Source organism: Kogia breviceps, chromosome 2, assembly GCF_026419965.1.
Source record: "Kogia breviceps isolate mKogBre1 chromosome 2, mKogBre1 haplotype 1, whole genome shotgun sequence".
In the NCBI taxonomy this organism is placed as follows: Eukaryota; Metazoa; Chordata; class Mammalia; order Artiodactyla; family Physeteridae; genus Kogia; species Kogia breviceps.
Genome location: NC_081311.1, coordinates 174,023,622 through 174,094,537, shown reverse-complemented (window position 1 = coordinate 174,094,537; position 70,916 = coordinate 174,023,622). Strand labels below are relative to the sequence as shown.

The 70,916-nt window shown below is 41.8% G+C and overlaps 5 protein-coding genes and 1 pseudogene across 7 annotated transcripts; all 6 read left to right on the top strand.

The window, feature by feature from the left end:
* Window positions 1–694: 694 nt before the first annotated feature.
* On the top strand, window positions 695–23,716 carry C2H2orf80 (chromosome 2 C2orf80 homolog). 2 transcript variants are annotated; one of them, XM_067026705.1, is made up of 10 exons: window positions 695–760; window positions 1,191–1,235; window positions 3,925–4,054; window positions 6,147–6,228; window positions 8,552–8,634; window positions 10,408–10,495; window positions 10,884–10,955; window positions 16,877–16,964; window positions 17,255–17,376; window positions 23,243–23,716. In XM_067026705.1, the coding sequence occupies exons 3-9, from the start codon at window positions 4,014–4,016 to the stop codon at window positions 17,338–17,340; spliced, it is 540 nt and encodes a 179-aa protein (XP_066882806.1). In that variant the 5' UTR covers window positions 695–760; window positions 1,191–1,235; window positions 3,925–4,013; the 3' UTR covers window positions 17,341–17,376; window positions 23,243–23,716. The 2 variants fall into 2 exon arrangements, with proteins under 2 accessions (XP_066882806.1, XP_058908940.1); XM_059052957.2 differs by lacking the exon at window positions 1,191–1,235 and having other exon boundaries at window positions 696–760.
* A 703-nt stretch (window positions 23,717–24,419) lies between these two features.
* LOC131750432 (gamma-crystallin A-like) lies at window positions 24,420–27,827 on the top strand (annotated as a pseudogene).
* Window positions 27,828–37,425: 9,598 nt separating this feature from the next.
* On the top strand, window positions 37,426–39,566 carry LOC131749020 (gamma-crystallin B-like). The gene is made up of 3 exons (XM_059051503.2): window positions 37,426–37,507; window positions 37,605–37,847; window positions 39,291–39,566. The coding sequence occupies exons 1-3, from the start codon at window positions 37,499–37,501 to the stop codon at window positions 39,564–39,566; spliced, it is 528 nt and encodes a 175-aa protein (XP_058907486.2). The 5' UTR covers window positions 37,426–37,498.
* Window positions 39,567–47,260: 7,694 nt separating this feature from the next.
* LOC131749012 (gamma-crystallin B) lies at window positions 47,261–49,555 on the top strand. 2 transcript variants are annotated; one of them, XM_059051489.1, is made up of 4 exons: window positions 47,261–47,269; window positions 47,376–47,622; window positions 48,783–48,792; window positions 49,297–49,555. In XM_059051489.1, exons 1-4 carry the CDS (start codon window positions 47,261–47,263, stop codon window positions 49,553–49,555), a joined length of 525 nt encoding a protein of 174 aa, XP_058907472.1. The 2 variants fall into 2 exon arrangements, with proteins under 2 accessions (XP_058907472.1, XP_058907462.1); XM_059051479.2 differs by lacking the exon at window positions 48,783–48,792 and having other exon boundaries at window positions 47,376–47,618; window positions 49,280–49,555.
* A 7,907-nt stretch (window positions 49,556–57,462) lies between these two features.
* On the top strand, window positions 57,463–59,239 carry LOC131748998 (gamma-crystallin C). Its single transcript, XM_059051455.2, has 3 exons — window positions 57,463–57,471; window positions 57,579–57,821; window positions 58,967–59,239. Exons 1-3 carry the CDS (start codon window positions 57,463–57,465, stop codon window positions 59,237–59,239), a joined length of 525 nt encoding a protein of 174 aa, XP_058907438.1.
* A 9,099-nt stretch (window positions 59,240–68,338) lies between these two features.
* On the top strand, window positions 68,339–70,291 carry LOC131749004 (gamma-crystallin D). Its single transcript, XM_059051468.2, has 3 exons — window positions 68,339–68,347; window positions 68,428–68,670; window positions 70,019–70,291. The coding sequence occupies exons 1-3, from the start codon at window positions 68,339–68,341 to the stop codon at window positions 70,289–70,291; spliced, it is 525 nt and encodes a 174-aa protein (XP_058907451.1).
* The last annotated feature ends 625 nt before the right edge of the window (window positions 70,292–70,916 follow it).

Here is a 70,916-nt window from a genome sequence, read left to right as displayed (position 1 = left end):
CTGTCACTCATAGAACACCTGAGATATCAGGTAGATGAGAGACCTGGACGGTGGAGAGGGGTGGAAAAGAGAGTTAAGTGGTAATGATAACAGACACCCAGGACTAGATGGGGCAGAGTGACAGTCTGCCCCTGTCCAAGGGCACAGAGGACACTCACTCACAGACCACGGTTAGGAGTTTAGATCTTACTCTAAGAGCAATGGGAAATCATCAGCAAGCTTTAAGCAAGGGAGGGAGTGTTCAAGATGAGGACGCAAGTGTGTGAGCAGGGAGACCACTTAGCAGGAGAGAAATGGTGACAGTTGTTCAGGATTTCCCCTGCCCCATGTCTAAGGTCACCAAGTAGAATCAGCCTACCTGTGAGGAGCCCGAGGTTAACTGGCTCCCCCAGAAATCCTCGCTTGGTCAGTTGACTCCTGAGTCTGCAGCCGAGCGCTACAAAAACCCCTGGGGGAGGTGGACGGCTCGCATGCTATCAGCTTTCCATGAATCATTTAGATGGGAAACTGAAGCCTGCTCGCATAAAAAGATCTGTGAACTTCAGATCAGGATCATACTCCTGTCCCAAATGTATGACTTTTTCTCCCCCTTCAGGGAGTGTGGGTGTATTTTAAAAACGAACTATTTTCATTCAGTCACCGTTTCCTAGCAACCAAAAAAAAAAGCATCTATCTTCCGGATGCCTGTGAGCCCCAGCCCAGTGGATGCTCAAGCACGCCTCCAGAAGCACGGAGAGAACAGAAACCCTGGGATCACTCGGTTGGTGAGAGATTCTGAAAGGGGAGTCTGTTAATAGAACACGGTCTGAAGGACCTGTACGATAGATGCCGGGGTGCAGAGCGGGAACCTGCAGGGAGTGTGCAGATTTTCTTCAGGGCATGATATTCCTATAGAAAATGGGGGCTGTGACTTCTGGAAGGGTTGGTTTCTATGAAACAGCTAATGCATGAGGCAGCTGACATCTTTCCAGCAGCTCGTGTATTTCCAGCCAGAGTCTTGTTTTCATTAAAACTCTATAGACAGAAAAGAGGGGCAACTGGCTGAATTCAAATCTAAGCTGAACAGAGTCTGTGCAAATGGTCCTCTTTCAACCAGGCACAGATACTCAATGCATGGAAGTCACTGAACTGGACAGCTGGCAGAAACCTCTTCAATCATTCAGTGTTTTTTTTTTTTTTTTTTTTTACAGAGGAGGAAACACAAAAACAGAGAGAGGAAAATGAACTCGTCCAAGGTAGCCTCACAGGGTCTCCTAACCTCCAGCCTAGTGGGAATGGAAGATGCTCATATTTTTTTAATCTTTATGAGAATTCCCTGGCGGTCCAGTGGTTAGGACTCTGTGCTTTCACTGCTGAGGGTGCGGGTTCATTCCCTGGTCAGGGAACTAAGACCCCGCAAGCCGTGTGGTATGGCCAGAACAAAAAGAATCATTGCATATTATGCCACATTGAGTGGTAAGGGGGAGGAAGAATGGGTCTAAGAGGAAGCTGTCCCAACAACCAAGAGACTCACATTTTAAAATTGGTGTTTCTGAAATTCAGAGGAGTGGCTCAGAATTACAAAACAAGAATAGGTCAGGGTTTCCCTGGTGGCGCAGTGGTTGAGAGTCCACCTGCCGATGCAGGGGACGCGGGTTCGTGCCCCGGTCCGGGAGGATCCCGCGTGCCGTGGAACGGCTGGGCCCGTGAGCCACGGCCGCTGAGCCTGCGCATCCGGAGCCTGTGCTCCGCAACGGGAGAGGCCACAGCAGTGAGAGGCCCATGTACCGCAAAAAAAAAAAAAAACAAGCAAAAAGAATAGGTTAGAGCAATTGCTAATCCTTTTGCTTTTTTTAAATTATTATTATTTTTTATTTTTTTTGTGGTACGCGGGCCTCTCACTGTTGTGGCCTCTCCCGTTGCGGAGCACAGGCTCAGCGGCCGTGGCTCACGGGCCCCGCCGCTTCGCGGCATGTGGGATCTTCCCGGACCGGGGCACGAACCCGCGTTCCCTGCATCGGCAGGCGGACTCTCAACCACTGCGCCACCAGGGAAGCCCCAATCTTTTGCTTTTTAAAAAGGCATCTAAGCTAAGGTAGTGCCACTCCCCCACCCCAGTCAAGGAATTGAGGTAGGACAAATGTTCTACCAACAAATGTTTTTTAAATTTTTGAGTTAGAAGAATGATAAGACATGCCAGCCTTTATGGAGTTGTGAAATGTTAGGGTGAAAGGTGCTCTGGGTGATGTTAACCAGGCTCATCACATCTTAGATGACACCTGAGTCTGGGGTGCAGAAGAGCCGGGAAGCTCGGCCACGGCCACGGCCATGGCCACGGCCACATCAGTCAGTGGCTGAGTGGACTCCACATTCTGCCGTCTGGCCTCTCCAGGTGCAGCACTTTTCCTTGTCTAGGCCACCAGGCAACCTTTCTGGCTTGCAGTGTCCTCTCCCAACTGATTCTCCTGTAGGGCGCAACATTACTCTCTTTATAGTTAATCCATTCCTGTGGAATGCTCTGACTTTATTCCCTTTTTTACATCCCATCCAAGGCTTTAGCAGATGTAGCCACAGCAAGAATGGTCCAAAATAATTAAACCAATTCGGTGAAGAATTTATTTAAATCAGTGGCATCCTGTTTCCTCTGCGATTATTGTTGGAGAGCTGAATCGAGTAAAGTTTAATGTTTATATGCTACAATTTAAAAAAAGTTTCTAAAGTTTTTTTTTCCTAACCATTTCAGAGTAGTGATTTAAAAACGTGCATAATTTCAAAAGTACAGAAGGTAATATAATGAACATCTATGGACCTATCATCCCAGAGACAACAAATGTTAACCATTTTCTTATATGTGTATTAGTCAGGGTTCTCCAGAGAAACAGAAACAATAGGATGTGTATATATACGTAAAGAGAAAATTAATTTACTGAATAGGCTCATGTGATTGTGGTGGCTTGACCAGTCCAAAATCTGATGGGGTAGGCTGGCAGGATTGAGACTCAAGGAAGAGTTGCAATTCAAGTCTGAAGGTGGTCTGCTGGCAGAATTCCTTCTTGCTCAGGAAAGGTCAGCCTTTGTTCTTTTAAGGCCTTCAACTGATTGGATGAGGTCCACCCACATAATGGAGAGTAATCTGCTTTACTCAAAGTCTACTGATTTAAATGCTGATCTCATCCAGAAAACACCTTCACAAAAAGAATCAGAATAATGTTGGACCAAATATCTGGGCACAGAGGCCCAGCCAAGTTGACACATAAAATTCCTTAACCATTACAACTTGCTTTAAATCTTTTATAAGAAACAAAACATTGCAGATAAAGTTGCTATCCCATTTATACCTCTCCCTGGGCACTCCATTCAATAGTGATATTTTCTAAAATTAAGTCCTTTTTGTGACTTCAGGCCCCCTTTGACCCCATCACCTGAACTTCAATTTCTGGTTCAATGTGGGGGTGAGAATTGAAGGTATGGCCTCACCTTTGCCATCACCACACGTTCTTACCGGGACCTGCTGGCCATAGGAAGCTGTACATGGGTTCTATAGAAACCTCCATCATGAGCTAGGAACCAGGTAGGTTCACGGAGAGTCACTATGTTGAATGCACACAGAACTCAAACATAATCAGATCACAAGTCATCTCTGTTCGGATTTTTCTGTCTAGATAGTCTCATCCACGATTACATGAGTTGTGTCTGTTTTATTGATACTTGCAAGGTTATGGCAAGAATAAGTAAATGATGAATATTGGAAAAGTGTGGAAGGAATAAGAGGTGTCAGATAAACTCAAGGTACAGTGCACTGGCCTCCAGACAGCTTTCTGACCTGGAACCTGCTGGATAAGAGGCCTGCACACTCTCGGATCCCTTCCAGAGCCTAGGACTCCATGACTGGTATTAGGAGTGATAGCATCCCTAACTCAAATTCTCTCTGATTTGCTGCTGTAGCTTCTAGGCTCAGAGAAGCTGGGTCTTTCCAAAGGAAAACAGGTGCAGTGTAGCTGCAGATACCTGCTCAGCTGGATAAGCCTTTAATCATGGAAAGAAGGCTACTAAAGAAGGAAATGAAAAAACTCCTGTAAGTCTGATTGAGAATAACTTACATTTACTGCACTGAGCATTTGGTGGGGTTTATGTCATAGATGGTCTGGATATTGGCAGTGGGGTAAAAACCTAAGGAAGAATCTGTTCCTGGGCTATAGGAGAAAGCCGGATGATCTGGCCTCTGTCTCCTGCCCAAGAGGCTTCACATGTGGTGCAAAGCAGGATGCTGAATCTCTTGGAAGGATGTTTCAGCCAGCAGCGAGCACATCCGAGCCATCCCCATTCTAGAGTCTAAGATCTGAGCCCACAGTCCCAGCCTGTGCTGGGCAGGGTACGCCTTTGAAAGGGCCCGACTGGTAAAAGATATAGGAGCGATTTCTGGAAAAATGTACCCAAGGGCCCAGCATTTAAATTGCAGACTCTGCTTCTTCTACTGTCAGGCTTATTGATTAAATAATCTATCTCCATTTTCTGCCCTCCGAACTTTGTTTTAAACACATAAAGAAAACATTAAGGGCTTCCCTGGTGGTGCAGTGGTTGAGAATCTGCCTGCTAATGCAGGGGACACGGGTTCGAGCCCTGGTCTGGGACAATCCCACATGCCGCGGAGCAACTAGACCCGTGAGCCACAACTACTGAGCCTGCGTGTCTGGAGCCTGTGCTCCGCAACAAGAGAGGCCGCGATAGTGAGAGGCCCGCGCACCGCGATGAAGAGTGGCCCCCGCTTGCCACAACTAGAGAAAGCCCTCACACAGAAACAAAGACCCAACACAGCCAAAAATCAATCAATCAATCAATCAATTTAAAGACAGAAATCTATTTAAAAAAAAAAAAAAAAAAAAAGAAAACATTAAGTTTTCCCATGGAAACTTTTTTCCTCCTGTGGTAGCTTTTCTTTGACTTGGTACTTTGTTAAGAGGTTGGTGAAAATCACAGACCATATAAAAAGAGGAGAAAAAGGTTATTATGTTCTATTTCATGATTATAGGCACAACAATAATAGCCTTTTTTTAGAGATCTTATCATAGTCCCCATTAAATGTCCTTTCTCTGCCTACTAAGACAGTTATCTTTTAACAAGTTCTTTAAGAAATGCTGCAATAAACTATGTATGAATTCACACATGTTTACATGTATGTGTTTGGAGGTCAACATAATAAAGAACAAACCATGATTAGGAAGGCCAGTTCCTCTACATATCTCATCCAAAGAACTGGAATTTCAAAACTGATATAAATATAATTTTTTATGTATATATAGTTTAATTTTACCCACAGAATCTATTTAGGCTACTTTAAATGAAGTGTCTTGGAATTACAAAGCAAAATTTCAAGAATTTTTATCAATCTAGAATAGCTTAATGACTCAGAAGAAGGGCTTTTAGAACCCCAAAGCAAATTTATCCCCTGCATAGGATAAAGGATAAAGTGCCCAAAGTGTTTGGTAAAGACCTTGACAAACAGAACTGTCCTTATGTAACATTGTGAGATCGACCTTGGAGACCCCAGAGTTCTTTTTCCTTCATCCATTCCCTCTTCTTGACTCTCCCAGGGTAGTACTCCTTTCTATTCACCTCCCAGGGCCTCCCCTTATTAAAAGTCCTTTAGGAAAGGATCTGATAAGGATACACTAAAGTGGAATCACTAATATGTTTTTACACATAACTCCTCCTAAAGGTATTTGCATTCTAATGGGAAAAAAGCCTTCAGGCAAAAGAACACATCTGTAGGGAATATCTGGAAGTTATCAACTTTGGACATCCTGCCTGAATTTAGCAAGGGCAGCAAGGGAATCTTTATTTTAAATAGTGGGTCTCAATCCTTTCGGTTTTGTAAAATCTGTTCTGCCTTTGGGGATTTATCATGCTCCCTGCTTTCCTAAAAATTCGGTTCTATGTGAGTTTAATTTTACGATAAATGTGATTTGTTCATGACGGTTAGACACTTTAAAGCTGCAGGGTTGCAGAATGGCCGTTTAAATCAAAATGAATATTAACTCAGCTACTAGAGCCATCGGTGACTTCGCTTGTATTTGGTGGAGGAGGGAGGGATGGGGAAGGAATGTTCTTTTGCAGACGGTACTCCCATGTCTTTCCCGCTGGTTCAATCCTGCTCTCTTGCTTTTAAGGGGAGATTATATTGGCATCAGACTTCGGGAAAATGAATTTGACCCAAAAGGAAGACGGCAACTCACCTTTCTAGATGATATGGTAAAGAAAGGCACGCTGCCACGAGTCACATCTGTGTCATATGTGTAGTATGGGGACAGAACAAGGATCTAATATCTATCACAAGCAAGGCTAATCTTGATCCCCCCAGAATGTCCTCTTCCTCATCTTCTCAACCTAGGATTGTCCATGTGGTCTCTTCAACTCATTAAACTGAAAGCAAGAAGAATGAGAAAATTAAAGTCATGAGACTTTTGCTCTTTATTTACTATTAGGAGAGAAAAGATTTAAAAGCAAAATGAGTACAAGATTAAATGTGACAGACATGATGTTAAAAGCTTGTTGGGGGCTTCCCTGGTGGCGCAGTGGTTGAGAGTCCGCCTGCCGATGCAGGGGACACGGGTTCGTGCCCCGGTCCGGGAAGATCCCACGTGCCGCGGAGCGGCTGGGCCCGTGAGCCATGGCCGCTGAGCCTGCGCGTCCGGAGCCTGTGCTCCGCAACGGGAGAGGCCACAGCAATGGGAGGCCCGTGTACCGCAAAAAAAAAAAAAAAAAAAAAAAAGCTTTTTGATGAGATTAACTATCGTGTAGTTCTCAAATATAATTTTTCACCATTTATGGAGCAAACCAAATAATTGAATAATCCTAAAATCCTTTTTTATTATATTATACATGTTGAAACTCAGATTCATACTGTGTAATCAAAGTTCACTTCACATAAATTAAGGAAGCTATGTAAAGATCTAATTCAAAAGAGATTAGTAAACCCTCAGCTTTTTTATGCTACCCATTTACTATTCTTTCACTAATGAGAAAGAAGAAATCACCTGTCCCTCCCCGCCCCCTCCCCTTCCCTGTCTGATTTCTCTGGAGCTGAATGAGCAGTTAAGGCTTGGTGTTCTAAACTACTTCTCTGTGCATGTATTAAATGGAGAAATTAAACCAATTAGATAAGTGCTTCTCAAACTTTAATGAGGTCTTATTACAAGACCGTTTTGATTAAGGGGTTCAAACTTTAATGAGGTCTTATTACAAGACCGTTTTGATTAAGGGGTTCGGGGGTGGGGCTGGAAATTTGCATTTCTAATGAACAAACCGGTGATGCCAGTGCTGCTGGTCCAGGCATCAATCTTTGTATTGTTTCAACAAGTGAGCACGGTCCTTCCCTCCTTCCTTCCTTCCTTTCTTCCTTCCTTCCTTCTTTCCTCCCTTCCTTCCTTCCTTTGTTCCTTCCTTTCTTCCTTCTTTCTTGCCTTCTTTCTTTCCTTCCTTCCTTCTATCTTCTTTCTTTCTTTCTTTCTTTCTTTCTTTCTTTCTTTCTTTCTTTCTTTCTTTCTTTCTTTCTTTCTTTCTTTCTTTCTTTCTTTCTTTCCTTCCTTCCTTTCTCCCTCCCTCTCTCCCTTCCTTCCTTCCTTCCTTTTCACTTTGGTTCAGTCCCTGAAAGAAATAATTACATTGTTATAATTACATTGTTTACACAATGTTAGAGTTACATAGGACCTTGGAACCCATCTACAAACACAAAAACAAAACTGACCTTCCTTTTGCTGGGGTTGGGGGTGGGAAGGAGAAAAGGAATGTTTTGATAGATAAATGGCAAATATGCTTAGAAATTATCAGGAAAAGGTAGTGGGGAGGAGAGGAATGAACATGGAATTGGTCCTCAGCTTTTTACCGCATGTAAGACTCTTAGAAAGTCACTTAGGCTACCTCCATTTCTCTGCTTCCGCTGGACCCTCCTCCTGGGAGGTCCTTCTCCACCTGTAGAAATTCTCCTCATCCCCCAAGCCCCAGCTCCACTGACGCCTCCTCGCTGAAACCTCCCGGGATTCCCCCAACTCCTCAGATGGACACACCACCTCCCCTGTGACCCTGGGCACTCAGTTCTGATGTTCCACAGAATTAGAAATTGTTCTCTGCGTCCCTCCTCCTCTATTTTCCCCTTTTTCTATTTTAAAATTCAAGGAAACTGCGGCCCAGAGAACAGCAATTGCTCACGCAAGGATATAGCACCGTGAGTTGTTGGCAATACCTAGATTTGAACCCAGATTCCCTGATTCCCAGTTTAGTATTCCATGAATCTATCTTTTCATTTCTGGCGCGCGCACGCGCACACGCACACGCACGTACACACACACTGCTCTAATGGAAGGTAAATGTAATGCCTGAAGAACACTAGTTACTAGTGTACTAGTTACTAGTAACCTGAGCATCAGGTTACTGGACACAGCTGGTGATCCTCACCTTTGTGGACATGACAAACGAGTAGAATAGGCTTAGCAGTGCCATTGTCATTGTGCCTATAGCACGTGCTTCAGCCAATGTCTCAGCCCGTTCCTTTGCTGTCTGTGCTTCCTGCTTCCAGGCACACTATGACTTGGCCATCAATGTTGCTCTGCAGTGGCTGGATCACTCAGAAGACTTAGCTTGGCTGGAGTGGGAGAAAGTGTAAGTTGAATAGTTTTTTTTTTTTTTCTTTTTCTTTTTCTTTTCTTTAACCGTGAGTAATGACAGAAGAAGTTCACCACAAGGCACTCAGATTTGAAAATACTATGGTGTGTATCCCTTTCCAACTAGAAACCTGAAGAAACCCTCACAGTTGTCGATTCGAGGAAGTCATATACATGCTTACGTATTTTGCATCTGTGAGTTGGTTTCTGTCAGATGCAGATCTCTCTTGCATAGAATGTTCTGCCTTGGGCTTCCCTGGTGGCGCAGTGGTTGAGAATCCGCCTGCCGATGCAGGAGACACGGGTTCGTGCCCTGGTCCGGGAAGATCCCACATGCCGCGGAGCAACTAAGCCCGTGAGCCATGGCCGCTGGGCCTGTGCGTCCGGAGCCTGTGCTCCGCAACGGGAGAGGCCACAACAGTGAGAGGCCCGCATACCGCAAAAAAAAAAAAAAAAAAAAAAAGAATGTTCTGCCTTAGAAATACAACTGTGCTTTATTGTGTACGTGCCTTGACTTTTTTAAAAAATGATCAGTTCTGTGGGTAAGGCTGCAATCTTTTCCTAAGAACTACTAAACACAACTTCTTAAGCATTTAACCAGATGTGCACCTGAGCTGAGCGGCTTGAATCACCCCAGTTTGAATCCTTGCCAGGATTATTGGCACCTTCTCCCATGTGTGCCAAGCAGACCCACTCAGTTAGGAAGAACCTGAAACTAATGAGGCCAGGATTGAATCGCTTGTTCTGGAGGCCAGCTGTTTCTTCTGCTCTGTGGCTTTAGAACACACACCTGGTGCTGAATGGTTGTATCAGTTAGTATTTAGTTGTAATAAGCAGAAAATCCAGTTTAAACGGACTTAAGCAAAAAAATAAATAAATGTTAAAAAGGAGAGAGGGAGGAGCGATTTATTGCCTCTGTATCTGAAACACAGCTAGGTCCTCATTACGCATGACTTAATCTAAACTCAAACCAGGTCATCAGGATCTACCTCTTGGCTATTTCCTCTGGATGGACGCTATTCCTAGTTTCAGCCCACTTTATCACAACATTCAGGCCAGGGGAGAATGGACTTTTTAAAAATCACTGAGGGCTTCCCTGGTGGCGCAGTGGTTGAGAGTCCGCCTGCCGATGCAGGGGACACGGGTTCGTGCCCTGGTCTGGGAAGATCCCACATGCCACAGAGCGGCTGGACCCGTGAGCCATGGCCGCTGGGCCTGCGTGTCCGGAGCCTGTGCTCCGCAACGGGAGAGGCCACAACAGCGAGAGGCCGGCGTACCAAAAAAAAATAAAAATAAAAAAATAAAAATCACTGAATTGTGTCTCAATGGCTCTGTTTGCTCTGACTTATCCGGGGGTGCTAGCTAATTTAGGCCACAGTGTGTTTTCCATCCTTGGAATCTAGGGGTGTCATCAGCTTCCCTAGAAGCTTACAGGGGGTTAAGGCAGTTACCCCCAAGCAAACTGCCACAAGAAGGGGAAAGGATATAGGTTGGCGAAACCACAATTTTCCACCATAGTGGCCAGTCTGCCAGGGTTTGATAGCTGCAGAAATGTGGATAGATGAGGGCAAATTCGTCACCACTGTTGGAAGCTTCAAAATTCAAAGTGTACACTTTACTGATGATGGATTAATCATATCAATTTTGTGAACAGCATAGCACACCGCCATTGGTAATTACTTATTACTTATGATTATTGTCACAACCTTAGCAGGTGTCAAACAAAACAAGAATAAACCCTCCATTCTTATTTATTCATATTCGCCCTTAGGAAAATGCCATTTCGGGGTAGACCCACACATCCAAACCACAGAGAACGAGAAGCAATGATTTTATCGTCTTATGCCGGAATCTTAATGGTAAGGAAAAGAACATTATTTGCATATATGGGGATTTTGTATCTACACTGTGCATTTTCATATTAATGAATATTTATTTTACTTTTTCAACCAATGTTTCTAAATATGTAGAATTTACTAATATTAAATTTTTATTTTTAAAGATTAATAAAAAGACTGACTTCTATATTGTATTGTGAAAACATTTATTTAAGGAGAAAAAATAACACATAGATAATTGGTATTAGGACACTCTGATTTATCCATTTATTTTGAAGTCATTTATTTGGTGCCCATGGCCTTCAGGTATGGTACTGGATATATGGGAGCTATAATAGCTTTGTTTTGTAATAAAAGAAAAGCCATGGTATGATAATACATTTTTGTTATTGTCATTGTTGTTTAACAGAACAGTATCCCGATTGAGGAAGTCTTTAAAATTTATGGGGCTGATTCTTCTACCAATTCTGTTGCTACCAAGGTAGGGACGACCTGAGACTATCAATATAAGGGATTTTTAGAGAGAATTTCTTTATTTTATGAATCCATAATGTTGCATTTCCAGGCATGAAATAACAGTTTTATATCATGATGGATAAAACCAGATGTAGCCATATCTTACTTGGGTAATAAATGTAAGATGCTTTCCTTATGTAGAGGACTATATTCATAATACCAAATGCATTTTATGGAAGGCCAAATAGGGGCAGCCAATAGGGCACCAGGCTTAGAGTCTAGATTCTGCCTCTGTCTCTGATTAACAGAATTTCCCACTTACACCTTTCACAATGTGGATCTGGTAAGTCCAAGCGCTCCTCTTGTATGATGTACTATAACTTCTAGCACTAGGGCAAGATCTACAACATTCATTCTCATGAGAAATTATCTAGTTTACTGCTGCCACATTTCTCCTGCCCACAAGACTACCTGGAAGTCAGTCTAATAGAAGCACTAACGATCTGGGAGTCCAGAGACCCAGGGTGAGTTCTGACTGGGCTTTCCCCTTTCCCTCTTTGGACTTCCATATACTCATCTTAAAAAAACAAAAACAAAAACGGAGTGTTCTGAATGATCTTTACAGTCAGTTCAGGTTTTGCTGTTTATGAATGTATGAAACTTTAGTAAACATTTAAAATATGGGCTCCTATTTAGAGGTGAACTACTGATCCCTTTAGATACTTCTAGAAAAGGGAAGAAGAAAGGGCAGATGGGGTGGGGTTGGCATGGATGTGTAGTGGGAGGGAGTCAGGGAGGGAAGCAGGGAGAACCCACACCGTCACATGAGGACTTCTACTCACACAGCTGCTTTCAATGCCCCCCACAAGGATTTGGAAGGGAGGCGAGGTCAGGGGCAGGGCTACGGCCACAGGAATGCCTGCATCCTTTGTTCTCTTACCTGCAGACCTTACTGCAGACAGTGGGGTCCTATAAAGGAAAGAGTCCACCAGGGCCAGCTTAGGAGTCAAGCATCTACTCAGAAGTGTTGTAACTGAATCCAATGGCCCTCTCACCTTAATCTGTATGTAAGCTGGCCTGGTCCTGAGACTCAAGTTCCCTTGATTACAGAGGAAAATAGCACCTCTTCTTTGATCACTCTGGTTTCAACTCTATCCATTCATTCATTCATTCATTCACTCACTGGTTCATTCAATATAGTTGTAGGTGCAGAGATACAAGGGTGGGTGAGTCAGAAAAGATGACTTTCTCATGGATCTCATATCTTGGAGCTGACATTCTACCTTGGCTGAGGTATAAGCCACACCAGAATCAGTGCTCCTCAGAGACCCAAGCTGTTCTTGGCTTTTAAAGAAAGCCCAGCTCTTTTGTGTTCTTACAGAGACAAGCAAACCATGTTGCTTCATTCCTGTTTGTTTTTTCTGCAGCTTTCTCCCTTCCAGGCTGCCCTCTTCTCCCCTTTCCTCAAACCCTCCCTGCCAACACATACATATAAATATCTGAGCCCAAGCTCCTCTGCTTCAGACATTGTGTTTTCTCCTCCTTCATCTTCTGTGCCTGGGAGAGGTCTAGAACAGGCTGCAGGCACCTCTGGTTGGTTGGTCTCAGCTCAAGTGGCCAGAGAGCAAATATGGAAAATCACATCCTGGAGGGCATGGCGCTGTGAACCCCTCCGGTCTTAGCTGGGTTATCCATCAAGAAGGTTTGCAAACATGGGTGTCAGAGTAGCTCCGATGAGCCAGGTTCATTAAAGGGACCAGAACAGGAAGCCGCACTGTTTACAGTGGGCTGGCCAATCTCTAACCATCCATCCGGCCTTTCACTCATTCATTAAAGAGCCTTTATTCAGCATCTTCTCTGTTCTCCACAGTGTCTGTCTTCACAATCAGTTACCAATAACAAGAATTCCAGATGTACAGGTAGACTCCATAATGACCAGTTCTGCAGGGAAATACATCGTACCCTCGGGCTGGGGGGGGGGGTTGTTGTTGAACTCAAGTTCACGTGCCTGATGCACAGTGAGACCAAATGACCGAAACGTCTAAGTTTGGAGCAGAGCAAAGTTTCTTGCAGGGCTGAGCAAAGAGAACGGGGCAGCTTAGGCTCAAAAGACCCGAACTCCCTGATGGGTTTCAGGGAAGATGTTTTTATAGGCAAAATTTGGGGGGAGGGCTGCAGGGTATGTAACCGTCCTCTGATTGGTTGGTGATGAGGTAACTGGGTGGTGCTCTGGGAATCTCAGTCATCAGCCTTCTGGTTCCAACCAGTCTGGGGTCCGTGTGCTTGTGGTCAGCCTGAAGTGACCTCCTCCACCCGGGTGGGAGACTTAGTTCCCATAGAAGAACGCAGAGATACATATCAGATTGCCACGCACATCCCCTGAAGAGGAACCAGGACCAGCCCCCCTCTCTGCACTACTGTTCTCTCTCTGCATTCAGTGACTCCCCTAACTGGTAACTGTTTGAATCTGCCCTTTGGAACTCAGGCAATGTCTGATGCTTTTTTTCTACAAACAAAAAATGGGGGACATGGAAAGGCTTTGGTGTCCAGGAGAGCTCCACAGGGTCTCGTTCGGTGTCAATCCCCCCTTTTCTTTGATACTTCTCAATCTTGAGGGGAGCAGGTGTTGGACAAGAAACGGAATAATGTTTCGGATAGAGAGGTTAATCATAACTCAGCAGAGGAACTCGGTTTTAGGGGGACTGGGTTTCAGGGGCTTTCCTTCAAAGACCTGAGTTTATTTATTGTTACGGAATGTGAGTGTCCTGTACGTGAAAGGCCATTTGTGTAAGGGTTAAGCATGAGGACCCTACAGCCAGGTAGCCTGGGTTCGAACCCCAGCTCTACCAGCTACCAGCAGATTAATCTTGGGCAAGTCTTCTAAGCTCTATCAGCCTTGATTTCATTTGTAAAAACAAGGAGCAGAAGATGGGGTTTCTGTGGGAAATGAGGTGAGTTATATCAGTAAAGCCCTTAGTGGTTGGCACATGGTAACCTCAAAATAATAGCTATGGTTAAGGTTCTGGTACCCAGGGGGAAGGGGTGTACCTGATTTCCTCTATATTCCTCTAAATCAGGGTTTCTCAACATTTGGGGTCAGATAATTCTTTGTTGTGTGTGTAAGGGGTGGAGTCGGGGCTGTCCAGTGCATTATGGGATGTTTAGCAGGATCCCTGGCCTCTACTCATTAGATGCCAATAGCTTCCCACTCCTGCCCCGTGATGTGACAACTAAAAATGTCTTTCAACGTTGCCAAATGTCCACTAAGAGGCAAAATCACAGCTAGTTAAGAACCGCTTCTCTAAATATTCAAAAATTAAATAGCTCATCAAGCATCCATTGTATTATTAATACGTTATAAACCTTGCCTGTTTTAGATAACAAATTCTCACAAAGGGTATGAGATGATGTGAGCTACAGATATAAGCATCTGAGGATCATCTACCCCTGTGGACCTCACAAGCTCCTTACTGCCTCAAAGATGCCAGCTCAGGCCTTTCTCTTGTGGCTACACATCGGCTCTACTCAGGCACCCCCTCTACATCTTAAAGAATTAGCAGGACCTCTTAATGGAAACAGAGCATTTCAAAGATTAAATTGTAAGAGCTATTTTAAAACAGTCCTTTGGGATTTAACATAACTTCAAAAAAATGGTTTTAACTAGGAGGTGTGGTTGTTCAAAAAAAAAATAGTTATTGACAAAGGTTCCTCTCTAACTGCTGCATGTATAAGCATCACTTTTGATTCCTTCAGATAAAATGTCTCTTAAGCAACAGCTAAAATCCTTCCCACTCAAGAGCTTAAAGTGCTGTTGGATACTAATCAGATTATGTAGAATTTCTGGCGGCTGGAATTGGCCACTTTGGTAGCACATGGGTACTGTGTGTGGGCTTGATGGCTTTCTTCGGGACTATTTGCTGCCACCTAGTGACAGAAAGGCCTCCTGGACTCAGATTTGTTCAATTCTGTTAAGCTTCGCGCTCTACTCCCGATAAGGGAGCTGGTTTTGGCTGACAGGGAGCCATTTTTCTGCTGAGGAACATGGACCCATAGGGAAAAAAAAAATTTAACTAAGAACTTCACGCAAGTGAGGGTTATTTGCAGTTAGCTTCAGATAAATATAAGAGGTCCTACTCAATTTTAAACTGAAGTAAAAGGAGCATAAATCTTCCTTCAACAAATAAAGCAAACAATAAAAATATTCTTCAGTTCCCTTTGACAGAGAAAGAGGGGAAAAGGAAAGGGGGGCAGAGAGAGTGAAAACTGGTGTAACAGAGAGAGGAAAAGGACAAAGGCAGGTAACTAGAGAACATCAGAATCTCTTCTTTCCACACCCTAGTGTCTGACCAGCCATCATTTCACTCTATCCAGACTTACATCCAGAGTCCAAAGCAAGCTCTTCAGAGGCAAACAGACTGGTATCTAGTCCCAGCTCTGTCACTTGCTAGCTGTGTGGTACACTGAAGATATCAGTAAGTAACTTTGAAGTAAAAAAAGAGCATATGATTAACTCTAGGTTTAGGATTTCAATGTCATCCTACTTGAAAAATAATTTTTCTTGTAAACCACACAGGAAGCTATATTAACTGCTTGCATGAATCATCAGATTATCAGGAGTCATAGAATATGTGAGCTGGAAGTGACTTTAAAATCCTCGGGTTCTCTCTTCTCCAGTGGACAGGGAAAAGCCCGTCTTTTTTTTTTTTTCTTTTGGCCATGCCACGTGGCTTGCGGGCCACAGCAGTGAAAGTGCCAAGTCCTAACCACTGGACCACCAGGGAATTCCCTGCAAAAGCCTGTCTTGAGTCTTCTAAGTGTAGAAAATGCATCAGGGATGCCATACGAGCTGGTTCTCTTTCTTACACGTGGCATGTATCATCCTGCAGGGCTGTTATCACAGCCACACTTGCTCCACACAGATACAAAGCCTCCTTGTAATTACCTTCTGTGTTTTAGGGTCATCTTTCTGAATAGATTACGTGCTTCTTGAGGTCAGAAGCCATCATTCATGCTTATGTTTAATTCTTTACAATGCTGGATATGACACAAATTCTCAATAAATATTTTTGCCATTTGAATAAAAGGCTGAGGTCAAATGTAGACGGGCCCTGCTGAGGTGGCTATAAGCTGTCCTGTCTATAAAGACAGCACGACCTCATTTATTGTTTAATCCACATTTTCTGTCCTTTCTGTGTGAGGTGGCGGTTGCCCAGTAACTGGCTAGCACGTTGTCTGGTTTAGTTGATTAAACTTATCACAGTGTGTGGGTACCCTGATTGTCTAATAGTTTATTGGTTTTTTCTCCTCACTCAGCCCTGGAAAGGCAGGAACCTTGTCTGTCTTACCAACCACAGCTCCTAAAACAGGGCCTGACCCACAGCAGTGCTCACTGGAAACTTGTTGAATGAATGAAAGATTGAAGAGACAGTCCTAACCTTGAGGAAGTTTCCGGTGCAATGCAGCAGACAGCGGGTTATAACTATTGCACACTGGGGGTGTTCTATGTGACAACGTGTTTTGAGTTCACAGAGGAGTGAGTCAATAATTTGGCCTTAGGATGGGATGGGGTGGTGGGGTGCCAGCACTGGAGAGGGGAGGTGGGGAGACATCAGGGCCAGTTTCTCAGAAAAGGTGATGTATGAGCCACATCTCAAAGGAAAAGTAGGAGCCTCTATAGGCAGAAGAGGAGGAAAAAGCTAATTCCAGGTAAAGGGAACCATGTGAAGAGCATTGTTGTGTGAAAGAACATTCTAGGCAAAGAACGGCAACAAAAGGCAGCGTGGGAACGTGCATGACCCATGAAGCATAATCCACAACTGCTAGTAACGTGTCAGGACGATGGGCTGGGGAAACAGGCCGAGTCCTGAAACAAGTGCTATAACCAGCAGCTGTTGACAGCACGAAGTGGGTGCAGCTTTTAAAAGTAGAACTTTTTTTTTTTTTCAGGTTCCCAGAGCTCCACCCTTCCACCTCTCCTTGCACCCTTTTGCCATGTTAACAGCACCCAAAGCAGCAGAATATGCCCGCAAACAGAGTAAGCCTGTTTACTTCCATTGCTTACAAAAATTTAAGTAAAACTAGGAGGTGTACTTACAAAGTAAGGTCAAAGTTGTTATGGTAATAACATCTTTCTGTCTGGTGGAAGTTAAAAGAATCAGGAGCATTTATGACTTGATTTCCCTCCATCATTGAAATCAGGGAAGTCATTTCTCAGAGATTTTGGTGATGGAAGCAAAGCACCCTCGAAGGGAAGGATCTAAAACTGAGGTGGACTCATTTTAAAAAATGTTTTTATACAGACATTCTGACTACATGTGTCTCTAGGTGTCAAGTTAAGAAGAGGAGCAACGAATCAAAATGCCACCAGCAGCTCTACAAAGGAAGCAAATGTCACAGAATGGAAACCATAAAATAATTTATCTTTGGAGACACAGCCAAAGAACAAAGTAGGTCTAAAAATGCAAACTGAACCAAACTGATACCAGGCGTTTGGGGAGTACTTTACTTATTTTGTGGCTAAAAGTCTAGCCTTTGGGGGCTTCCCTGGTGGCACAGTGGTTGAGAGTCCGCCTGCCGATGCAGGGGACACGGGTTCGTGCCCCGGTCCGGGAAGATCCCACATGCCGCGGAGCGGCTGGGCCGTTGAGCCTGTGCTCTGCAACGGGAGAGGCCACAACGGTGAGAGGCCCACGTACCGCAAAAAAAAAAAAAAAAAAAAAGCCTAGCCTTTGGGAGTTAGATACTCTGGGTTTGAAACTAAAGCCCACTGTATAATATACCAGCTGTATGACTTTGGGCAAGTTGCTTAACCTCTTCTCCTCTGCAAAATGGGAAGAATAATGGTACTTACCTCTAAAGGTCGTTGAAATGATTAACTGATATTATGCATGTTAAAAGATTAGAACAACAACAACAACAAAAGAGATTAGAACAGAGTAAATCCTAAATAAATATTGACCATTATTATCTTTTTACCATTTGAGAAATACTATCCACAGTTAATCAGCTATTATTCTGTTGATTCAAATAAGTGTGTTGAGGAGAGGATTTGTATTAATATCTGTGTCAAATGTTCCTATTCTTGGTCCCTTTCTCACTAATGAAAATTTTATCTTTGCCTGCTTTGCATCTCTGCTGCTTCTGCCCTGCCCATCTAACTCCTTGGACGTTTATGCTTCAGAATTCAGAGAATGGTTAGAGATGGACAGGGCTGGAAAGTAAGGAGAAAGAAAGGAGGGTTCTTTGCCGTTCCAGCTCTGCGTTCTCAATTGCAATGTGCAAAGTGAAAAGGAAATTTTAAGTCAGAGAGACCAAAGCTGAGCAGGGAAAGAATCAGAAAAGTGGTACAGACTGGCTGGCTGGGATATTTTAGGGTTTTGTTGAATGAGAGACTCTGAGTCAGCTGGAGGGTTGTAAGGCAGGAAAGAGAAAGGGGAATTTTGAAAACAGAATCACTGGGTTATGAATTGGGTTTGCTTCAAGAAACACAAGTGAAAATTGAAATTCTTTTTTATGTAGTTTGGTTGCTATACTATGCTTTTTTTTTTTTTTTTTTTTTTTTTTTTTTGGTACGTGGGCCTCTCACTATTGTGGCCTCTCCCATTGCGGAGCACAAGCTCTGGACACACAGGCTCAGCGGCCATGGCTCATGGGCCCAGGCGCTCCGCGGCATGTGGGATCTTCCCGGACCAGGGCACCAACCCGTGTCCCCTGCATCGGCAGGCGGACTCTCAACCACTGCGCCACCAGGGAAGCCCCTATGCATTTTTAAAATGTGAATCTCTGAATAGACTGGGTCACACAGGGCTCAGGATTTATTCAGATTTTCTGAGGCAAACTATTGACTGATTAGAAATGTAACCTTATCACAGCAAATGCTTTAAGAACTGCCTGAAATCTTTGGTCACGTCAGGGCTTTAATACGTGTTATTCTAGTAACAAAAATCATGCTATTAGGAAATATTTATGATATTGAGTTTTCTTTTAAAGGCCTTTGTTATAATGAGATTTGAAGGTATAGCTTTTCTAGAACTATATCTTTGTTACTTAAGATCCTTGAGTAAGATGATGTTAATTTTTAAGATGTCAGTTTGGGGATAGCAAGCTTTAGAAAGTAAAACAGACAACAGAAAATCAAAAAACAGTAATAACTCCAGAAATAACATACACGTACATGCACATACATACACACATACACTGATAATCTAGACCTTAAACTTAATCATGAAAAAATAGATCTCTGAGACAGGGGTTCATAGCCCCCTGAGACTCATCTATGCACCTATGTACTGAAAATCTGGCTCTCAAGATTACTCATTGGTATGTTATTTTGAATGTATAATTTCATTCCTTGTATGTTTTTTTTCCATAACCGTTGAAGACTGTTGGCTTCTTGATGGAAGCAAATCTTTTATTTCCTTATTATTTCCTACATGTATATAAAGTGCTTTGCAGGCAGTAATATTCAGTAATTATTACTGATTAGTGAATTGGCAGTAAGTGAATGGTCCTTAGGTGAGTGCTTTCAAACCACTGTGCCCTACCCATACTGCCTGAGAGGCTTGTTTTAGGGATCAACCATTTCTATAGGTTAATCGATGCTTGTAAGCCCTGGAGTGTCAAAAGAATAAGTGCCCATTTTGCAGTAGGATCAGATCCTGACATGAATCCCTCTCATAAGGCCCCTTCTTGACAATCAAACAGCAGAAACCACATTCGTGAGGGTTTTTCATGCTTTATTATTTGTGTACTTTAGACATCTCTTCCAACTCTTGGGTAATGAACTTACTAAAGTAGTTTTTCTTTTTCTTTTTTAAAAATTTTTATTGGGGTATAGTTGGGGTATATACAATTTTGTGTTAGTTTCTATTAAACAGCAAAGTGAATCAGCCATATGTATACATATATCCCTTCTTTTTGGGATTTCCTTCCCATTTAGGTCACCAAAGAGCAATAAATAGAGTTCCCTGTGCTACACAGCAGGTTCTCATTAATTATCTATTATATACATATTAATATGTATATGTCAATCCCAATCTCCCAATTCCTACTATACCTCCTATCCCCGCTTGGTGTCCATACATTTGTTCTCTATGTCTGTGACTCTATTTCTGCCTTGCAAACCGGTTCATCTGTACCGTTTTTCTAGATTCCACATATATGTGTTAATATACGATATTTGTCTTTCTCTTTCTGACTTACTTCACTCTGTATGACAGTCTCTAGGTCCATCCACATCTCTACAAATGACCCCATTTTATTCCTTTTTATGGCTGAGTAATATGCCACTGTATATATGTACCACATTTTCTTTATCCATTCATCAGTCTATGGACACTTAGGTTGCTTCCATGACCTGGCTATTGTAAATAGTGCTGCAATGAACATTGGGGTGCATGTGTCTTTTTGAATTATGGTTTTCTCCGGGTATATGCCCTGTAGTGCGATTGCTGGGTTATTTGGTAATTCTATTTTTAATTTTTTTAAGGAACCTCCATCCTGTTCTCCATAGTGGCTGTATCAATTTACATTCCTATCAACAGTGCAAGAGGGTTCCCTTTTCTCCACACCCTCTCCAGCATTTATTGTTTGTAGATTTATTGTTGATGGCCATTCTGACTGGTGTGGGGTGATACCTCGTTGTAGTTTTGATTTGCATTTCTCTAATAATTAGTGATGTTGAGCATCTTTTCATGTGCCTCTTGGCCATCTGTATGATGTCTTCTTTGGAGAAATGTCTATTTAGTTCTTCTGCCCATTTTTTGATCGGGTTGTAAAGTAGTTTTTCAACTATAATGGTAATACATGCTTACAGTAAAAATTTCAAAAGTATAAAAAATAGATAATGAAAAGTAAAAAAATCCTCACTTTCCCACATCCTTGTCCTACTCCTCAGAAATAACAACTGTTAATAATTTTCAATTCATATATTTGCCATACATGTACATATACATGTACACACACACACACCTATCTAGTTTGTTAGAAATAACAAATAAATAAATTAAATAGTTTATTAAATGTATGAAAAATAGGCTTTCACAGTTTATTGTTTGAAGAAATTTTTCATTTATATGTTTAAGCTTCTTAGTCTTTTCTTTTGTGGCTTATGGATACTGTATCATGTCTTTTAGCTGATGAACATTTTTTTAAACTGCAAGGTATCAATGCCTTATTCAGAAATTTCGATTCCAGTCACTGAATTTCTTCAATAAGGGAAAAAGAGAAATTATTTTTTAAAAATCCAGGTACTCTGGAAAACAGTTTTCAAGATTTCTTTTGTACTATATTGGTATTAGTAGCTCATTTATTAGTCAAAATGGGTATGAGCAATGCCATATCCTTGGAAAGGCAGAAAAAGAGTGAAAGACAAATAAGAATAAAGAACAAGGGCAACAAATAGAAAACATTAACAAATAAGATAGATATTAATTCAACTATATCAATAATCATTTTGATCATCAAAGGTCTAAATGCACCAATTAAAAGACAGAACTAAATAGCCACAGACTACTGTATCTGGACAGCACAGAGCATTCCCATCACTGCAGATGTGTTAAAGATGTATGTTAAAGAAAATATCGCAAATATGGCGAACTTTTTTTAAATTGAAGTGCAGCTGATTTACAATGTTGTGTTAGTTTTAGGTGTACAGCAAAGAGATTTAGTTATACATATATGTAGCAAACTTAACTGCAGAATCCAGGTGGTGGGCATATGTATCTTCGTTGTACAATTCTTTCAATGTTTCTGTAAGAAACTTTTCATAATACAATTATGAAGAAGAAAAAAAAGACAGAAATTGTCAGAGTGGATCAAAAAACAAGACCCAATTATATGGTATAAGACACCCTCTTGACATAAAGACAAATATAGATTAAAAGTAAATGAATGTAGGAAATTCCCTGGCAGTCCAGTGGTTAGGATTTGGTGCTCTGACTGCAGTGGCCTAGGTTCAATCCCTGGTCAGGGAACTAAGATCTTGCAAGCCGCACAGCGCAGCAAAAAAAAAAAAAAAAAAAAAAGTAAATGGATGGAGAACAATAAATCATGCTAGAACTAATAAAAAAAAAAAAAGAAAAGTAGCTATATTAATTTCAGACAAAGCTGACTGAGAAGCAAGGAAAGTTATTAGGGATAAAGGAGGGCAAGAAGACATAACAATCCTTAACATGTGTGCATCGAACAACAGAACATCCAACTATGTGAGGTAAAAACTATTAGAACTGCAGAGAGAAATCAATGATTCCATTTTCATAGCTGGAGACTAACACTTCTCTATCAGAAATGGAAAGAGGGCAATATAAGTTTAAATTCAAAGCAATATATAAGAAATTCAAAATAGTATGGTGCAGGTACAATACACAACTGCTAAGGGGCAAGGAAATGATTTGCTTTGGTCATGGTTAGTGAAAAGAAGTATTGTTTTGATTATTATTTTTAATTTGGAAATAATTTCGAGCTTAGAGAAAAGTTGCAAAAATAGTACAAAGAGCTCTCCTATACATTTTACTCAGATTTGCTAATTGTTACCACAACATTTTGCTTCATTATCTTTACTATTTTTCTCTCTCTGTCTCTGTCCCACTCTTTTATTCTCTTCTCTCTTTGTTTCTCTTTCTCTCAGTATATAGATATATAACTTTTTCTAAGCCATCTGAAGTTACATACACCATATCGCTTTACCCCTGTATACTTCAGAGTGTATTTCCTAAGAATAAAGTTACTCTCTTAAATAACCACAGGATGGTTATCAACTTCAGAAAGTTTAACATTGATACTTTACCATATATGTATCAATTTTGTCAATTGACCAATTCTGTCCTTTTTTATATATTTTTCCCTGTGTGGGATCATATATTGTATTTAATTGAGAAATATAACTCAATTTCCAAATGTCTGAGAAAAATTCCATGGAAATTCTTTCGCACCCACTTTTATTTTTATTTTTTATTTTTTTATTTTTTTGTGGTATGTGGGCCTCTCATTGTGGCCTCTCCCGTTGCGGAGCACAGGCTCCAGACACACAGGCTCCGGACGCACAGGCTCAGCGGCCATGGCTCACGGGACCAGCCGCTTCGCGGCATGTGGGATCTTCCCGGACCGGGGCACGAACCCGTGTCCCCTGCATCGGCAGGCGGACTCTCAACCACTGTGCCACCAGGGAAGCCCCCACCCACTTTTTTTAAATTCATCTTTGTCAGTAATTTGGTATCTGATATTTGACCTTAACTCCCTATAGATTGAAAGCTAATATCTGTGTCCATGTTAAATTGATGTGCTTGATACAAAAATTATCTTTTTATTCTACAGGTCACTTAGAAACTTGGAATTGCACCATGGGAGTTTGTAATAAAGTCTCTGGGAGAAGAAAAGTCTCTGCATCATCTTAAAATTGCAACTCTTGCTGGCATATTTTTCTTTGCACTTAGCTTTTGATACAGAGTGCATTGAAGTGTTATTTCGGGTGTTGAGCTTTCTTAGAATCACATTGTTTGGCCATATTGTGGTTAAAAAAACAAGGATGTATCTTATGCTACTTCTTATGACTAGAAGATTGTTGGTTGGAGGATTTGGAGAATATATACTACTTCTGTGTCAGAGCAGACTGGCTTTGTAGGACATTTTACAAATGTTTAGCACTGAACATTTCAGAATGGTGGAGTAGGAAGCAGTTTTCCAAAGTTTCAATCCAAAGTAAAATTAACCTGTCATCTATCGATTGACCTTACTATGTTCTCACGTGGAAATATTTAAACTCATTTCAATAAAGCCTTAAAAGAAAAACAGGTCCAGGCTTTGTTTCAGTAGAATATAAGGACTACTAGGAAATGAAAATGATCTGGTCTTTCAACACATTTCCAAAATTCTGATTAGGCACATAGCTGAGCTTATAAATACATGTAGTAACAACTTGACCAAATGAATGTAAGTATAAATTATACCACCTTAAGGTTTTGATGTGTCACCTTTCTGCAGAACAGTTTTCTTTAACATGTGCCCAAACTGGTGTGTGATTTGTTGACTTTTGCTGAAAATGGCGGTGTATTCCGATGTGGTTCTGTAGCTGGGGAGACCAATGCAGCCTTTTCCACACTGGTTCAATTACAGCTGTAACTGAAGTTTACCAGTACACCTGCCACATTAGGTATATCCTCTGGTCCCTGGGTATACTGTCTAACTTCATAGGACTCTGCCCAGTTTTCTTTTGTCTAGCTCTGCTACTTGCAGGGGAACACTTTTCCTTTGTGGCTGTTAATTCCTCTCCTCTTAGCATCTGCACATTTTCTTTACATGCTGCCTGAGGACTTTCACAAATGCATTGTGGACATATTGCTGTAGGTGGGTGTCCCTCCATGGGTCGTGAACCATGAAGGTGTTTGATTGCATCTTTCTACATACACACAGGATGACAAAAGAGTTGGGCATTGGGGTCATCCTCTACCCCTGAATATCTGAAGAGCGCTTCTAAATCAATAGGTTGGCAGCGATGGGAAAAGCTTTCAAGCAGTCACCTGGGTCCTATGAAACAGTGTTGCTTCGGGGAGGGAAAACTCAGGCAAATCAGGATGCTAGTTTTTGTTTTCTTTAACATCTTTATTGAAGCATAATTGCTTTACAATGGTGTGTTAGTTTCTGCTGTATAACAAAGTGAATCAGCTCTACATATACATATGTTCCCATATCTCCTCCCTCTTGCGTCTCCCTCCCTCCCACCCTCCCTATCCCACCCCTCTAGGTGGACACAAAGCACAGAGCTGATCTCCCTGTGCTATGTGGCTGCTTCCCACTAGCTATCTGTTTTACATTTGGGAGTGTATATATGTCCATGCCACTCTCTCACTTTGTCCCAGCGTACCCTTCCCCCTCCCCGTGTCCTCAAGTCCATTCTCTATGTCTGCGTCTTTATTCCTGTCCTGCCCCTAGGTTTTTCAGAACCATTTTCTTCTTTTCTTCTTTTGTTTTTTTGGATTCCGTATATATGTGTTAGCATATGGTATTTGTTTTTCTCTTTCTGACTTACTTCACTCTGTATGACAGACTCTAGGTCCACATGATGCTAGTTTTGAAAACAAAAAGCAACCCTAGAAGCTGGGTTGAGGGGAATGGGAGGATACTGTATATTTTCCTACTCCTGGAGCATCTCAGAGAGTCTTGGGAGACCTCTTTCTTTTTAGCCCAAGGAGAAGTGTTTAATCTCAAGACAAATGTGGCTATTTACAAAATTTGCTGCTTTTCACCAGTTACTCAAAGTTATACATTTACAAATTGATTTTATTTTTTCATCTCATGAAAGTAATATATATTTATATAACAAAAAATTAAAGCAATTGAAGACAACAAAAAGGAGAAATAAAAACATAAAATTAAGACCTATAATCTTGCCATTCATTGATAACCATGATTGACATTTGGGCTTATACATACACTGTTATAATCTTTTTTTTCCTACATAAACATACACCACAGCGTGCCTGCTGGGTGTCTACTGTGGGGTTGGGGGGATGTACCTCCCAGCTGACTCCCTGCTGTCACCTTGCTTTCTACCTGCAGATCACCATCTACTAGGACTGGGGCTTGCAGGGCCACTGCTACGAGTGCAGCAGCGACTGCACCAACCTGCCGCCTTACTTCAGCCGCTGCAACTCCATCCAGGTGGACAGCGGCTGTTGGATGCTCTATGAGCGCCCCAACTACCAGGGCCACCAGTACTTCCTGCAGCGCAGCAACTACCCCGAATACCAGCAGTGGATGGGCCTCAACGACTCCATCCACTCCTGCCACAAAATTCCTTACGTGAGCCTTAGTTCAACACGACTCATGTGAAAGCATCACTGATCCATGGCCATAAATTCCTGTTTATAAAAGTCAGTTTGTTTCAACTCAGGACTGGTGTTCACAGTGAAAGAGCAAAGCCCAACTCTCAAGCATTTAAAAAAAAATTGATTGCCTTTACTCTGCTCTCATATGGAAACATTTAAACTCATTTCAATAAAGCATTAAAAATGGGCAGATAGTTTTTAGGCACAAGAAATCACAACAATATAGCTTCTAAAGTTGAATTTGGAAGTATCTAGCTGATCCCTAATTTCTAAATAAAAACTACCTTGTTCAGTAAAGAAAAAAATCTATCTAGATCATTATTTCTTAATGAACACTGACAGACTATGGGAGAACAACATAAGTATAATGTATTCTGACTGTATTGGCAATTATTTTCAATACCTTCTTTATGACCTACGGATCTAGAAACTAGAACAATATGTTTCGCTTGCAAGTGGCTCCTTGTATTCAGCAGTCATTACCAACTAGTTTTTTACAAGGGTCAGAAAAAGATCATTAATTAGGATTTCATGGGACATGGTCCTCACCAAAATGCTGCTTAATGGTTTATAATCATGTGGAATTTGTATTTCTACTTTCTGATGACACCAAATTATGTGTCCTGACAAGCAGATTCAAGAAGTGAAACCAAAATTCGGCTACAGAAATTTGCAGATGCAAAAAGAGGTACAAATAAGATAGAAACTTCTTTGAGGCAAGAAACTCAACTTACAAGTGACTTGGCAAAATGTCGGACATGTGGACCCAGAGTAAATATGAATTGTTGTAAATGATGAGTGCAAAAGTGACTTAAAAACAAGCTTGAGGGGCTTCCCTGGTGGCAGAGTGGTTGAGAATCTGCCTGCCAATGCAGGGGACACGAGTTCAAGCCCTGGTCCGGGAAGATCCCACATGCTGCAGAGCCATTAAACCCATGTGTCACAACTACTGAGCCTGCACTCTAGAGCCCTTGAGCCACAACTACTGAGCCCATGTGCCACAACTACTGAAGCCCGCACACCTAGAGCCCATGCTCTACAACAAGAGAAGCCACTGCAATGAGAAGTCCGCGCACCACAATGAAGAGTAGCCCCTGCTCACCACAACTAGAGAAAGCCCTCACGCAGCAACGAAGACCCAACACAGCCAAAAATAAAGAAATTAAATAAATAAATTCCAAAATAAAAATATTTAAAAACAAGCTTGAGGAGCTCAGCTCAGTGCTCTGTGATGACCTAGAGGGGTGTGATGGCGGGGGCAGAGAGACTCAAGAGGGAGGGGATATATGCATATGTATAGCTGATTCACTTTTTTCTACAGCAGAAACTAACACAACGTTGTAAAGCAATTATACTCCAATTTTTAAAAAATACAAAAAAAACCCAAGCTTGATAGGATTCAGTGATACACAGTCATAATGGTAAAGGGAGTTAAAATCCTCTCTGCAGACTCAACTAAATACGGTTGTGACAGTTTTTTGTTTTTGTTTTTTTTACAAAGGAATCCCTTTTATTGACGTTATTTCAATTCTTGTTTCTCCCACAGGATAGACCACTGGTCAGGTCAGTTTTATTTTAATACTCTCCCTAATTTGTTAGATCAACCATGTAAGGAAAGGATACATATATGACAGGATGGTTTGAAAACCATGCTTCATGAAGCTGCGGTCTGATTGAGTCACTTTTACTGGCATCAAGGATGCCCACAACTTATTTTTCATCTTCGGTTTATTGTCACAACAGACTACCTCTCACAGGATAAAGCTGTATGAGAGACATGGCTACGGAGGTCTGGTGTCCGAGCTCACAGAGGACTGCTCCTGCATGCATGACCCCTTCCAGATCCATGAGCTCCACTCCCTCCACATGCTGGAGGGCTGGTGGGTCCTCTACAAGATGTCCAACTACCAGGGGTGGCAGTACTTGCTGAGGCCAGGGGACTACAGGAGCTACCACGACCGGGGAGGCCTGGATGCCAAAGTTGGCTGCCTGAGACGCATCATCGATTTGTACTAGGCTGTGTTTTTCTTATTATAATCCACATAGAGTTGCACTACATATACAGACTGTGTTCCTGGCACTAAGTGATTCTTGTTCATCTTAAATGATAACTGAATTTTAATAAATGGTGACCCTTGGCAACTTATCTGACCCTGAAGGTCAAGTGTCTTGAATGTCTACTTACTTCCTGCTGGTCAGGCAGCAGTAATTATGAAATCCCCACTCATGTCACGGGAAAGAGGGAGAAACACTGTCTGCCTCTACGACCCACGATCTGAGGGAGAGAGGAAAGAAACATAATGAAAAACTATGAAACCCATATACAGGAGAAAATATAGAACCAGTTGTGGCTGGGATACCAAAGACAAAGGATTGTTGGAGAGGTTAGGGCAGCTGAAGTTTCAGATAAGATTAGTCAAGAAAAGGTGAGTGAAAAGAGAAGTTTTAAGCGGAATTCCCAAAGTAGAGAAGGTCAAGTATGCATGTTGAGGTCATCTGAGAGGAGAAGTGTTAAATGAAGAGTTGAAGGACCTGGGGCTCCCCGCAACCAGAGAAAGCCCGCGCACAGCAACAAAGACCCAACTCAGCCAAAAATTAATAAATAAATTAATTTTTTTTAAAAAGAGTTAAAGAGCCTGAGTTGTTATCCTGCCTCTGTTACTTACTAATAAAATGCCCCTCAGTCTCAGGTAAACTAGGATGGTTGGTTACTCCATTTCCTAGCTTATCTCTTCGAGCAAGTCATTTCTTATTCTCTCTGTACCTAAATTGCCTTATTGAAAACTACAGGTGATAATAAATTCCTGTCTCATTAATTTCCAGGATAATTACGATGAAAAGCTGGGGAAAGATTGTGAACACACTTTGTTATCTTTAAATGTTTGTACAAATATAAATGTAAGAAATTAATGTATTCTCAGGGTTTCCTCAAATTCAACAGTACAGTATAGTCATCTTTATTTTGGACTCCAGTATGAACTTTTATCAAGATTCAATTATGGAAGACTCAACTATGCAGAGTGAAGTAAGAATATTTATTATCCTGCATACCTCTGACATTTCTTTCCACTAGAGTAGAGCTGCTCTCCCAGAATGCTAATTCTTTTTACAAATTTACATAAGCAAAAATAGTGCTTTGTCCCAGTTAACTTCTTTATAGAAATTGAGAAGCTAATTTTAAAATTCATATGGAATTTCCAGGGACCCAGAATAGCCGAAACATTCTTGAAAAAAGAACAGAGTAGGAGTACTCACACTTCTTAATTTCAAAACTTACCACAGAGCAACAGTAATCAAGACAGAAGGGTACTGGCACAGGGTAGACATAGAGATGAATGGAATAGACTTGAGAGTCTAGAAATAAACCCATATGTCTATGCTCAACCGATTTTTGACAAGGATGCTAAGACCATTCAATGGGGAAAGAAAAGCTTTTCAACAAATGATGCTGGGATGACTGGATATCCAAATGCAAAAGAATAAAGTTAGACCCCCATTTCATACCACATATAAAAATTAACTCAACATAAATCAAAGAACTCAAACTATAAAACTCTTAGAAGAAAACAGAGACATACATCTTTATGATCTTTTATTAGGCAATGATATTTTAAATATGACCAAAAGCCCAAGCAACAACAATAAAAATAATAAATTGGACTTCATCAAAATTAAAACCTTTTATGAATCAAAGAATACTATCAAGAAAGTGAAAAGACAGCCCACTGAATAGGAGAAAATATTTACAAACTTTTTATCTAGTAAGAGTCTAGTATACAGAATATATAAAAACTCTTAAAACAACAACAGAAAGATAAACAACATAATTTTAAAATGGGCAAAGGGGGCTTCCCTGGTGGCGCAGTGGTTGAGAATCCGCCTGCCGATGCAGGAGACACGGGTTCGTGCCCTGGTCCGGGAGGATCCCACATGCCGCGGAGCGGCTGGGCCCGTGAGCCATGGCCGCTGAGCCTGTGCGTCCGGAGCCTGTGCTCCGCAACGGGAGAGGCCACAGCAGTGAGAGGCCCGCATACCGCAAAAAAAAAAAAAAAAAAAAAATGGGCAAAGGATTTGAATATACATCTTTATGAAGAAGATACACAAATAGCCAAGAAGCTACTGAAGATGCTCAGCATTATTAGTCATTAGGGAAATTCAAATCAAACCACAGTGGGGTAGCACTTAATACCCACTAAGATGGCTATAATAATTTCAGGGAAAAAAAAACAGAAAATAAAAAATGTTAGTAAGGACGTGGAGAGGTTGGAACTCTCATAAATAGCTGGTGGGAATGGAAAATGTTGCAGCTACCATGGAAAATGGTTTGGTATTTCCTCAAATAGATAAATAGAGTTATATGACTCAGCAATTCCACTCCAATGTTTATACTCCAAAGAATTGAAAATGGGTGTTCAAACAAAAACGTATACATGGGCACTTCCTTGGTGGTGCAATGGTTAAGAATCTGCCTGCCAATGCAGGGGACACGGGTTCAAGCCCTGACTCAGGAAGATCTCACTTGCCATGGAGCAACTAAGCCCATGTGCCACCACTACTGTACCTGCACTCTAGCGCCCCTGAGCCACAACTACTGAGCCCATGTGCCACAACTACTGAAGCCCGCGTGCCTCGAGCTCATGCTCTACAACAAGAGAAGCCACCACAACAAGAAGCGTGCACACTACAACAAAGATTAGCCCCCACTCGCCGCAACTAGAGAAAACCCACGCCCAGCAATGAAAACCCAAAGCAGCCAATAAATAAATAAATAAATTTATTTATTTATTTATTTTAAGTATACATGAATGTTCATAGCAGCACTATTCACGGTAGCCAGAAGGTGAAAACAACCCAAATGTCTATCAGTGGATGATTGGACAAATGAAATGTGACCTATCCAAACAATGGAATATTATTTGGCCATAAAAAGGAAAGCCGTACCGATACATGCTACAACATGGATGAACCTTGAAAACATTATGCTAAGTGAAAGAAGCCAGTCACATAAGACCACATATTATAGGATTCATTTATATGAAATAACCTGAATAGGCAAATCTAGAGACAGTAAGTGGATTCATGGGTTGCTTAGGTATGGGGCATGGGTGGATAAAGGAATGAAAACTAAAGGGTACAGGACTTCTCACTGTAGGATGAGCATGCTCTAAAATTGACTGTGGTGATGGTTGCATATAACTGTGAATATACTAAAACCACTGAATTATACACTTTAAATGGGTAAACTATATGGTATGTGAATTATATCTCAACAAAGCTGTTTAAAAATAATAATGCCTGGCACAGAACCTTAAGTAATAAATAATCTTTTAGAATAAGATTCCTTCTTGCTGAAGGAACATATGGTATAAATTATAAATATGAAGATACACATATTATTAAACTGCTGTGGCTCTTACCAATACCAAATATACAGAAAGATTTGTTGTTTTGCCACTAGCTTAGTTAAACCATAGTGTGTTGTCCTTTGTTGGGTGACTAATGAAATACGAGCTCTGCTTTTTTTTTTAAAAAAAAAAGGAAAACCCAGGTGAGACGTCTCACTGAAAATAATTTTAACCTGAGGTTTTGTTTTGTTTTGTTTTAATCTAGTGAACTTAAGGGTTTAGAAAACAGCATTTTATCTAAGAAAGCTCGGTGTGCCACAAGTTTTCTTCTCTATAAAATAAGGGGTGTGGACAAGAGAAGCTCCATGTTTCCTTCCAGCTCTGATTCTTTAAGACTGTATTAGGTTTCAAGGTAGAGCATCTCAATGGTTACCAATGTAGGCCTTGGGGTCCATGGACATGGTTTCTGGCTTGACCACCTAATGGCTGTGTGACCTTGAGCAAGTTACTTATGCTCCCTAAGCCTCAGTTTTCCCACTTGCATGTTCTTATGAGGAATGAATGAGATGCCTCCTGTAAAGAAGCTCAATAAATAGTAGTCATCTCTCCATCAGTCTTACCTTGTTATGCTATATACATGGACTTCATAAAAAAGGGAGGGGGGCAAAGTAAATTTGCTACTTTCTAAAAAAAATTCTCTAATTCAAGGAAATGTGAACATCCTCAATGTTCTTTTTTTTTTTTTTTTTTTTTGTGATATGCGGGCCTCTCACTGTTGTGGCCTCTCCCGTTGCGGAGCACAGGCTCCGGACGCGCAGGCTCAGCGGCCATGGCTCACGGGCCCAGCCGCTCCCCGGCATGTGGGATCTTCCCGGACCGGGGCACGAACCCGTGTCCCCTGCATCGGCAGGCGGATTCTCAACCACTGCGCCACCAGGGAAGCCCCCCTCAATGTTCTTTTAATAGTCACCCATTACTGCTGTCTTAGAAGGCTACACACTAATCAGTGACTCAGGAATTAAGGAACACTTTGCAGTCAGTTAATGCTGAGATCCTAGAGCCAGCCTGAAGAAATCAGCCTGGCAGCAATCAGTCAATTGAAGAATCCACTAGAATTTACCAGAATTCCTGTTAAAGCCAAATATTCTCAAGGTTGGTAGGGATAACAGGCTACTTTGGCACTAGGCCCTTTACAAAGTAAAAAAAAAAAAAAGAACGACATTGAACCTACTATGAGAAGTGTATAATTAGGGAAAATATAAGCTATGCACATCTAGAAACATAACCTCTAAAACAAGTCATTGTTATATGCAGAAACAATTAGTTTAGGACTTCAAGCCTGACAGACCTGAGTTCAAATGCCAGTGCCTCTACTTACTAGCTGTGTGTACCTTTTTGAATTTGTTTCTCATAGTGATCAGTATGTGATTAGACTTGGTCAGCTGGGGACCCTGGCCTGGAACAGGTGTTCAGAGAGCCTCCTCTGGCCTCCTCCAGATACAATCTTCCCCACAGGACGGGGATGTGTGGAACAACAGGGACATGCCCACACGTCTTCTAGACTGCACTCCTTATACCTGGAGCTCCAGAATTTCCTCCATTTACACCCTTGCTTCCAAAATCTAAGAGAGTCTTCACTCACCCACCTAAGGACACTGGTACTCAAAGGGCAGCTGTTTGAGGGGCATGGTCAGGATGGGGGTGTGGAGCATGTGGATGGAGCTTGGACACGTGAGGGAGTGAGAAGGGAGGAGGGCGGTCCATCGGGTGGTGGAGGGGGCCTCTATTTACACTCTTGCCCTGGATGTCTCAAATATTTGGGGAAGTCCTGATAATAATTGTGCTGTGTTAGCTACATGATGTACTCTATATAAGATTCCTGGTACAATGTCTAGAACACACTAAACACTCTTCATACAGTAGGCTGTCATTAACTATTATTATTTCCATCATCATGAGCCAAGTGAGTGCTGTAAAGTTTGCTGCAGGTTCAATCCTACCTACTTAAGTGAGAGCAGATGTGGCTTTCTTCAGCAGGGTCGTGTCAATGATGTGCTGATGAACTCAAGAGGTTTCATCTGGGAAACACATAAGTGGTTACCAGAGAAAGAAGTCTGCAAAGGCTTCAGGAAAACCCAGCTGACAAACTAAAACATTGGTATGGGGGAAGGGAGGCAGGGAGGGTAATGAACTATTTCCACAGGGCCTTCTAACAGGTCTAAGGTAACTTTAATGGCTCTTTTTTCTTTTTAACGATTTATTTATTTATTAGTTATTTTTATTTATTTATGGCTGTGTTGGGTCTTAGTTGAGGCACGAGAGAGCTCTTCGTTGCAGCACGCAGGCTTCTCTCTAGTTGTGGCTTTTTCTCTTTCTGGTTGTGCCACACAGGCTCCAGGGCACGTGGGCTCTGTAGTTGTGGCACACGAACTCTCTAGTTGAGGCACACAAGCTCAGTAGTTGTGGCCCGTGGGCTTTGTTGCCCTGCGGCATGTGGGATCTTAGTTCCCTGACCAGGGATCAAACCCACATCCCCTGCATTGTAAGGCGGATTCTTTACCACTGGACCACCAGGGAAATCCCTTAATGGCTCTTAAATGAACTATTTTGTTTTTGGAAGAAACCAGGGTTATATTAGATCCATTCAAATATTTTGACATGCAAATCTATGTATTTTGATATATGAGTTTGTTTAACCATGAGTTCCTAAAGAACTTTAAATGGTTTTTTAATTTTTTTTAATTTTTTAAAAATTTAAATAAGACCTGTCTTTTTTAAAACAAGTTTTGCAGTTCTTTTTAAAGGAAAAACAAAAAACTTGTATATAACTTTAAACTTGGTATTCAAATATTTGTGCTAAAAGGTTCATTGGCTCAGTCCCTTAATCTCCCACATATTTTAGTCTGGGGTGTTGGCTGATACTACAAAGAGACAGAACAAAGCATGTCTTGCAGCATCCGGGACCCAATGTCTTATTCCATTGACCCATCCATCTTCTAAAATGCAAGGAAGTGGCTAGGAATCTCATTATTTTTCTTTGCAAAAATGTTGCTCATCACCTTTTCTTTCATTTTTGTTCTCTTTCTCAGGCCATCTCTCCTGTCACTCTCCTTTAGCAGGTAAAGGTAAGTTCTGAGACCTTCACGGGAGAGTTCTGGTGGTGATCTAACACCTCCCCTTCCCTCAGGAAGGCCTCCCTGCTGCCAGCCTACACCAGCCTGCCCAATTTCTGGGCCATTTTTACCTCCCTTCAAGTTTTCCCAGGTCACCAAGGACCAGACAGGAGTGGAGGCTATCAGAATCAGGGGACGTGGTAGAGGACTGAGTGGGAGAGAATGATAGCTGTGTCTCTGAACATCCACACAGGTGACCTCATGTGGGCGAGTTATTGTTTTCCAAAATAAAATCAGAATCATTTGCAATAAAATGGGCATCATTTGCTTAACTGTTTTTCTTGTTTCCAGGACTCTATCCATATAATTATTTAGTAAAGAATCATGGGAGATAGAGATACCCTTAAGATACCCTTAAGCTTATTACCTTGTTGAAGACACTAAACCAGGCTGGGAAAACTGGACAGCTACATATAAAAGAATGAAATTAGAACACTCCCTAACACCATACACAAAAAATAAAATCAAAATGGATTAAAGACCTAAATGTAAGGCCAGATGCTACCAAACTCTTAGAGGAAAACATAGGCAGAACACTCTATGACATAAATCACAGTAAGATGCTTTTTGACCCACCTCCTAGAGAAATGGAAATAAAAACAAAAATGAACAAATAGTACCTAATGAAACTTAAAAGCTTTTGCACAGCAAAGGAAACCACAAACAGGGTGAAAAGACAACCCTCAGAATGGGAGAAAACATTTGCAAACGAAGCAACTGACAAAGGATTAATCTCCAAAATATACAAGCAGCTCATGCAGCTCAATATCAGAAAAACAACCCAATCCAAAAATGGGCAGAAGACCTAAATAGACATTTCTCCAAAGATATACTGATTGCCAACAAACACATGAAAGAATGCTCAACAGCACTAATCATTAGAGACATGCAAATCAAAACTACAATGAGGTATCACCTCACACTGGTCCGAATGGCCGTCATCAAAAAATCTACAAACAGTAGATGTTGGAGAGGGGTGGAGAAAAGGGAACCCTCTTGCACTGTTGGTGAGAATGTAAATTGATACAGCCACTCTGGAGAACAGTATGGAGGTTCTTTAAAAAACTAAACATAGAACTACCATACAACCCAGCAATCCCACTACTGGGCATATACCCTGAGAAAACCATAATTCAAAAAGAGTCATGTACCACAATGTTCATTACAGCACTATTTACAATAGCCAGGACATGGAAGCAACCTACGTGTCCATCGACAGATGAATGGATTGAGAAGATGTGGCACATATATATGATGGAATATTACTTAACCATAAAAAGAAATGAAATTGAGTTATTTGTAGTGAGGTGGATGGACCTAGAGTCTGTCATAAAGAGTGAAATAAGTCAGAAGGAGAAAAACAAATACGTATGCTAACACATATATATGAAGTCTGGAAAAAAAACAAAAAAGAAAGGTTCTGAAGAACCTAGGAGCAGGACAGGAATAAAGACGCAGACATAGAGAATGACTTGAGGACACAGGGAGGAGGAAGGGTATGCTGGGACGAAGTGAGAGAGTGGCATGGACATATACACACTACCAAATGTAAAATAGATAGCTAGTGGGAAGCAGTCGCATAGCATAGGGATATCAGCTCAGTGCTTTGTGTCCACCTAGAGGGTGGCAACTATTTACATATCATTTACACTGTATTCACAACTACTTACACAGCATTTACATTGTAGTAGGTATTATAAGTAATCTAGAGATGATTTAAAGTATATGGGCAGATTGTGTAGGTTATATGCAAATACTACTCCATTTTGTATAAGGGACTTGAGCATCTGCAGATTTTGGTATCCCCGGGAGTTCTGGAAGCAATCCCACGGATACCGAGGGACAGCCTGCTTTATTTCTAGTATTTTATTTGATCCCTAAAATGTCTTAATCTAATTGTTTGCCTCAGGGCTCTCTTAGTGCCGCCACCAGTTTTGCAAGAGGTCAGGATGAATTCTACAATGTCACATGACATAGGCTATGAAATAGACTGGAGCCAGCCTGTAGCCACCTATACTCTTTATCGTCCCATAGAGGGTCATGTCAGGGCCTGGGTATCTGCTGGATACTGTGTTAGTTCTATTCCAATAGAGGGACTCCTACTCACTGCGGGTTCCCCTTTTTATAGGAAGAGCCTTAGGTAGTAAACCTATTACATGTTAACATAAGTAACATATTTTATGAATAAGAACCATATTTTCCAAAGCAAAAACGATGAAAAGACTGGAATTGCTTTACATTTTACCAAATCTCTTTAGTGTCATATAGCCTCTGGAAAAACTCCACTGTACACTTGTGAAGGAATAAGGCTGAAAAGGGCAAATAACATCATGGTATTGTTATGAAAACTGTTCTGACCATATGAACCCCTTGAAAGTGTGTTGGGGACCTTAGAGGTCCCCATATCACACTGTGAAATCCATACTATCAAGATGCTCTGCTGTCTGGTGCTGTCTAGCATCTGAAAAGTCTGAGGAAGTAGAGGGTGTTGTATCTTGAGGGTTTCTACATTACTCCTTACACTAACTCAAATCACCCTTATCAAGTGAGCAAGAGTTTATCATGGTGAAGAGAAAAGATAGATCTTAGGATATTTGAAGGAGGCCAGGGACCCCAAAGAGCCAGCAAGTCTCTGGGCAGCCATCAGCAGAAGGAAGGATGTAGGCCCCAAGGGAGATGTGAGAAAGAAAGGCCACAAGCTGCTTTCAATCACAGAATCTTGAATTACGCTTCGTGCTCTTCAAAGCATTTTCACAGATTACTTGATTCCCTCTTCCTTAAGGTTTCTTATTATTTAAATTCTGGTTTTCAAGAAGTATTATTGTTTTGTTTTGTTTTCAAACACCAGTCCCTGAGCAGACCACATGGTTTAGTTTAATTACCGTTTAAGGAGTCAATTAAGCAGACTAGGCTATAAAATAAAAGCATGGGGATAGAATTTCGCTCATCCTTCTAAACGCTAAAGACTTTTCATTTTGGTGGCAACAACAGCTTTTGTGAGTTAGAACAACCCGAAGCTACCAGAAAGAATAAGAGTAAACATTCAGCTAACCACAGTGACCAGGGGGAGGGAGAGCGGAGAGCTTGCAAATCCCCTTAACTCACCGAAATGGGCTCCTGTTGTGTGATTTCCTGCGGAGGCAGCAGTCAGGGCTGCTATTTATACAGCGGCCCTCCCCCTAGTCCCAGACAGGATCCAGCGAACACCTCCTGCTCCCTCTCTCCAGAATGGGAAAGGTAAGTGCTGGGTACCTGATGCTCAACCTTTGCCGAGTTGCGGCATCTTCAGCGGGGGTGCAAATCGCTTCATGCTTCCACATCTTCCATGCTGCAGATCACCTTCTACGAGGACCGGGGCTTCCAGGGCCGCCGCTACGAGTGCGGCAGCGACTGCCCCAACCTGCAGCCCTACTTCAGCCGCTGCAACTCCATCCGGGTGGACAGCGGCTGCTGGATGCTCTACGAGCGCCCCAACTACCAGGGGACCCAGTACTTCCTGCGGCGCGGCGACTACCCCGACTACCAGCAGTGGATGGGCCTCAACGACTCCGTCCGCTCCTGCCGCCTCATCCCCCCGGTGAGTGTGGCTCTGTCTTTGCCTTCCTGTCTTTAGAAATCAAAGCCATTAAAAACTGTCACCCTTCAACCAAATCGTTCCAACTGGAGAGCAGAAAGGGGGAGCGAGCCCAGTGCATGCAGTCCATTCGGGAAGGGTGTCCCAGATGGCAAGCCATTCTTCACGAACTCTGTGGTGGTTTTTTTTTAAATCACATATTCCTAGTTTTTCATGTTTTAAACGGAATCAAAAATGAAAAGGCTCATTAACAAAAAGCAGAACATAGAAGAGACTGATGTTATCATCTGTTCGAGATACAATTTCTTTTTTTTTTGTATTGAAGTATAGTTGATTTACAATGTTCTGTTAATGTCTGCTGTACAGCAAAGTGATTCAGTTATACATTCATACATTCTTTTTTTTATATTCTTTTGCATTATGGTTTTCCACCGCATACTGAATATGGTTCTCTGGGCTATGCAGTAGGACCTTGTTGTTTATCCATTCTGTATAGAAGAGTTTGCCTCTGCTAACCCCAAACTCCCACTCCAAGATATAATTTCTTAAAGCGGTCATTCCAAGCCATATCAACTCAGGAATCCAATAGAGCACAACTTATAAATACAATCTGGTTCTGTTTAATTGATAACAATACTTTTGCTTGCTTTGGCTTACTTTTCTATTTGATTATCCTCCTAGAGAAGAGAGGCCCCCTGGCTTCTATTCTGATTTTGTAGGCAGAACCTATTAGCTCACCTAGAGGTAGAAATTAGAGGAAAGGCCACATCCAAAACTAAACTTTGAGATTCAGTCTTTCCTAGAGAGTGATGGCAGAGTTCTTAGAAGAATGTGCAGAAGTGCGGGAGAATGAGATATGGTGTCATCCAAACAGAGCTGCGAGAAGACCATTCCTGCTGCTGAGGGAACCAGGAAGTGAAGGGTAGGAGGCCAGAAAGGAGGCTTAAGGGTCACATAGGTGGAAATTTGAACTGAAAATGAAATGATGAAAACAGAGGTAGAGAAGATGTGTCATCTTATTTTTTTTCAAGAGCTTAGTAATCCATAGTATGCATGAAAACCAAAACATGAGTCTTACAGAAAATAGCTAAATGTTGATTCCTTTATAACAAGGGTACTATATCAAATGAGGCTTCACTTTCCAATGATGCTCACTTTTCTCCTTTGAGAGGGACGTTCTCTAATAAGAAGCACTAAAATGATCACTTTTATTTTAGACAAACCTAAATTCCCAAGGACAGAGACTGGTGCTTAGCAGTTGAAGAGCTGCTAAGTTCTGTTCCTAGCTTAGCCCATCCGCCGTGAGATTCATGCGTGGGCGATACGGACCAGGAAGGCTCCTTAACTCTGCGACATGGTTGTGGTGAAAGCAGACTTGGACTAAGGGAACTTTAATTTCTCTCTATTTGTGTTCACTTACTTTTTCTTTTCTGTCTGCCCCCCTAGCACTCCGGCACTTACAGAATGAGAATCTATGAGAGAGATGACTTCAGAGGACAAATGTCAGAGATCACAGACGATTGTCTCTCTCTTCAGGACCGCTTCCACCTCAATGAGATCCACTCCCTCAATGTGCTGGAGGGCTCCTGGGTCCTTTACGAGCTGCCCAACTACAGGGGAAGGCAGTACCTCCTGAGGCCAGGGGAGTACAGGAGATATCTTGACTGGGGGGCGATGAATGCCAAAGCTGGTTCTTTAAGACGGGTGACAGATTTTTACTGAAGTATTTTCATTCTCCACTTTTCTCCTTTAGAATCTAATAAAATATTTAGCTTGTGTTTCTGGCACTAATAGAGTCCTGCCTTTCTTTGAATCTATTAGGACTTCAAAAGCAATAATGGCACTTGACCAGACATGATAACATATGTTTTCAAGATGGGTAACAACCTCTTATAAGGGGAATTAAGTAGAGGATATTATTGCCAGCATTCTTTTAAAGGCTAGGCCATGTAGGCTCAAAGTTCAGTTCAACTGGGCTCAACCCATTTGTGGTTAATCTTACAAGGATATACTTACAGTTACAATAATAAACAAGTACTTATTGAAACACCTCAAGTTATCCCTCCAGGTTATCCTCACCATCTTCACTATACAGTCCAAGTCTTAATTGAAACGGAAAGCCATTCTCATCTAGACTCTTACTTTAGCTCCATAAACAAACAAATAAATGAACTGGTCCTCTTACCTACTGCACTCCTTATCCTTCTAACAGCCTCCATCCCTTTTCTCCCATTTCCAATACCTCCTACCTCCATGAGATTTCCCAATAGAATTCATGGTATCTTTGCTATATGTGCTTTGTACAAAATTTTCAGGATATTTACCAAAAACCATATGCACATAGGAAAACTCTGCCTCCTATCTTTTTTTCTTTTTTTCTGGCCATGCTGCATGTGGGTCTTAGTTCCCCTTCCAGGGATCGAGACCACACCCCCTGCAGTGGAAGCATGGAGTCTTAACTCCTAGACTGTCAGGGAAGTGCCTGCCTCCCATCATTTTAATAGGAGTAAAGTACTGTGACCATATATGAAAAATAAGGGACTTCCCTGGTGGTGCAGTGGTTAAGAATCCTCCTGCCAATGCAGGGGATACGGGTTCCATCCCTGGGCTGAGAAGATCACACGTGCCATGGAGCAACTAAGCCCATGCCCCAAAACAACTGAGCCTGAGCTCTACAGCCCTCATGCCACAAGTACTGAAACTTGTATGCTCTAGGGCCCGCATCATGCAACTACTGAGCCTGCGTGCTGCAACTACTGAAGTCCATGCACCTAGAGCCCGTGCTCTGCAACCAGAGAAGCCACCTCAATGAGAATCGCAGGCACCGCAATGAGAAGTAGCCCATGCTGGCCACAACTAGGGAAAGCCTGCACACAGCAGTGAAGACCCAATGCAGCCCAAATAATAATAATAATAATAAAGAAAAATAATACTAAATCAAACATAGGGTACTAAAATTTACTGGAGAAGTTTGCTTGTTTGATTGCGTTGTTTTCTTTATTTTAAAAACATAGATTAAGGTCACTAATAAAAAATTACAGCATAATAAATTAAAGAAATTAAAAATAGGGGAATGAAAAAATGGGGTCAGAAGAAACACAAGAGTGAGTGAGAGAGAGAGATGGAGCCAGGAGTGAAGTTTGAGCCCAAACTGGCTGCTATAAAGGCACTTTGGTGGCTGAAGTTAGAAGCAGATTTGGATCCAGCAGCCAAGACATAGAAGGAAACATGATCAGTTCCATGACTGACAGAGTCCATAAGACAAATAAATTAATTATTCAAGACTAGCCTAACCATTCCCAGTACTGAAACCTAAAAGAAAATTTTCTTGTGGGTCCTAGTAAGGAAGATACCGAGTAAACAACGTCCTCAGTAACATCCTGCGATAATTAAATATGGTTCTTAGGACTGTTTCTTATAAAGTTCCCCAGTAAAGCTGACAGCTTCAGGTCAAAATTCACCTGAAGTACCCCATCCTTTGAGATTCTAATAAATGGCTCAAAGCTCATCTCACAGCAGGTGGGAGGCTTATGTACCCGCTTCTTCCAACACACATATACCCAATGTTTCTTGGAATTCTGGAGAGGAGATGAGTTGTTTATGCTTTTCCCAGTTACTCTCCACTCTGAACTCCTGCCTTGTCATGGAGTGGATCCACACTGACCTGAAGTGGAGACATAGTGCCTTTTCCTTGAATTCCTGAGCCATTTTTCACATAAAGCATTAATGTGTGCAGCCAGCTTTATTATAGAGGTTGTGAGGGGAGAGATGCAAGTTTAGATCACAACAGCACAACAATATCAAGTTTAATATTGGATGACCCTGCTCTAGTCTGCAAGCTCCAACCTGCTGCTGGGTGGTCTGCTCTTTCCTTCCCTTGCAACTCTCTTCTCTGTCCTTAGATGTACCCACATGGTCGTTCATTCTCTGTAGAGTCTCCTTCCATCTCACGCCTTCAAGGGCTCCATATCCACCACCCAAGTAGCTATTACCAGAGCAAGCATATAATTTCGTGCTTATCCTGAGTCATTTTTGAGTGTGAGTGTGAGTGTGTTCTATTAAGGATTACACTGGAGCAAGAAGCAGGAACCAGGACCGTTCCAGGAAAACTGGGGCACATGGTAAGGCTCTTTCTAAAGGTTCCTTCCCTGGAAAAATAGATTCTTGTATTATTTGATATTAATTGTTCCTAAATCTCAGTTCTTTAACCTTTAAACTCCAAAACTAGCTTTGGCTTCCTGGAGACATTAGCCAGGGTTCTCTGTTTGCCAATAATAATACAGCAAACATGAATGAGAAAGCCAAAAGCTTCTTGGAGTGCCAAGTTTTACATTATTTGCCTAGTAGGCATAAAATCACAGGCATCAGACATGGAAATTATCCTGAAACACCTGAACTGAAGGCACATAAAATTAGAGACCTTGGATCTCATTGATCAAGTTTGCAAGTTGCTTCCCTTCCTGGGGCACAGGCAGAGAATGCTATCCACCCTCTAATCCCAACTTAAAGAAAAGGTCAACAGTGGAGGGTGGCCGGGGGAAGACATCATGCCCAAACTATCTCCTAATCTACCCTTCCTCCTGCTCTCTATCCTCTCTTTAAACACTGGTACCTTGAAGAGATGAGTGTCTGAGGTGAAAGTAGAGAAGGGATACCCTACAGGATCCCACTAACCTTCTCCCCATGAAGATGAACCAACAATTCGAGATAACCCTGGTATCAGCCTACATACCCTACACACATGAGTATTTCCTATATATCCTAGTTTCTTCTAAGTCCAGATTTTAAAGCTTTTTCTTCCCTTTCTTCCCTCTTTCCTCCCTTTGAATCCACAGTGTCTTCTGGACTAACCTTATAAAAGTTCCACCAAGCACAGAAACTGAAGTAGCAGCTATTCCATAAAGCTGTCAAGACTCACTCTATTGAACTACACCCTCAAAATGTTCTCCTCACTATGGGTTCCCTCTCCAGTTTTCCTTCCCCATTTTCAAGGGGTAGGTCTTGATGTAAGCAGGTGTCTTATTCTATTCCCTCTGGACTTTTGGAGTTCAAATTTTCTTCTTTGTGGGTTTGTTAAAGCAAAACTGACAGTCACAACCACCTGTTGCTTAAACAAAAAGACGTATTGTTTTTGTTTCTTTTTTTCAAATATTTATTTTATTTTTGTTTATTTATTTTGGGCTGCGCCAGGTCTTAGTTACGGCACACGGGATGTTCATTGCAGCATGCGGACTTCTTTGTTGCAGCGTGCGAACTCTTAGTTGCAGCGTGGATGTGGGATCTACTTCCCCGACCAGGGATCGAACTCTGGCCCCCTGCATTGGGAGCGTGGAGTCTTTGCCATTGGACCACCGGGGAAGTCCCAAGACGTATTGTTCTTGTCGATGAAAAATTAATCAGTCAATTTAAGAAAGAATTGGAAAATTTAATTCGAGACAAATCTGAGGATTATGACCTGGGAAGAGCACCTCAGGAAGCTCTGAGAACTGTTCTGCCTATTAGAAGTCAAGACACAGTGTATATATAAGTTTTTTGAGACGGACAGTTGTACATTAAATGACATGTTATTAACAGTTTACATAATCCAGATGTAAACGCCATCGTGGTGTGTCATGTGACCATTTACAAGATCAAGAAGGAATGTTGGACTTCTCTGGTGGCACAGTGGTTAAGAATCCACCTGCCAATGCAGGGGACACAGGTTCGAGCCCTGGTCCAGGAAGATACCACATGGCGCGGAGCAACTAATCCTGTGTGCTGAGCGTGCACTCTAGAGCCCTCGAGCCACAACTACTGAAGCACATGCGCCACAACTACTGAAGCCTGCACGCTTAGAGCCCGTGCTCCGCAACAAGAGAGACCACCGCAATGACAAGCCCGTGTACCATACGAAGAGTAGCCCCCGCTCGCTGCAACTAGAGAGCCTGGGTTCAGCGAGGAAGACCTAATGCAGCCAAAAATAAATAAATAAATATTTATTTATTTATTTTTTAAAAAAAGAAGGAATGTTATATTTTAAGGAGTTGCCTTGTTGGTGCTAGGAAAATGTTGCTGTTTATGGTTGAGCAGGTATTCTTGATGATGGGGGAGGTTTGGTTGATGTTTAATGCAGATACACAATGCTGGGGGGAGAGGGGAGGCCCAAGGGCAGAAAAGAATTTTTATCTTGAAATTTTTCTTGCCTTACCATAAAATATGAATTTTATTTCACATTTTTAACATGAAAATTCATTTGTTCCAAGAGGAATGCCATAGGAGTTGAGCAGAGGTGGGTCAATTCAATGATTGCTTCCTGTCTTCATGTCAGTTACTGAATGACCATCAAAGACAAGCCGAGACAGAGAACCAGAGGCTGGTGTTATGATGGTGATCTCCGGGTCCTTACCCAGTCTCCTTGTTTGGGAGAGTTTGGTCTACATTGCCGCCAACCAAATGACCTCTTCTCATTTAACCAAGCACGTATATGATACAAATGCTATGTTAATTATCAATACTAGGAAGCAAGCATGTGGATAGTAAGGTCAACAGTTGACTGGACCTCAGACACTAGCAAAACTCTGGAATTGGACACTGCTGTTGTAACAGTAATTTGGCATCTCAGGAGACATAAAATGAGAAGTACGAAGGAGCAGAGGGCTTAGGGGACAGCACAGTTCTGTTTTCTCTCTTTTGCTTACTCATCTCGCCTATTATAAATGCCCATTAAATAGATCAAATGCAGGGTGCTTGTGTCATCCTACACATTGAAAGTTGCAAATGCTGAACTTTGATGTGAGTGTGTAGGCCTGTTGTGCTGAGCATTTGAAAGAGGTCCTGTGGACTATTACAACGATGAATTTCAGACGAGGGAATAACGCTCATATCCCCCAGATATTTATTGAGTAAACTTTACGGGCCAGTTCATTTTTCCAGTTAGTGAGAATACAAAAGTAAAGATGGATGGCAGGGCCGTTAGGCGGGGAGATAAATTAGGAGTTTGGGATTAACATGTACACATTAGTATACATAAAATAGTAAACAACAAGGACCTCATATATAGCACAGGGGACTATACTCAATAACCCATAAGGGAAAAGCATCTGAAAAAGAATAGATATAAATATATGTATAACTGAATCGCTACACCTGAAACAAACAAAACACTGTAAATCAGCTACACACACACAGGTACACACACACACTCACACACCCACCCACCCACACACACATATAAAGAAAAGAAAAGGAAAGAAAAGAAAAGAAAAGGAAAGAAAAGAAAAGAAAAGAAGAAGGAATAGATCTGAGTAGTATTTTTCATGTTTGGTCCCAGAACAGCCTGCTGCTGCCAGTTAAAAACTACAGATTCCTAGAGTCTTTTCCAGATCTAATGATGCAGAGTCTCAGAAGAGGGTAGAGCCTGGCAATTAGCATTTTTAATAAGCACAGGTGATTCTTACAGCACCCTGGAGTTTGAAAAACACTAGATGATTTCTAAAGTTCCTTCCAAATCTACATTTTTACCACAAAATGGCTTTGTGATGAGACATTTTCCAGGCATCTTTGAGAGGATTCAACATTTCTGAGAGAGGCAAATGGGCTGAAGTCATCCTTAATAATGTCTCACTATTACTAATATCAAACATTTATTCAGCGCTCATTTGTGCCAAGTATGTGCCAAACACATTAAACACATAAGCCCATTTATTCAGGTCAATGTCCTTTAGCCAAAAGCCACCAGACACACCTGTTGTGAAACAAAGGAGTTTGTTACTGGTTACAGTGACGGAGAGAACATACACCATGGGGAAGTATGGACTGTCTCGGTAAGAGGGTTAGAAAGAACTATGATAGGACTTGTACTTTGGTTGGGTGACTTGGGGAAGTGCCTAAAAAGGCAGAAGTTGGACTTCCCTGGTGGTCCAGTGGTTAGGACTCCGCACTTCCACTGCAGGGGGCACGGGTTCAATCCCTGGTCGGGGAACTAAGACCCCACGTGCTGTATGGTGCGGCCAAAACAACATAAAATAAACAATAAAATAAAAAGCAGGAGTTCACTTAATTGGACGTTGTCAGACAGCAAGGGTAATTTTATGATTGGATATCTTAATAGATCTACTCATGGGGAAGGGAGCAAAGAACAAGGATTAAGCTGCAATTGATAAAGAAGTAGCAGTTAATCATTTTGGCTGAGAGAGGGCCTGTGTCTGGTATTTTGTGGGTGGCACGTTTGCTTTGTTTTTGCCTATGCTTAGACAAAATTATGAAGTCAACTTATTTTGTCTCATTTCATTATGGTCTCAGTGTAACCTTGCCTCAGTTGGTATTTTGTGAGATTGTTTATGTCTAATAGGGAAATATGGCCTAACTCTGAGGGCCAGGCCAGCTTCCAAATATTAGAGGCTGCTGGACCTTTCTTTCTTTTCTTTTTTCCTTTCTTTCTTTTCTTTTTTCCTTTCTTTCTTTTTTTCTTTCTTTCTTTCTTTCTTTCTTTCTTTCTTTCTTTCTTTCTTTCTTTCTTTCTTTCTTTCTTTCTTTCTTCTTTCTCTTTCTTTCTTTTTTTCTTTCTTTCTTTCATTTTTCTTTCATTCTCTCTCGCATTCAACATACTATATCCCATGAGATAAGTATTATGAAATAACTCCTGCTCTGAGAGGTTGTGTGGCTTGCCAAGTTCATGTGGCTACTAAGTGGACATTCTGAGTCCACGAAGCTTTACTGCCTTCCCCTGGTAAAGGGAAAGCAATCTATAAAGCAATATACTTCTCAGTCTTGAACCCAATGGTCATAAAAACCTTTCTTTTGGTTCTTATCACAAGTCGGCTGCGAGGGGCTGGTTTCCAGTTATATGAAGCGTACTCACCAAAGAGGAAGTTAAAAGCTATGCCTTAAAGCATTGTCAAAACTAGCAAAATCAGAATCCAGATTTGTGTCCTGTACTGGATTGACAAGTCCTGAGAAGAAAGCAGTTTTAAGATTGAGTGGTCTCCGTGGCCCAGGAAAATTAGTGCTTGTGGCATTCTGCTTCACCCACAGCCTCTCTGGAATTCTGGGGCACTTCCATAAAGACATGGATTTTTTCCCCCAAAATACACAGGGCATAAATGAATCATATGTATAGAGACGTGAGTTTCAGGTCAAAAGTTCAGACTGATGTGCTGATAAATTTATAAAACACTAAGAATCCAAATAAAAGCAACTCTAGGGACTCATCCAGAGCCCGAACAGGACAGCGTTAGAATATACCAGAGAATGACGGCAGACTAGACAGGCATTTCCACTGAATGCAGCATGTAAAAGGGATCCATAAAATCCCCTTACTCACCCCCGGGGCCCCTTTTGTGTTGTTCTTGCCAACACAGCAGCCGTCCTGCTATATAGACCCGCTGCGCTGCCGGGGCCCCATCACACTGAACTCGCATCATCCGTGTCAACCAGCCATGGGGAAGGTAAACGGAACACAAGTGAAATAAAATGAAGGGGGGAAAAATGCCTCTATACAAGATCTATTATGGGGAGCAAATGATTGAATTTTGAATTATACTTCCTTTGCAGATCACCTTCTACGAGGACCGGGGCTTCCAGGGCCGCTGCTACGAGTGCAGCAGCGACTGCCCCAACCTGCAGCCCTACTTCAGCCGCTGCAACTCCATCCGGGTGGACAGCGGCTGCTGGATGATCTACGAGCGCCCCAACTACCAGGGCCACCAGTACTTCCTGCGGCGCGGCGACTACCCCGAATACCAGCAGTGGATGGGCCTCAACGACTCCATCCGCTCCTGCCGCCTCATCCCCCCGGTGAGTGTGGCTCTGCCTTTGCCTTCCTGTCTTTAGAAATCAAAGCCATTAAAAACTGTCATCCTTCAACCAAATCGTTCCAACTGGAGAGCAGAAAGGGGGAGCGAGCCCAGTGCATGCAGTCCATTCGGGAAGGGTGTCCCAGATGGCAAGCCATTCTTCAGGAACTCTGGTGGTGGTTTTTTTTTTAAATCACATATTCCTAGTTTTTCATGTTTTAAACAGAATCAAAAATGAAAAGGCTCGGGCTTCCCTGGTGGCGCAGTGGTTGAGAATCCGCCTGCCGATGCACGGGACACGGGTTCGTGCCCCGGTCTGGGAAGATCCCACATGCCGCGGAGCGGCTGGGCCCGTGAGCCATGGCCGCTGAGCCTGCGCGTCCGGAGCTTGTGCTCCGCAGCGGGAGAGGCCACAGCAGGGAGAGGCCCGCGTACCGCAAAAAAAAAAAAAAATGAAAAGGCTCATTAACAAAAAGCAGAACATAGAAGAGACTGATGTTATCATCTGTTCGAGATACAATTTCTTTTTTTTTGTATTGAAGTATAGTTGATTTACAATGTTCTGTTAATGTCTGCTGTACAGCAAAGTGATTCAGTTATACATACATACATTCTTTTTTTTAGATTCTTTTCCATTATGGTTTTTCACCACATACTGAATATGGTTCTCTGGGCTATGCAGTAGGACCTTGTTGTTTATCCATTCTGTATAGAAGAGTTTGCCTCTGCTAACCCCAAACTCCCACTCCAAGATATAATTTCTTAAAGCGGTCATTCCAAGCCATATCAACTCAGGAATCCAATACAGCACAACTTATAAATACAATCTGGTTCTGTTTAATTGATAACAATACTTTTGCTTGCTTTGGCTTACTTTTCTATTTGATTATCCTCCTAGAGAAGAGAGGCCCCCTGGCTTCTATTCTGATTTTGTAGGCAGGACCTATTAGCTCACCTAGAGGTAGAAATTAGAGGAAAGGCCACATCCAAAACTAAAGTTTGAGATTCAGTCTTTCCTAGAGAGTGATGGCAGAGTTCTTAGAAGAATGTGCAGAAGTGCGGGAGAATGAGATATGGTGTCATCCAAACAGAGCTGCGAGAAGACCATTCCTGCTGCTGAGGGAACCAGGAAGTGAAGGGTAGGAGGCCAGAAAGGAGGCTTAAGGGTCACATAGGTGGAAATTTGAACTGAAAATGAAATGATGAAAACAGAGGTAGAGAAGATGTGTCATCTTATTTTTTTCAAGAGCTTAATAATCCATAGTATGCATGAAAACCAAAACATGAGTCTTACAGAAAATAGCTAAATGTTGATTCCTTTATAACAAGGGTACTATATCAAATGAGGCTTCACTTTCCAATGACGCTCACTTTTCTCCTTTGACAGGGACGTTCTCTAATAAGAAGCACTAAAATGATCACTTTTATTTTAGACAAACCTAAATTCCCAAGGACAGAGACTGGTGCTTAGCAGTTGAAGAGATGCTAAGTTCTGTTCCTAGCTTAGCCCATCCACCGTGAGATTCACGGGTGGGCGATGTGGACCAGGAAGGCTCCTTAACTCTGCGACATGGTTGTGGTGAAAGCAGACTTGGGCTAAAGGAACTTTAATTTCTCTCTATTTGTGTTCACTTACTTTTTCTTTTCTGTCTGCCCCCCTAGCACTCCGGCACTTACAGAATGAGAATCTATGAGAGAGATGACTTCAGAGGACAAATGTCAGAGATCACAGACGATTGTCTCTCTCTTCAGGACCGCTTCCACCTCAATGAGATCCACTCCCTCAATGTGCTGGAGGGCTCCTGGGTCCTTTATGAGCTGCCCAACTACAGGGGAAGGCAGTACCTCCTGAGGCCAGGGGAGTACAGGAGATATCTTGACTGGGGGGCGATGAATGCCAAAGCTGGTTCTTTAAGACGGGTGACAGATTTTTACTGAAGTATTTTCATTCTCCACTTTTCTCCTTTAGAATCTAATAAAACATTTAGCTTGTGTTTCTGGCACTAATAGAGTCCTGCCTTTCTTTGAATCTATTAGGACTTCAAAAGCAATAATGGCACTTGACCACACATGATAACATATGTTTTCAAGATGGGTAACAACCTCTTATAAGGGGAATTAAGTAGAGGATATTATTGCCAGCATTCTTTTAAAGGCTAGGCCATGTAGGCTCAAAGTTCAGTTCAACTGGGCTCAACCCATCTGTGGTTAATCTTACAAGGATATACTTACAGTTACAATAATAAACAAGTACTTATTGAAACACCTCAAGTTATCCCTCCAGGTTATCCTCACCATCTTCACTATACAGTCCAAGTCTTAATTGAAACGGAAAGCCATTCTCATCTAGACTCTTACTTTAGCTCCATAAACAAACAAATAAATGAACTGGTCCTCTTACCTACTGCACTCCTTATCCTTCTAACAGCCTCCATCCCTTTTCTCCTATTTCCAATACCTCCTACCTCCATGAGATTTCCCAATAGAATTCATGGTATCTTTGCTATATGTGCTTTGTACAAAATTTTCAGGATATTTACCAAAAACCATATGCACATAGGAAAACTCTGCCTCCTATCTTTTTTTCTTTTTTTCTGGCCATGCTGCATGTGGGTCTTAGTTCCCCTTCCAGGGATCGAGACCACACCCCCTGCAGTGGAAGCATGGAGTCTTAACTCCTAGACTGTCAGGGAAGTGCCTGCCTCCCATCATTTTAATAGGAGTAAAGTACTGTGACCATATATGAAAAATAAGGGACTTCCCTGGTGGTGCAGTGGTTAAGAACCCTCCTGCCAATGCAGGGGATACGGGTTCCATCCCTGGGCTGAGAAGATCACACGTGCCATGGAGCAACTAAGCCCATGCCCCAAAACAACTGAGCCTGAGCTCTACAGCCCTCATGCCACAAGTACTGAAACTTGTATGCTCTAGGGCCCGCATCATGCAACTACTGAGCCTGCGTGCTGCAACTACTGAAGTCCATGCACCTAGAGCCCGTGCTCTGCAACCAGAGAAGCCACCTCAATGAGAATCGCAGGCACCGCAATGAGAAGTAGCCCATGCTGGCCACAACTTGGGAAAGCCTGCACACAGCAATGAAGACCCAATGCAGCCCAAATAATAATAATAGTAATAATAATAAAGAAAAATAATACTAAATCAAACATAGGGTACTAAAATTTACTGGAGAAGTTTGCTTGTTTGATTGCGTTGTTTTCTTTATTTTAAAAACATAGATTAAGGTCACTAATAAAAAATTACAGCATAATAAATTAAAGAAATTAAAAATAGGGGAATGAAAAAATGGGGTCAGAAGAAACACAAGAGTGAGTGAGAGAGAGAGATGGAGCCAGGAGTGAAGTTTGAGCCCAAACTGGCTGCTATAAAGGCACTTTGGTGGCTGAAGTTAGAAGCAGATTTGGATCCAGCAGCCAAGACATAGAAGGAAACATGATCAGTTCCATGACTGACAGAGTCCATAAGACAAATAAATTAATTATTCAAGACTAGCCTAACCATTCCCAGTACTGAAACCTAAAAGAAAATTTTCTTGTGGGTCCTAGTAAGGAAGATACCGAGTAAACAACGTCCTCAGTAACATCCTGTGATAATTAAATACGGTTCTTAGGACTGTTTCTTATAAAGTTCCCCAGTAAAGCTGACAGCTTCAGGTCAAAATTCACCTGAAGTACCCCATCCTTTGAGATTCTAATAAATGGCTCAAAGCTCATCTCACAGCAGATGGGAGGCTTATGTACCCGCTTCTTCCAACACACATATACCCAATGTTTCTTGGAATTCTGGAGAGGAGATGAGTTGTTTATGCTTTTCCCAGTTACTCTCCACTCTGAACTCCTGCCTTGTCATGGAGTGAATCCACACTGACCTAAAGTGGAGACATAGTGCCTTTTCCTTGAATTAATGAACCATTTTTCACATAAAGCATTAATGTGTACAGCCAGCTTTATTATAGAGGTTGTGAGGGGAGAGATGCAAGTTTAGATCACAACAGCACAACAATATCAAGTTTAATATTGGATGACCCTGCTCTAGTCTGCAAGCTCCAACCTGCTGCTGGGTGGTCTGCTCTTTCCTTCCCTTGCAACTCTCTTCTCTGTCCTTAGATGTACCCACATGGTCGTTCATTCTCTGTAGAGTCTCCTTCCATCTCACGTCTTCAAGGGCTCCATATCCACCACCCAAGTGGCTATTACCAGAGCAAGCATATAATTTCGTGCTTATCCTGAGTCATATTTGAGTGTGAGTGTGAGTGTGTTCTATTAAGGATTACACTGGAGCAAGAAGCAGGAACTAGGACCGTTCCAGGAAAACTGGGGCACATGGTAAGGCTCTTTCTAAAGGTTCCTTCCCTGGAAAAATAGATTCTTGTATTATTTGATATTAATTGTTCCTAAATCTCAGTTCTTTAACCTTTAAACTCCAAAACTAGCTTTGGCTTCCTGGAGACATTAGCCAGGGTTCTCTGTTTGCCAATAATAATACAGCAAACATGAATGAGAAAGCCAAAAGCTTCTTGGAGTGCCAAGTTTTACATTATTTGCCTAGTAGGCATAAAATCACAGGCATCAGACATGGAAATTATCCTAAAACACCTGAACTGAAGGCACATAAAATTAGAGACTTTGGATCTCATTGATCAAGTTTGCAAGTTGCTTCCCTTCCTGGGGCACAGGCAGAGAATGCTATCTACCCTCTAATCCCAACTTAAAGAAAAGGTCAACAGTGGGGGGTGGCCGGGGGAAGACATCATGCCCAAACTATCTCCTAATCTACCCTTCCTCCTGCTCTCTATCCTCTCTCTAAACACTGGTACCTTGAAGAGATGAGTGTCTGAGGTGAAAGTAGAGAAGGGATACCCTACAGGATCCCACTAACCTCCCCATGAAGATGAACCAACAATTCGAGATAACCCTGGTATCAGCCTACATACCCTACACACACGAGTATTTCCTATATATCCTAGTTTGTTTTACGTCCAGATTTTAAAGCTTTTTCTTCCCTTTTTTCCCCTCTTTTCTCCCTTTGAATCCACAGTGTCTTCTGGACTAACCTTATAAAAGTTCCACCAAGCACAGAAACTGAAGTAGAAGCTATTCCATAAAGCTGTCAAGACTCACTCTATTGAACTACACCCTCACAAAATGTTCTCCTCACTATGGGTTCCCTCTCCAGCTTTCCTTCCCCATTTTCAAGGGGTAGGTCCTGATGTAAGCAGGTGTCTTATTCCATTCCCTCTGGACTTTTGGAGTTCAAATATTCTTCTTTGTGGGTTTGTTAAAGCAAAACTGACAGTCACAACCACCTGTTGCTTAAACGAGAAGGCGTATTGTTTTTGTTTCTTTTTTTCAAATATTTATTTTATTTTTGTTTATTTATTTTGGGCTGCGCCAGGTCTTAGTTACGGCACACGGGATGTTCATTGCAGCATGCGGACTTCTTTGTTGCAGCGTGCGAACTCTTAGTTGCAGCGTGGATGTGGGATCTACTTCCCCGACCAGGGATCGAACTCTGGCCCCCTGAATTGGGAGCGCGGAGTCTTCGCCATTGGACCACCGGGGAAGTCCTGAGATGTATTGTTCTTGTCGATGAAAAATTAATCAGTCAATTTAAGAAAGAATTGGAAAATTTTATTCGAGACAAATCTGAGGATTATGACCTGGGAAGAGCACCTCAGGAAGCTCTGAGAACTGTTCTGCCTGTTAGAAGTCAAGACACAGTGTATATATAAGTTTTTTGAGACAGACGGCTGTACATTAAATGACATGTTATTAACATGTTATTAACAGTTTACATAATCCAGATGTAAACGCCATCGTGGTGTGTCACATGACCATTTACAAGATCAAGAAGGAATGTTGGACTTCTCTGGTGGCACAGTGATTAAGAATCCACCTGCCAATGCAGGGAACACAGGTTCGAGCCCTGGTCCAGGAAGATACCACATGGCGCGGAGCAACTAATCCTGTGTGCTGAGCGTGCACTCTAGAGCCCTCGAGCCACAACTACTGAAGCACACGCACCACAACTACTGAAGCCTGCACGCTTAGAGCCCGTGCTCCGCAACAGGAGAGACCACCACGATGACAAGCCCGTGTACCATACGAAGAGTAGCCCCCGCTAGCTGCAACTAGAGAGCCTGGGTGGAGCGAGGAAGACCTAATGCAGCCAATAATAAATAAATATTTATTTATTTATTTATTTTTTAGAAAAAGAAGGAATGTTATATTTTAAGGAGTTGCCTTGTTGGTGCTAGGACAATGTTGCTGTTTATGGTTGAGCAGGTATTCTTGATGATGGGGGAGGTTTGGTTGATATATAATGCAGATACACAATGCTGGGGGGAGAGGGGAGGCCCAAGGGCAGAAAAGAATTTTTATCTTGAAATTGTTCTTGCCTTGCCATAAAATATGAATTTTATTTCACATTTTTAATATGAAAATTCATTTGTTCCAAGAGGAATGCCATAGGAGTTGAGCAGAGGTGGGTCAATGATTGCTTCCTGTCTTCATGTCAGTTACTGAATGACCATCAAAGACAAGCCGAGACAGAGAACCAGAGGCTGGTGTTATGATGGTGATCTCCGGGTCCTTACCCAGTCTCCTTGTTTGGGAGAGTTTGGTCTACATTGCCGCCAACCAAATGACCTCTTCTCATTTAACCAAGCACGTATATGATACAAATGCTACGTTAATTATCAATACTAGGAAGCAAGCATGTGGGTAGTAAAGTCAACAGTTGACTGGACCTCAGACACTAGCAAAACTCTGGAATTGGACACTGCTGTTGTAACAGTAATTTGGCATCTCAGGAGACATAAAATTAGAAGTACGAAGGAGCAGAGGGCTTAGGGGACAGCACAGTTCTGTTTTCTCTCTTTTGCTTACTCATCTCGCCTATTATAAATGCCCATTAAATAGATCAAATGCAGGGTGCTTGTGTCATCCTACACATTGAAAGTTGCAAATGCTGAACTTTGATGTGAGTGTGTAGGCCTGTTGTGCTGAGCATTTGAAAGAGGTCCTGTGGACTATTACAACGAGGGAATAACGCTCATATCCCGCAGATATTTATTGAGTAAACTTTACGGGCCAGTTCATTTTTCCAGTTAGTGAGAATACAAAAGTAAAGATGGATGGCAGGGCCGTTAGGCAGGGAGATAAATTAGGAGTTTGGGATTAACATGTACACATTAGTATACATAAAATAGTAAACTAAAAGGACCTCATATATAGCACAGGGGACTATACCCAATAACCCATAAGGGAAAAGCATCTGAAAAAGAATAGATATAAATATATGTATAACTGAATCGCTACACCTGAAACTAACAAAACACTGTAAATCAGTTACACACACACACATATACACAAAGAAAAGAAAAGAAGAAGGAATAGATCTGAGTAGTATTTTTCATGTTTGGTCCCAGAACAGCCTGCTGCTGCCAGTTAAAAATACAGATTCCTAGAGTCTTTTCCAGATCTAATGATGCAGAGTCTCAGAAGAGGGTAGAGCCTGGCAATTAGCATTTTTAATAAGCACAGGTGATTCTTACAGCACCCTGGAGTTTGAAAAACACTAGATGATTTCTAAAGGTCCTTCCAAATCTACATTTTTACCACAAAATGGCTTTGTGATGAGACATTTTTCAGGCATCTTTGAGAGGATTCAACATTTCTGAGAGAGGCAAATGGGCTGAAGTCATCCTTAATAATGTCTCACTATTACTAATATCAAACATTTTTTCAGCGCTCATTTGTGCCAAGTATGTGCCAAACACATTAAACACATAAGCCCATTTATTCAGGTCAATGTCCTTTAGCTAAAAGCCACCAGACACACTTGTTGTGAAACAAAGGAGTTTGTTACTGGTTACAGTGACGGAGAGAACATACACCATGGGGAAGTATGGACTGTCTCGGTAAGAGGGTTAGAAAGAACTATGATAGGACTTGTACTTTGGTTGGGTGACTTGGGGAAGTGCCTAAAAAGGCAGAAGTTGGACTTCCCTGGTGGTCCAGTGGTTAGGACTCCGCACTTCCACTGCAGGGGGCACGGGTTCAATCCCTGGTCGGGGAACTAAGACCCCACGTGCTGCATAGTGCGGCGAAAACAACATAAAATAAACAATAAAGGGCTTCCCTGGTGGCGCAGTGGTTGAGAATCCGCCTGCCGATGCAGGGGACACGGGTTCGTGCCCCCGTCCGGGAAGATCCCACATGCCGCGGAGCGGCTGGGCCGGTGAGCCATGGCCGCTGAGCCTGCGCGTCCGGAGCCTGTGCTCTGCAACGGGAGAGGCCACAACAGTGAGGCCCGCATACCACACAAAAAAAATAAAATAAAATAAAAAGCAGGAGTTCACTTAATTGGACGTTGTCAGACAGCAAGGGTAATTTTATGATTGGATATCTTAATAGATCTAGTCATGGGGAAGGGAGCAAAGAACAAGGATTAAGCTGCAATTGATAAAGAAGTAGCAGTTAATCATTTTGGCTGAGAGAGGGCCTGTGTCTGGTGTTTTGTGGGTGGCACGTTTGCTTTGTTTTTGCCTATGCTTAGACAAAATTATGAAGTCGACTTATTTTGTCTCATTTCATCATGGTCTCAGTGTAACCTTGCCTCAGTTGGTATTTTGTGAGATTGTTTATGTCTAATAGGGAAATATGGCCTAACTCTGAGGGCCAGGCCAGCTTTCAAATATTAGAGGCTGCAGGCCCTTTCTTTCTTTCTTTCTTTCTTTCGTTCTCTCTCTCATTTAAGATACTATACCCCATGAGATAAGTATTATGAAATAACTCCTGCTCTTGAGAGGTTGTGTGGCTTGCCAAGTTCATGTGGCTACTAAGTGGACATTCTGAGTCCACGAAGCTTTACTGCCTTCCCCTGGTAAAGGGAAAGCAATCTATAAAGCAATATACTTCTCAGTCTTGAACCCAATGGTCATAAAAACCTTTCTTTTGGTTCTTATCACAAGTCGGCTACGAGGGGCTGGTTTCCAGTTATATGAAGCGTACCCACCAAAGAGGAAGTTAAAAGCTATGCCTTAAAGCATTGTCAAAACTAGCAAAAACCAGAATCTAGATTTGTGTCCTGTACTGGATTGACAAGTCCTGAGAAGAAAGCAGTTTTAAGATTGAGTGGTCTCGGGTTTCCCTGGTGGCGCAGTGGTTGAGAATCCGCCTGCCAATGCAGGAGACACGGGTTCGTGCCCTGGTCCGGGAAGATCCCACATGCCGCGGGGCAACTAAGCCCGTGAGCCATGGCCGCTAGGCCTGCGCGTCCGGAGCCTGTGCTCCGCAACGGGAGAGGCCACAACAATGAGAGGCCCGCATACCACAAAAAAAAAAAAAAAAAAAAAAAGATTGAGTGGTCTCCGTGGCCCAGGAAAATTAGTGCTTGTGGCATTCTGCTTCACCCACAGCCTCTCTGGAATTCTGGGGCACTTCCATAAAGACATGGATTTTTTTTCCCCAAAAATACACAGGGCATAAATGAATCATATGTATAGAGACGTGAGTTTCAGGTCAAAAGTTCAGACTGATGTGCTGATAAATTTATAAAACACTAAGAATCCAAATAAAAGCAACTCTAGGGACTCATCCAGAGCCCGAACAGGACAGCGTTAGAATATACCAGAGAATGACGGCAGACTAGACAGGCATTTCCACTGAATGCAGCATGTAAAAGGGATCCATAAAATCCCCTTACTCACCCCCGGGGCCCCTTTTGTGTTGTTCTTGCCAACACAGCAGCCGTCCTGCTATATAGACCCGCTGCGCTGCCGGGGCCCCATCACACTGAACTCGCATCATCCGTGTCAACCAGCCATGGGGAAGGTAAACGGAACACAAGTGAAATAAAATGAAGGGGGGAAAAAATGCTTCTATACAAGATCTATTATGGGGAGCAAATGATTGAATTTTGAATTATACTTCCTTTGCAGATCACCTTCTACGAGGACCGGGGCTTCCAGGGCCGCCACTACGAGTGCAGCAGCGACCACTCCAACCTGCAGCCCTGCTTCAGCCGCTGCAACTCCATCCGGGTGGACAGCGGCTGCTGGATGCTCTACGAGCAGCCCAACTACTCGGGCCGCCAGTACTTCCTGCGGCGCGGCGACTACCCCGACTACCAGCAGTGGATGGGCCTCAACGACTCCGTCCGCTCCTGCCGCCTCATCCCCCACGTGAGTTCAGCTTGAGTCCAATCATGCCACCTGAGTCTCCTCACTCTCTTATTGATGGGTGTTAGGGCGAGGGACGTTTTCCTTTAAGTTCACCTAAGGGTTAAGTGGGCTTTGGGTAGCTGCCAAAGTCCAGGTAGATCCCGGCACAAAAACCGCAGAGAATATAAGGAGGAAGGAATTCACTTAGGGAAAGAGTCAGTTTTGTTTTTAAACTTTGCTGCCATTAGGTCAGTCAAAGCTTTTCTGTAACAAATGTAATATCACAATGGGATATAAAACAAACCTGCAAGTGGGAAGCTGTTTAGGCCTAAGAAGGCAGTATTTTCTAACAAATTAATATTTACCTATAGTAAAGGAATTGATAATGAACAAATCAGATAGTTTCCACTGCAGACTAGTAAAAATGGAAAACTCTGTAGTTAATATAGGCTATTCAAAGCTATCTTCCAATTTTGGCAAAGGTAATTTTTCTTAATTTGGAAAATCAGTTGAATTCTGTTTTCAGACTATTTAAACAAATTTTCCACCAAAGGAAGTGATTTTTTTTAAAATCCTGTTTTAGTGGTAAATTTATGTGTATATGTATATAACTTTGGGAGATAATACTCATATTAAAATATAGGCAAAATATGTATCGTTTTCCCCCAAAATGTAGGTTTATCACCTAGGAATCAAGAAATTATGGAATTAACGATTAGGAATCAAGATATTTGAGTTCGTGATGGATTCTAACCCAGACCTTGAACTTCTTAAAAATTCCATCTCTCACATAAGAAGTAGAAAATTGAGCATTTCTTAAATGCTAGTAGAACACAGATCCATATGAAGCTTTCACAGCAATTTCAGAGTCTCAGTTTGGACACTGACACCCTCATGCCCCAACCTGCCAAGTTCATCTCTTGTTTGCTTGCTTTTGCTTGCTTCTTTTTTTTTTTGCATTTCAGAATTTATTACTAACTTTCTTAAGCAATGGCAATACTATTATCTACACCTAAAACATTAACAATATTCCTTTTTGACATAAAATGTGCAGTTAGCATTCAGACTTCCTCAAAGTTTGCCTCATATGTACTACTTTCACAGTTGGGTTTCTTCTAATTGTGTTTGCTTGCTTTTTCTGCTCTTTGTCTTTGTGGACCGGGCAGACAAGCTCCCACAGGCTGCGGCTGTATGAGAGAGAGGATCACAAAGGCCTCATGGTGGAGCTGAGCGAGGACTGCTCCTGCATCCAGGACCGCTTCCGCCTGAATGAGGTCCGCTCCCTCCACGTGCTGGAGGGCTGCTGGGTCCTCTATGAGATGCCCAACTACTGCGGCCGGCAGTACCTACTGCGACCCCAAGAGTACAGGCGCTACCACGACTGGGGGGCCATGGATGCTAAGGCCGGATCTTTGCGGAGGGTGGTGGATTTATACTAAAATAGTTTCACACTACCATTTTCTCATTTTGGAACCTAATAAAGTATTTAGTCTGTATTGTTGGCAATCCCTGGCTTCTGTTTTTCTTTCATTCTGTGCCAATTAATTCACCTGTAAATACTCGCTCTTAAAGGTTGAGGAGTGGTAAGAGGAGGCGGGGTCTGTTCTAGAAGAGCATCAAGGTAGAATAAGTTTTGAACAAGGCTCAGAAGTGGGGGTGGAGAAAGGAGAGAGCCTGTCTGAGAAATAAAGGCAGATCAAAGGAGAGAAATGGGATAGGGTGACTGGTGAGAAGGGAGGCATTCAGCTGAGGGCCTAAGGAAGAGCATTCCAGGAGTTTCCATCTGACCCAAGAAGTAGTTGTAAGCCACAGAGTCACAGATGAGTGGTGAGGGCAGCCCATTTGGAAAAAGCCTGATTAGACTCTATAAGGAATTGTACTTTTGTTTTCTTTCAAGCACAGTAATATATAACTAATGCCAGGGCTGCCATCAGCCATTGCCATAATTTTGGACTCAGCTGAAGACCCTCCTTCTTATTCTAAAACAGCTCCTGACCAGGGTGCACCTCTTGGCCAGTACAGCTGCTGGACCAAACACTGAGTGAATTTTAGAAACTGCACAGCTGTTCACAGTGCCCAGCTAATGCAAATAAATTAATGAGATACACATTAATATTTTAAATAGATTTGCCTGATACAGTGTACCACAAACAATAAAAAGTTCTCTACTACAAAAAAGCAGGCTCAAATTTAAAGGCATAATTTCTAGAGCCCTCTGATTGAAGTAAAATCTGCTTGCTCACAAGGGAAGCCCTGCATATTAAAAAAAAAAATTGAAAATTCTTTCTTCAGTAGAAAATTAATTTCTTTTTAACTTGAAGTGTTCCCTCCAAAGAGTGAAAGTCTCCCATAATCTTACTACTTTATACATCGTATAAAGAAAGAAGCAGAGGGGTCTCTCTGATCCCACACCTCATTGCTAGCCCTTCTGCACATTTGGTGGGTACCCTTCTTGAATTTTCCCTCATTTATACAGATATCTCATGAAACACATATTTTTATTTCTTTACAAAAAATGAAACCATGCTGTACGTATTAGTCTGCAACTTGCTTTTATCAATAAAATGTAATGTGGTATGGACATCTATCTAGGTCAGTACCTTATTCTGTTAAGGGCTGCATTGTGTTCCATTGTTGGAGGTTCCCTAGATTATTTAACCATTTATTCACTGGTGATTGGGCTTTTCCAATTTTGCTTTTCCAAACAAGGCTGCAACGAATATCGTCGTACATATACTTTTATCGACACACGCCATAGTTTCTGGAGGATAGAGACCTAGAAGTGAGACTGCCCACTCATAGTACCAGTTATTTTTTCTTTTAATGGACTGCCCAATTATTAGCCACCAAGGAGCCTACCTTCTTTGAGTTAGGGACATCACCATTTACTGAGCACCTACCATAGGCTTGCCGTGTACAGTACTGGGGATGAAAAAACAAACAAACAGAAGGCATTGTCCCTACCACCACAGAACTCTACACAGAAATAATACTAAATACTGACACTAAACAATAAATACATAATCACTTTTTTTGGTCAAGTACTTCCCAAGTGCTAAATAATACATATGTAATCACTTGCTTATCTAGTACTGTTGCTAAGAAGTTTTAAGGCATCCCATGACGCATTTCTAGGGGGAAAAATGGAGCAACATTTATCTATATATTTCTCGTGAGATGTGTTTTTATTCCTTAACATTTGGGGAGGGAAAGTGTTTTCTTGGCATGACATACACATTTAGAACTTAATTACATACCTTACCTTTCCGTGACATTTTTCTTCCTGTTTTGGAACAACACCTCCAATGAAAACAGTTTCCTGTGAAAGGAAAAAAACTGGTTTTGACACAGCAGACAAAATGTTGCATCGCAGGAGTAGCCAGTTCCAGCCTTTGGACCTTTGGCTGGGGAACGGGAGACCAGGAAGGCACAGGTCACTCTTCCTCTACCATGACCTCCCTCAGCTGACCTCCTTTTTTCTCGCCCCTCCTCCTACCTCACCCCCACCTCCATCCCCTAAATTTCTGCCCCTTTATTCCTTTCTGGAGCCCACTGGTCTTGAGATATAAGCCTCCATTGGAATCCTCCAATGTCTCTCCTGTCCTCCAGGAGAAATTTTAACAATCCAGAACTACAAAATCTGCCCTTTTCTTATGCTAAACACGCTTAAGATGCACATATAGCAATTCTAGTAACAATCCAAACATTTTATAAATGTCTTATTTTCTCTCTCTTTTTTTCTTTCACACAGAATCACAGGGAGCTTGCAACCCAACAAGAAGTGGACTTTTTCTTCTTTAGAATTCCAAAAGAGAAATGTTGAGGAACCAGGTTCCAATCACTTTTACAGTCGGTTTTGTGCCTTTACTGGTGAATCACACATCTGCGAAGAATAAAGATTCATTATAGTTAATGATAGTGGTAGCAGACAGGGATGAAAATGCTTGAGTAATTCTACTTTATTTAAAATAAAAATGTCATGTGACACAAGAAGAGTGTGATAGTTTTCTAGTATAAGCTCCATTTGATGGACATTATCTTGAAGGTGAAAAAAAATTAGCTCAATCACATAAAAAGCTTATGTATTGGACAAATTAAGCCTTTTATTTACAACACCTGTGAAAAAAACGGGGGCTAAATTAAACTTAGTAACACATCCAGGGGGGTGGGATGAATTGGGAGATTGGGATTGACATATATACACAATTGATACTATGTATAAAATAGATAACCAATGAGAACCTACTGTATAGCTCAGGGAACTCTACTCAGTGCTCTGTGGTGACCTAAATGGGAAGGAAATCCAAAAAAAGAGGCACATATGTGTACGTATAGCTGATTCACTTTGCTGTATGGTAGAAACTCACACAACCTTGTAAAGCAACTATACTCCAATAAAAATTTATTTAAAAAAAACCCGCATCCAGTGTCCCACAGTAAGAAGCAAGGATGGAACTGTAGCATGTCCTTTACTGCTATGTTTATCCTAATGTGGGGAGTTCTATGCAGGGATAACTTTCTTTCTATCTTTCTTCCTTTCTTCCTTCCTTTCTTTCTTTTTTTGTTAGATCTATTTTACTGAAGAATAGTTGATTTACAATATTAATTTTAGGTGTACAACATAGTGATTCAGTATTTTTACAGATTATAGTCCTTGAAAACTTATTACAAGATAATGGCTATAATTCCCTGTGTTGTACAATATATCCTTGTTTCTTATCTATTTTATACATAGTAGTTTGTACCTCTTAATCCCATACCCCTAATTTGTTCCTCCTCCCTTGGAGGGATAATTTCTGGAATAACTCTAGGATAAGATTTTGAAGTATCAATATTATAAAAAAACAAGACCCCCCCCAAAAATTGCTCATCATATTTTCACATTTTTTAAATTAATATTTTAGATTTCCCAGACCAATTTTCTTTAAATAGGAACCAACATAGGACTGCCGATTTTTATTTTGCCAAGCAAGGACATTTGAAATTAAAAACAAAACAAAAATTCAAAACTAAGCACTGTCTATTATTACATCATTTTATATTTTTTAAAAGTACATTTAAAAAAGAATATTTCAATCCCCTCAAATACACAAGTTGCTAATAAAGTGTGGTTCAGACCAAGAAAGAATGCTTGAGAATATTGCTTTGATTCATAGGCTTTTTTATTTGGCAAAAACTAGTAGAAACTGAGCAGAGTTTGAAGACTCTTGTCTGAGGTTGCAACTCAATACCTTCAAGGGTCAGGGAGATGATGTAAATACAGGCATACCTCACAGACACTGTGGGTTCAGTTCCAGACCATGACAATAAAGCAAATATCGCAATAAAATGGGTCACATGAAATTTTGGTTTCCCAGTGCATATAAAAGTTATGTTTATACTATACTATAATCCATTAAGAGTACAATAGCATTGTGTCTAAAAAAAAACCAATGTACATATCTTAATTAAAAATAATTTATTGCTAAAAGAGGCTAACCATCATCTGAGCCTTTAGCAAGCCATAATGTTTTTGCTGGTGGAGGGTCTTGCCTCGTGCTGATGGCTACTGACTTTGATAAGGATGGTGGATGCTGAAGGCTGGTTTGGCTGTGGCAGTTTCTTAAAATAAGACAACAATGAAGTTTGTCACATCGATTGACGGCTCCTCCTTTCACAAACAATTTCTCTGTAGCATGCAATGCTCTTTGATAGCACTTTACCCACAGTAGAGCTTCTTTCAAAATTGGAGTCAATCCTCTCAACCCCTACCACTGCTTTATCGAGTTCATGTTATCAAGTTCATGTAATATTCTAAATCTTTTGTTGTCATTTCAACAATCTTCACAGCATTTTCACCAGGAATAGATTCCATCTCAAGAAATCACTTTCTTTGCTCATCCATAAGAAACAACTCCTCATCCATTAAAGTTTTATCATGAGATTGCAGCAATTCAGTCCCATCCTCAGGCTCCACTTCTAATTCTAGTTCTTTTGCTATTTCCACCATATCTGTGGTTACTTCCTCCCCTGAAGTCTTGAATTCCTCAAAGTCATCCAGGAGGGTTGGAATCAACTTCTTCCAAACTCCTGTTATTGTTGATGTTTTGATTTTTCCCCGTGGATCATGAATGCTCTTCATGGCATCTAGAATGGTAAATTCTTTCCAGAAGGTTTTTAATTGACTTTGCCCAGATCCATCAGTGGAATCACTATTTAGGGTAGCTATAGCATTATGAAATATATTTCCTAAATAATATGACTTTAAAGTTGAAATTACTCCTTGATCCATGGGCTGCAGAATGGATGTTGTATGAGCAGGCATGAGAATAACATTAATTTCATTGTACATCTCTATCAGAGCTCCAGGGTGACCAGGTGCATTGTTATTGACAGTAATATTTTGAAAAGAATCTTTTCATGGAGCAGTAGGTCTCAACTGTGAGCTTAAAATATTCAGGAAACCATGTTGTAAAAAGATGTTCTGTCACCCAGGCTTTGTTGTTCCATTTATAGAGCACAGGCAGAGTAAATTTAGCATAATTCTAAAAGACTAGGATTCTCAAAACGGTAAATGAGAAATGGCTTCAACTTAAAGTCACTAGCTGCATTAGCTCCTGAAAAGAAAGTCATCCTGTCCTCTGAAACTTTGAAGTCAGACATTGACTTCTCTTCTCTAGCTATAAAAGTGCTAGATGGCATCTTCTTCCAATATAAGGCTGTTTCATCTACACTGAAAATCTGTTCGTTAGTGTAGCCACCTTCATTAATTATCTGAGCTAGATCTTCTGGATAACTTGCTGCAATTTTACATCAGCACTTGCTGCTTCACCTTGTACTTTTATGTTATGGAGAGAGCTTCTTTCCTTAAGCCTCATGAACAACCTCTGCTAACTTCAACCTTTTCTTCTGCAGTTTCCTCGCCTCTCTCAATCTTCATAGCATTGAAGAGAGTTAGGTTCTCCTTGCTCTGGTTTAGGCTTTGGCTTAAGGGAATGTAGTGGTTGGTTTGATCTTCTATCCAGACCACTCAAACTTTATCCATATAGGCAATAAGGCTGTTTCAGTTTCTTCATTAGTGTGTTCACTGGAGTAGCACTTTTAATTTCCTTCTAACTGTTTGGAGCAAGAGGCCTAGTTTTCAGCCTATCTTGCCTTTCAACAAGCATATGCCTTCCTCACTAAGCATAGTCATTTCTAGCTTTTGATTAAAAGTGAGATACACGTGACTCTTCCTTTCACTTGAACACTTAGAGACTATTGTAGGGTTATTAACTGACCTAATTTCAATATTGTTGTGTCTCAGGGAATAAGGAGGCCCAAGGCAGGAAGAGAGATGGGGAATAGTCTGTCGGTGGAGCAGTCAGGACACACAGCATTTATGGATTAAGTTCTCTGTCTTATATAGGTGCAGTTCATGGCGCCCCAAAACAATTACAATAATAACATCAAAGATCACTGATCACAGATCACCATAACAAATATAATAGTGATGAAAAATTTGAAATATTGTGAGAATTACCAAAATGTGATACAGAGACTCTAAGTGAGCAAATGCCCTTGGAAAAATGACCCTGCTAGATTTGCTCGATGCAGGGCTGCCACAAATGTTCAATTTGTAAAAAACCCAGTATGTGCAAAACTCATCAAAGCAAAGCACAATAAAATGAGGTATATCTGTAAGTGAAACAACCTTCTTTAAGATGACAAGGAGTAATGGGTGGTATGGTGAACTGTGGAAAGAATGAACCAACCTAAAACATTACTAAAAACATCGAAACACTGTGTCAGCCAAGTGAAATACATCTCCAAGTCCACAGCCCTCAAGGCTGTTCTTATTTCCACATTGGTGTGAAAGCTGGGGAGAGCCACCAACAATGGACATCACAGTAGTTTCCAGTGAATCCTCCCCCACCATGAAACGCCTTGGTACCATGTAAGCCCTCAAAACCCAACCATAGAGCCTAGGTAAGTGAGGAGAGGCAATCCCAACAATGACTAAAGTTAAATTTTCTCTCCATCCCAGTGGAATGAGACTTAGATTCATAAAATATTCTGAGTTACAGAAAATAAGGAAAGTGGTATTTCTTATATACTTCCTTTTGTAGACTATTTACACTAGCTACACAAATCATTAACCCTGCATGCAGCAAAATCTGAACCTGAACTAGTCTCTTTTTTCTTCACTTTTGTTTGAAACCATGTGAATATTTATAGAGTGACAAAGGGTTACTGGACCAGAGCTCAGGACAACAGGGTGTTTCTTCTCTCTTGTTCTCCCTCCAAAGACAGTTGCCATCATTCATTCCAGGCAACTGGTGTAGAGCGCTGCTTCTGTGCCACAGGTGCAAGGAGTCTCAGGTCTTAACCTATGTTCACTTAGCACACTAAGTACAAGTTGGGACTTAGGTTTTATACACATTTGTCACTCCCAGAATTTTCTGTAGAGCATTGAAATTAAGCCACATTTTGGCCCACAGCATTCACATTTCAATTCTATGAGAAGTGTAGAAGGTTTTCCCTATTTCTTTCACCAGGCTGAAATAAAGCCTTCCCGGGCTTCCCTGGTGGCACAGTGGTTAAGAATCTGCCTGCCAATGCAGGGGACACAGGTTCAAGCCCTGGTCCGGGAAGATCCCACATGCCGCGGAGCAACTAGGCCCGTGCGCCACAACTACTGAGCCTGCGCTCTAGAGCCTGTGAGCCACAACTACTGAGCCTGAATGCCACAACTACTGAAGCCCACGTGCCTAGAGCCCGTGCTCCGCAACAAGAGAAGCCACCGTAATGAGAAGAAGCCCGCGCACCGCAAGGAAGAGTAGCCCCCACTCGCCGCAATTAGAGAATGCCCGTGCGCAGCAACGAAGACGCAACGCAGCCATAAATAAATAAAATTAAAAATAATAATTAAAAATAAAAAAATAAAATAAAATAAAAAAGCCTTCCCTCTTCCCAGTTAATGAAAAAGCCAAGCCCAAAGTACCCTTGTTTTGGTCCTCCAGTTGGATCCTAAATTTCAGCTGTAGCTGCATGTCAGCTGAAGTGGTGGTCCCCACTGACTTTCCCATGCTGCCTTTCTAGACACTCTCTGGGACTCTGCCTTAGGGTTCTCGTGTTTTACTGTTTTCACCTATGAACACTGTCCCCACAGAAACAGCTCTGAGCAAAATGATGGTGTTTTTAATTTATTATTATTTTTCTTTCTTGTTTTTTTCATTTTTAATTAAAATGATTTTTATTCTTTAGATTCTGGCTGCATATATTCCACTAGGCTAACATAAGTAACTCTGCAAATACATGCCTTTACGTACTGGATAACAAGAACTGAAACATCACATTATACATAGTTGGTGTCTAATTGATAAATATCAACTTACCAAGATTTATGACCCAAAGTAAAGACAAAGTATTTCAATGAGTCAACATAGGACTGTGACTAATTCTTGGAACATCAAAGAGGCTAAAGGCATAGGTCATCCTCCACGCCAGTGCTCTTTCCAGTCCATCAGACTATCCCCTTCCAGGCTGATAAGTACTTTCTAAAGTCTTCCTAGAGTCCAAACTTCTAGATATTTATTCCTCCCTCTCCCCACACCATTCCACTATAGCTCCTCTTTGTGTTTGTGCAATTAATTTCCTCTAAGTCAAAAGCTTTGTGTACTCTTGTTCCCCGTAGAACAAACGTGGATCAAGATCCTACCAGAAATGGGTTTCTAGGAATTTGGTTTTCTTTTATAATAACCTAAGAGGTAATCTGGTTTTGTATTTTAAAAGTATTACTTTTTCATTTCCTTAAGCTTTTAGAAATTTCCCTTTTAGTTCTCCTTTCTGAGATTAATCATCTTAAAACTATTCTCCCTTTTGAATTACAAGTAACCAAGATAAAACCTCCAATCTTCAATCTACTTCCACGTATGACTGCAACAAAATCAGACCAAATACTAAAGATCTGCGTTTGCTGCTTTTGTTTTTTTACCACACTGAAAGTTTGAAATTTTGTGAACCTTCTTGGTAAAACATTCCAATTTCTTACACCCTTTAATGAGGAAGCTCTCTTAAAAGACTAATTTGACATTTTCAGTATTCAGTACAGGTCATTTCCTTCTTATTAACCGTTAGTATTCAATATTATGGCACATACTTCTTACAGATTAATTTATATTTGCCATATTAAGACTCTGACTTTTTTGCTCCACCGCTTATTTTGTTTGTTTGTTTTTCCCCAACCCATACAAATAAAAGAGTGGACTATATAGGAAATGGCTGAAGCTCTACTTCTATTATTAAATAGACAATGTCCCAAATTACTTTTTTTTTTTTTTTTTTCCAAACTGTCTCAATAGCATCAGCTAGTGATAGAAACTCCAGAGAGAATGGGCCCAAAACCCACAATGAGCCCCATGGACTCTGACAGCAAAGAGAAAAAAGACAACACGAAAATCCCCTCCTCACCCGGGGGCCCCTTTTGTGTCGTTCCTGCCAACGCAGCAGCCCTCCTGCTATATAGACCCGCGCGCCCGCCCCACCGCACTGAACTCGCATCCCCGCATCCAGCAGCCATGGGGAAGGTGAGCCCCGCGCCGGCGGGAGGGGCCCGCAGCCGGGCTGGAGGCCAGGCCTCTGAGCCCTGTCCTTCCCTTCCCTGCAGATCACCTTCTACGAGGACCGGGGCTTCCAGGGCCGCCACTACGAGTGCAGCAGCGACCACTCCAACCTGCAGCCCTGCTTCAGCCGCTGCAACTCCATCCGGGTGGACAGCGGCTGCTGGATGATCTACGAGCAGCCCAACTACCTGGGCGGCCAGTACTTCCTGGGGCGCGGCGACTACCCCGACTACCAGCAGTGGATGGGCCTCAACGACTCCGTCCGCTCCTGCCGCCTCATCCCCCACGTGAGTCCCGTTCCATTTCATTCTGGTTGACTTTGGACCCAGAATGGATAGTTTCAAGCAAAGGTTAAACATTTGGAGTAGTGATCATTTAGAATAATTGAGAGTTTGGGGAAAAGGTAAGCTATGGGATATTAGTTCAATATAACTTGCCTCGAACAGAAGTAAAGTGTTGCCCAGGTACCAGTTAATCAACAAATATTTATTGAGTAAGAATGTATCCGCTGCGCCGGGCATGTATAAAATAGAGGTCCTGACCCGGAATCATTTACAATGGAGTTGTAGAAAAACCACTAATATCCAACAGAAAAATAATTAGGTGCTAGTTAGTTTCTGAGCCGACAGGAGTTGAAAAGGAAAATTTTACAAGGGTTAATTCTTGTAAGACTCTTTCCCCTTTTTGCCTCCCATTGCATGTTTTGGTTTTCTCCAACCTGGACAAATAAAAGTACTTTTTCTCAGTAGAGAGCAATGCAGAGATTTTACACACAGGCTACGTATAATTCATATGTGTCTTAAAACACTAAGGTTTTTTAAAAATTAGTCCTTGGGCTTACTCATTTTTCTTTCCCATTTTTCCTCATTCTATTCATAAATTACTAAATGAAAATCAAGTATATAACTGAGAGACTTCAGATGTTTCACTTTGCTTTCCACAGAAACAAAAGCATCTAAGCCCTTGGTGATTTTTCCAAGATTTATTTTAAACTCACTGTAGAGTAATTCATTTCATAAACTGACTTTACTGTTCAAAGACACATGCTTGAAAATTTAAAATAATTCTACAAAATGGCAAAAATAGTAATAAGCTCTTAAAGATTTGGGTTTCTCTATGGTACAGTGTCCTGAGCGTGGTTAACAGTTCATCCTGGGAAATATTTGAATATATTAAAGAGTGAGATTTCCTTCTTAATTTTTAGTCACACTTTATGATCTTGGAAAGGTACTGAATCTCCACCATTGAAAATGAAGAGTAGGGCTTCCCTGGTGGCGCAGTGGTTGAGAGTCCGCCTGCCGATGCAGGGGACACGGGTTCGTGCCCCGGTCCGGGAGGATCCCACATGCCGCGGAGCGGCTGGGCCCGTGAGCCATGGCCGCTGAGCCTGTGCGTCCGGAGCCTGTGCTCCGCAAAGGGAGAGGCCACAGCAGTGAGAGGCCCGCGTACCGCAAAAAAAAAAAAAAAAAAAAAGAAAGAAAGAAAATGAAGAGTATACAAAGATTTAGAAATAATTCATTTTTACCATATATCTGAAAATGGCTTGAGCTGGTCCTCACCAAACTGAATGGCATGAATGTGTTGGAATCATTTCATGGTTTGCTTTTCTCCTCTTTCCACCTCCGGATGGGCCAGGCTGGCTCTCACAGAATCAGACTTTATGAGAGGGAAGATTACAGAGGCCAGATGATAGAGATCACTGAGGACTGCTCCTCTCTTCAGGACCGCTTCCACTTCAATGAGATTTACTCTCTCAATGTGCTGGAGGGCTCCTGGGTCCTCTATGAGTTGCCCAGCTACCGGGGAAGGCAGTATCTGCTGAGGCCGGGCGACTACAGGCGCTACCATGACTGGGGAGCCATGAATGCCAAAGTGGGCTCCTTGAGGAGAGTCATAGATTTCTACTGAAATAAGTGCATCATTTCTCAATCTGGAAAGTAATAAAATATTTTCTGTTTTCCTGGCAATGGTTTGCTCGTGTTTTTCCTTTTTTCTTACATTTATTATTTTATTTACACACACACACACACACACACACACATACACACAAGATGCACGTGGGAATCAAGGTGTATGATCTACGGGTAACAAAGAAAATTCTCACAATAGAACTATGCCTTCAAATGAAGCAGAGCTTTACAGTTTACAAAACACTTCATAATACATTACCTTATTTGATTCCTCTGGCCTTTAAACACATTGCTGCTTCAAACCAGATAATGAGATATCTCTTCAGTTTTTCTTTGAGGAGTGAGGATCTGAAAGCTGAGGTTTGGAGATAGTGTGACCCACTTCTTAAATCAGGGATTCTGAAGCTGGCTACAATGGGCTGCAGAAGATTTTTAAATTCCCTGAATTGTATGCAAAAGTGAGTTCACAAATCTCTGGCAGGCAGACTCTTTTTTTTCTCCTTTCATTATTTTGCCTTTTTTTTTTTTTTTCTTTCATGTTTGATTTTGATGCTGAGCTGGTCTCATGACACTCTCTGGATATTGAAACATTAAGTGGAGGAATGCTGATGGGGAGAGAGGAG

What these genes read in the sequence shown, in the direction of transcription:
- C2H2orf80 (XM_067026705.1), top strand. Translation starts at nt 4,014, where the DNA reads ATGGAAAGAAGGCTACTAAAGAAGGAAATGAAAAAACTCCT. An exon ending in TGGCTGGAGTGGGAGAAAGT is followed by an intron (nt 8,635 to 10,407) that starts GTAAGTTGAATA and finishes ATTCGCCCTTAG; the next exon opens with GAAAATGCCATTTCGGGGTA. An exon ending in CCAATTCTGTTGCTACCAAG is followed by an intron (nt 10,956 to 16,876) that starts GTAGGGACGACC and finishes TTTTTTTTTCAG; the next exon opens with GTTCCCAGAGCTCCACCCTT.
- LOC131749020 (XM_059051503.2), top strand. An exon ending in CCTGCCGCCTCATCCCCCCG is followed by an intron (nt 37,848 to 39,290) that starts GTGAGTGTGGCT and finishes CTGCCCCCCTAG; the next exon opens with CACTCCGGCACTTACAGAAT.
- LOC131749012 (XM_059051479.2), top strand. An exon ending in CCTGCCGCCTCATCCCCCCG is followed by an intron (nt 47,619 to 49,279) that starts GTGAGTGTGGCT and finishes CTGCCCCCCTAG; the next exon opens with CACTCCGGCACTTACAGAAT.
- LOC131748998 (XM_059051455.2), top strand. An exon ending in CCTGCCGCCTCATCCCCCAC is followed by an intron (nt 57,822 to 58,966) that starts GTGAGTTCAGCT and finishes TGGACCGGGCAG; the next exon opens with ACAAGCTCCCACAGGCTGCG.
- LOC131749004 (XM_059051468.2), top strand. An exon ending in CCTGCCGCCTCATCCCCCAC is followed by an intron (nt 68,671 to 70,018) that starts GTGAGTCCCGTT and finishes CGGATGGGCCAG; the next exon opens with GCTGGCTCTCACAGAATCAG.